Source organism: Musca autumnalis, unplaced genomic scaffold (genome assembly GCF_047663935.1).
Source record: "Musca autumnalis isolate F117 unplaced genomic scaffold, ASM4766393v1 scaffold_2, whole genome shotgun sequence".
NCBI lineage: Eukaryota > Metazoa > Arthropoda > Insecta > Diptera > Muscidae > Musca > Musca autumnalis.
This window is the reverse complement of record NW_027411755.1, coordinates 90,243,152-90,315,240: the sequence shown is the minus strand read 5'-3', so window position 1 is coordinate 90,315,240 and position 72,089 is coordinate 90,243,152. Positions and strand designations below refer to the sequence as shown.

At 34.7% G+C, this 72,089-nt stretch overlaps 1 protein-coding gene and 1 long non-coding RNA gene across 4 annotated transcripts; one reads left to right on the top strand and one right to left on the bottom strand.

The window, feature by feature from the left end:
• The first annotated feature begins 2,634 nt into the window (after positions 1 to 2,634).
• LOC141392944 (uncharacterized) lies at positions 2,635 to 3,289 on the top strand. The gene is made up of 3 exons (XR_012409923.1): positions 2,635 to 2,772; positions 2,837 to 2,983; positions 3,039 to 3,289. It is a non-coding gene; the product is annotated as an uncharacterized lncRNA (long non-coding RNA).
• A 16,957-nt stretch (positions 3,290 to 20,246) lies between these two features.
• LOC141394220 (ATP-binding cassette sub-family G member 4) lies at positions 20,247 to 61,464 on the bottom strand. Of its 3 annotated transcripts, none has more exons than XM_073968222.1 (10): positions 61,251 to 61,464; positions 42,535 to 42,905; positions 26,355 to 26,525; positions 26,147 to 26,283; positions 22,340 to 22,485; positions 21,996 to 22,234; positions 21,514 to 21,924; positions 21,213 to 21,313; positions 20,781 to 21,142; positions 20,247 to 20,709 (listed from the first exon to the last, which is right to left on the bottom strand). In XM_073968222.1, the coding sequence occupies exons 2-10, from the start codon at positions 42,848 to 42,850 to the stop codon at positions 20,568 to 20,570; spliced, it is 2,025 nt and encodes a 674-aa protein (XP_073824323.1). In that variant the 5' UTR covers positions 42,851 to 42,905; positions 61,251 to 61,464; the 3' UTR covers positions 20,247 to 20,567. The 3 variants fall into 3 exon arrangements, with proteins under 3 accessions (XP_073824323.1, XP_073824320.1, XP_073824321.1); XM_073968219.1 differs by having other exon boundaries at positions 61,171 to 61,445; XM_073968220.1 differs by having other exon boundaries at positions 61,035 to 61,392.
• Positions 61,465 to 72,089: the final 10,625 nt, after the last annotated feature.

Sequence of the window (72,089 nt, the reverse complement as noted above, 5' to 3'; positions counted from 1 at the left end):
AATTAAAATTCAGAAAACAGATTTTGTTATGTTCTTTCAGATGAATAAAATCTAACAAAAAAGTTTCGTAGTTTTCTTCGATAAAATTCATGAAAAATGGTTTTTATGGCTCTCGAAGCATTTTTAAATTTTGGCTTACATCCATTTTAAAACCTTTTCATGAATTGCTTATAATTTTTTTAAGATTTAGTAGAAGTAATATAGATATGAATGTTACGTCATATTTATGTTCCATAGTTGAGTATTAATGCCCTATCTAAAGAATATGTTATACCCCGGTTACACTTAACCGGATTAACCCAGTGGTCAAATAAATCCACTCGAAGTGGGTTAACCCGGCAAAAAACCTAGTGTAACCGTACTATTAGATAAAAAAGCCAATAAATTAGCCTATATGGACCAAATATAGGAAAAGTTAAACATTTGTGCATATTGTATTAATTTTAGTGGTATAATAATTTACCCTCGGAGTCGACTCAAAGTCGTGAAAACCCCGGTCTGGAGTCGGAGTCGAGCCAAAAATACCTCGACTCCGAAACCCTGCTCATATTCCCGAACAAAGCCTGCCTACAGAACCTCAGAACCTCTTATACAAGCGTTTGCTTGACATCATGGTGATCTCTCCTTGCATGTTAAATTATCGGCACTGCCTTCATTCGCCGTCCATCTTGACAAGGTGTGAAATCAACATATAACCATATATGGTCCAAATATAAGAAAAAGTTAAAAATGGTGCATTCATTCATTTTCAGTGGTATAGGAAATTAGCCTCGGAGTCGACTCCGGAGTCGGAGTCGTGAAAAAAAATTTGCCTGGAGTCGGAGTCGAAGAAAATAGGCTCGACTCCGAAGCTCTGGTAGGATGGTGAATTATTTTACCCGGTGATTACACATGCAAGTATCTCGCAGACAGTTGTGTATACACATTATAATCGAAACTTCAATTTTTTCGAACTGACACTTGCATATGTAATCGTTCGGCAAAAATTTGAAGTTACCCCCCGTTTACACATGCAAGTGACGGTTCGAAAAATACAAAATACACTCACACATATTCACTGCCACACCAAATATCACCCAGCCAGCATTTTTTGAAAATTTTAATCAAATTCGCGTCTTTTTTGATACGACTGTAATCGTACAGCTGAAATATGAGCTCATTTTCTGATCATAAATGACTCCTTTGTCGGGAGGAAAACGTAACCACAGGCGACTCTTCTAAACAAATCACAAATGAGTCTTCCTCTGCATTAGTTTCGAGTCATTTTTGCCAATGATTTGTAGCTAATTTGGGTATATGTATTATATTTTTTTTTTCGAATCGGCACTAGCATGTGTAAATGCTAAGAAAATTTTTGAAATTGCTGGCAAGACATTTTCATTACTAGGCGTTTACACCAGTCAGTTTGTCTTCAAATACAAATCTGATTTACAAACACATACATACATTTGTCGGCTGTCTTCCAGCTGTCCATCATTTTTTCACAGACAGTCGGATTAACAAATTTTTGACACTTTTGTGAAAAAGAAGTGAGATGATAATTCAAATGTGCTGAAAACAAATGAATATGTACAAAAACAAAATATCTGAAAGGAAACCGAGAAGAAATCGATGATTTTCATTCAAAAATTTACAACTGTTTTTGCAGTTGTCTTAACGCCTACGTCACACAGGCAAGTTTTGGGTTTTTGACAATCAATACATGAACTTAACTGTCCTGTCATGTGTAAACGCAGGGTTACTCACTGGTAAGATAATTTCATTTCCAGCTCAGCTGATAGTTCGAAAAATATAATTGTGTTTGTAAAAATTTATGAGTGTATAGAGTTTTTCGGACTCTCATTTTCATGTGTAAACGCAGGGTTACTGACAAGGAAATTTTGTCGGCAGTCAGGTTGATAGTTGGTGTGGCAGTGAATATGTGTGAGTGTATTGGTATTTTTCGAACTGTCACTTGCATGTATAAACGGGGGGTAAATGCTATGCAAATTTTTGAAGTTGCTGGCAAGGCATTTTCATTAGTCCATATCTACATTAGGTAATTTTCCTTGCGGCAATTGTCAGTTTGTTGGTGAGAAAGGGTGTTGAGAGGCAAATGGTTACCGTATGCCTCACCTCTCCTTTCATCAAACTGACAATTGCCGCGAGGAAAATTGCCTAATGTTGATATGGACTTACTCACTGGCAAGAGAATTGCATTGCCAGCTAAGCTGATAGTTCGAAAAATATAATTGTGTTTCTAAAAAGGTGTGAGTGTATTGAGTTTTTCGGACTGTCACCTTCATGTGTAAACGCAGGGTTACTGACAAGATAATTTTATCGGCAGTGAGTATTTTTCGAACTGTCACTTGCATGTGTAAACGGGGGTTAGTACGTCGCGTTGAATATTAGGTTTTTGCTCTGTTCCAGAACCTACAATACAAAATGTCTGTTCCAGAACCTGCAAAAGCTACTAATTTTGACTACGATAACAATTTTGTGATATCGAAAAAATAGTAAAAATTAGTAGATTCTCGCAGTTCTGGAACAGACCAAAATTTATAAAAGAACAAATTTTCAAAATTTAAATTTTGGAAAAGAACATTTGTTATGTAGCACCCTATGCTATAAATATTTGGCAACTTTGTTAAAGTAAATATGTATGTATTTGTCAATTCGTTTTTATATTTTATTCAATTATTTACAAGCTGCATATAAAATATTTTTTAGAAATGATAATTACATCAAATAATTTAGCAATTATTCTGGTGGCATCCTTTGCTATAAAATACGGTAATAATTGCATACATAAGATTATGGTTATATAGAAGAATACACACAAAAACTGGATTTTTAGTTTATAGTGTCAAATGTTATGCGTGTAATACTCGTGACCATGATGAATGTGATGATTTGAACGACTCTGGCAATAGTACCCTAACAACAACATGCGAAGAGACCTGTGCCACTGTTAAAGGTCAATGGGGCAATATATGGCCATCTGGTAATTTGATAATTTTAGGTCGTTGGTTGATATCATGTCTTATTTTTTCTCATAGAAAGAAGATTTATGCTTTGGCGTGGATGCGGACCAATCGCAGAGTGTACTCAAGCCCAGGCCATGTGTTGTCATTGCAAGGACGATTACTGTAATTTTGGAAACGTTTGCTTTAGTCATGCAGATATTCCCAAATCCTGTCTCATTTTACTTTTTATAGCGATTTTCAATTTATCACCATAAAATTGAGAGAAAAATCTTTAAGGCATGAAAAATTCTGCGTTCCTAATATACTGAAAATTTATCCCCATATATATTACAATATTTTTGTTTTTATTTGAAAACAAGTAAGAACTGCGTTAACTTCGGCCGTGCGAAATAATTATACCCGATACATTCTGATTTTTTGCAAGGGATGCTTTGTACATGTTATAATGTTTTGTATTTTTAGCGAAGACTAAATACAAATTTAAGCTATTTCGGTGTGATGATGACGTCACAACCCTCAAAATTCCGAAAATCGGGAAGGTACCGTTCTGTGGGGCTATACGACCTTTACCAACAATTCTCTTCTGGCAAGTTTTGTACCCCCACCGAAGAATAAATACAAAATTTCAGTCATTTTGGTTTGGTAATGCCGCTAAAACCTTCAAAATATCGAGAATCGTGAAGGACCGTTCCATGGGGGCTATATGAAGACGTGGATCTATACCGAAAAATTACTGATTAAAAGTTTTATACCCAAATCGAAAACGAAATGCCAAATTTTAGCCATTTCGGTGTGATATTGAGTTCAAAACCTTTAAAATACCGAAAATTGGGAGGTTCCGTTCTATGGGTGTTGTATCAAAACGTAGACCTCTACTGATTATTATCTTCTGGGATCTTTTTATACCCCCATGGAAGACTTAATATCAAATTTCATCCATTCCGGTTTGATAATGATGCTGAAACCTTCAAAATACCGAAAATCGGGAGGGCCCGTTCTATGGGGGCTTTATGAAGAAGTTGACTGAATTTTTGGTGAAAAGTTGTATACCCCCAACGAAGACTTCATACCAAATTTCAAACATTTGGCTGCAATATTGAGACCACAACCTTCAAAATACCGAACATCGGGAAGTACCGTTCTAGGGGGCCTATATCAAAACGTGGGCTGATGTAGCCCATTTTTAATACCAAACATGATAGAAGTAATGGAAACTGTTAATTACACGAGGTAGTACAACACATAGAAAGAACCTTCGAAATACTATCTGCATTAAGGAATAGGTGGATACACGGTGCGCTACATGACGCCACAGGTGGAATCTTATCACCACTTCTTTGGGTTACTACCATTAACAGTCTATCGAGGACATTAACCAACTAAGGCCCATTATTACATGTGTTTCTCTCTTCTCTTTTACTACGAGTATCTGATGGATTTGAAAATAGAAAATAAACTAATTTGGAGGCATTACAAATATAATTTTCACATTGAAAGTTAATGACAAGAAGCTTCTCCTTTTAACTTTAAGTTAACCAGAACGCTATAAATCTGTTCGGTAAATCCAAACTATAACTATAACATTATTATGAGTCTTCTTTTGTTATATTTTGGATTTTCCGAACAGATTTATAGCGTTGCAGTCAACGTAAACTTAAAAGTGATAATTAAATTACAAGGAGGACCCTCTAGGCATTAACTTTTAATGTGAAAATTATATTTGTAATGCCTCCAAATTGGTTGATTTTGCGTTTCCAAATCCATCCAATAGTAAAAGAAAACATGTAATAATGGCCCATGATACAATAAGAAGGTAGCATTATCAGCCCAGCTGAAGCCCAGCTGGTGGTAAAATAATGTGCATGGTACAATAATACAGGTAGCATTATCATGCCAGCTGATGGTAACATAATGTGTCAAGTGCATTGAATTGACGTCAAATTTTTACACCTCATGTTACCAACAATTGCCGATGCGGCTACCTGTGTATTTGTACCATGATAATGTGTGAATTGCATTGAATTTATGTCAAATTTTGACATCTTATGTTACCAAAAACGGCAGTTGCTGCTACCTTCTTATCATGGTAGAACAAATATAAGGTAAAGTTAATACTACAACAAATACAACTCGAACAACAACCACAAAGGAATTTGTTTTTGTTTGTAACGTTACTGCCAGTTGTATTTGTAAACAAAACAAGGAAATGTCTATAAATTATTGGAATTTAAAAAACTAATAATTTTTCACATTTTGTTGAATATTTTGGAAAACATGAATGAAAATTCGTTAAATTTTCAATTTTTATGTTTCCACATCATTCCACTAAATGCATAAATTCTCGCAGAAAGTAGAATTCTTGCAGACAAGTTTGGGGTCGCTGGAAATTCATAGAAAAAGGAGAAGCTGTTCCAATGTTTTGTTTAAGAAATCAAAGAAGCACATGTTTATTAGGGCTTTATTTTTTTAAATTTTAACAAAATACCTCACATATTAACAAACGTTGTATCGCCTCTACAAGCGGGGATTTACTGCGCGGCTTATCGTTCGAACTTGGAGGAGGTTACATATCATTGATATGAAGAAGTCTTTCTGGGAAATGATTTTCCGAATGATATATTTTTTTTTCTCAAAAAATATATGTCCCCAATGTACATCGAAATAGAAATAAAAGTATAAAATGTCATATGAAATTTGACACTAACGTTACAACCCAGTTCAGTCAGCTGTGTATTGCTGCTAACTTTTCTTATTCTACCATGCCTTCTTATTGTATCATGTAATGGCCCTTATAATAAAGGGGATAAGCCTGCTACGACGCACAGTCTGGCCAAAGTGTATTTTTTGTGACAAAACTCTATATTTTCTAAACGGATGAAGATAGAGCTATGAAATTTGGAGGAAATTTTTATCAAATAGAGATCTTTTATTATACAGAGATATAAACAAATAATATATCTATAAATTAATGATCAAAGATCTCAACGTCAACTTCAGCCCATTTGGTTCGAAAATGTGGCCGAACCAAAAAATGGGTGATATAGTATAGTACGTGGAGCTATTTTGATATTTTCGTCTGATTGCACTGTGCGATATTTTAAGGTAATCTTGTGCAAACAATTTGAGCACAACAAATTTGAGCTGAGGATTTTTTGAACAGACCCAAATTACAACCAGTATGGAAAGTATCAAAGTCGGCCGGGGCCGACTATATAATACCCTACTCCACAGTGAATATGTAAAATATATATGGGAGCTAAATCCAAATCAGAACAGATTTTGATATAATTTTTCACATTTATTTGTAGACCAAATTCCGTCACATAGTCCAAATTTTATCAAAATTGGACATATATAGCATCAAATACCTCAAATCGGTCGAAAATATATATGGGAGCTATATCCAAATCTGAACCGATTTCGATATGATTTGCCACAGTTGTTTCTAGACTAACCACCGTCACACATTCCAAATTTCATTGAAATCGGACAAATATAGCGTGTTTCGTGCATCAAATACCTCAAATTTGCCTAAAATATATATGAGAGCAATATCCAAATCTGAACCGATTTCTATATTATTTGGCACACTTATTTCTAGACCGAATCCCGGCACACATTCCAACTTTTATTGAAATCGCGCATTTATAGCGCGTTTCGTGCATCAAATACCTAAAATCGGCCAAGAATATATATGGGAGCTATATCCAAATCTGAACCGATTTTTACCAAAATAAATAGCGTTCGTCCTTTGGCCCAAAAACTATCTTCCCCAGTTTTCATGCGAATCGGACAATAAATGCGACCTGTACTTTGTTTACAAAAATACATGGACAGACGGACAGAGAGAAACAGACAGAGGGACATCCGTAAATCGACTCAGAAAGTTATTTAGATATAGACCAAATGGACCAATGAAAAACCGACCCTTATTTTCTGATTTTACATTACTGTTGACCAAAGGTAGCACAAAAACTTCAAGACCCCGTATACTTTGTAATTTTCATTAGTTTAAAAACTGGGAATTTCTCTATCATAATTCTTTACAAACAAACAAAAAACTATTATCTTACTTACTACATTGGTGTAATTTGCATCAAAGGAGAGGTCAAGAGTTTGTTTTCATGTTTGGTTCGTAATTTGCCGGAACATATCTCTCAAAAATTATAATACGGACAAAAATGTAATTTTCTCATAAAAGTTATGCCCAATTTCACCCGCTTAACACTATCCGATCATTTTCCAACATTAATGGCATCTTCCTTGACCATAATCATTCCTCGTGGTAAGTTTTGTAATTATTGAACTATAGCGGGGTACACACGATCAGTTTTGACTGTCGATTTTTCGGAATTGTCGATAACAGTCCAACCGTCCAGCAACCACAAAATATTTTGTAGTTGCCTGATGACTGACAAAAAATGAACGGTCACACTGACAAACAACCAATTATTTGAGCAAAACTGACAGTCAAAACTGATCGTGGGTACCCCACTTATAACTGCGAGCTCTAGCGTGGTTACGGTTACACTAAACACAATTAAAACTGTGGGATCCCAGTATACAATAGGATGTAACGCTGTTATCTGACCACGTACATCAACATATTTGGCATCTATGGAAAGGTCGAGAGACAGTCTTCTAAAAATAGCTCACGTGAGCGAAATATGTCACTATACTAAAATTTTTACCAATTTTCACACAAAAGTTTTGGTCTATTTAACCCTCTAAATACTATCTGATTATCATGTTGAATTTCAAGCATCGCCTCTGTCATAAACTCAAACTTCACTTAAAATTTCGCGTCGATAATACTGCCATTGCGATCTACAGAGCCGCTACAAAATTGGACAAAAATTTTGTTTTTGGTCCATGTCACCCCTTAAATATTTCACCATCATCGCAAAAAACTATAGGGGTCTATTCTGGTGTAAACCAGACCATACAACTTTTCGTGAAGATTGGTCCATAATTGCGGCCTGTAGCGTGCGTAAAATTTTTAATGGGCGGACAGACGGACGGACTCACATATCAAAATCGATTTATCTCGTCGAGATATGAATTTTGGTATACCACATGTGGGGTCTACGACGATTATTTCGCGGTGTTGCATGAATTTTCGGAAAAACAAACTTATAATACCCTCTCCACATTGTGGTGTAGGGTATAAAAATGTGAAATTGGGGAAAGAGAACAAATTCCGCACGGAATTTTTATTCATGATTGCCCTAATGTAATGTTTTGCGAATTTCTTAAAAAACTAATTTTAAAAATTTTGTCAATAAGAAAGAAGTATTATACTTCCACGAATTACATTCAAGTGAAATGGAGCAATTGTTTAGTTTATTTATGAAAGTACTTACATCACATCAAGGCTTATTCCTAGGAGGAATGGAATATGTTAACTGACGAATATCTCTTTATTCTAAACAAGGTTTAATATCAATGAGACATCGATGTTTCTACCTTTTGGGAATCTGAATTATACCAAGTGACAGCCACTTAAGTAGGAAATGTAGCAAACCCCTTTCAAGGTCACAATATTGACCTATATTTACAATTTGAGCTTTTGTACCCTCTGAGAACCTGCAATATGTATCAAGTTACAACAATTTCGACCACTGGGTACCTTAAGTGTCAAATTACAAATGAATAAGGTGGAAAATGTTGCTACATTTTTAAAAATACATCAAATCGAGTTGTACAGTTGTAAGATTGCCTATACTGAAATGTGCACCAATCAATATAGCCCCTTTTCAATACCAACACCATAGGACTACTACAAATGCTTATGCAAAATGTCATTCATTTATCTCAGATATTGTAGATTTTTGTTTCCCACAGGCGATTCAGCACTGTATGCTGATAAAGAATATATGAGTGAAAGTAAAAAAAATAGTTTCCTTGAAGCCAAGGTTTATACAATTATAATATGCAACCTGCTGTAGCAGGTTAAATTTGGCTAAAAAAGTTAATTTGCCATTAAATTTGGCTAAAAAGTTAATTTGCGGGTTAAATGAAAAATATGTAAAAACATTTAGAAGCTAACGAGGTGTTTTAAATTGTTATTCGATTGCTGTTAATGTCAGGGAAAACTAGAGCTGAAAGCATAATTAAGGAGTTATACAACAGCAAACTGGACAATATAAATATGGATTATGAGCACTTATTAAATATTGTGAATCAAAAAAACTAAGTACTTGCAATATATCTAAACAAAACAGTTCAGATGATGATTTTACACTAAAAATATTATCCTATAATGTTCATGGTCTTGCAAATAAAACGTTATACTCTGATTTTTTCAACTTTTTAAATAAATTCGACATAATTGCTTTACTAGAAACGCATATTTGCACAGAAAATATCCAACAATTAAATAAATATTTTAAAGACTTTCTTCTACACTGGCAACCCGCAACAAGAAATAGCCGTTTTGGGAGAGGAATCGGTGGATGTCTAGTTGGCGTTAAAACATATTTACAAAATACCGATCTAAAATATAAATATAAAAGTAAATCTGGTATAGATTACCTTCATATAAAAATTAAAAACCACGATTTCAATCTCATCCCAATTTACATGAGACCTGCTACATGGAATGAAGATTTTTTAATGCTAGATAATTTTTTGAACGAAAACGACATTGAAAACCCAATAATAATTGGAGATTTGAACATTCGTATTGGAAGTATGCAGACTGACATAGAAGAAATATATAGGTCAACGTTTATAGCTGGTTTGGAAGAAAGGAAGTCTAAAGATTTAGAAATAAACGCGAGAGGAAAAAAGTTTATAGATTTTTGCTATGATCATGGTTTACTGGTTTTAAATGGAATGACTCAAGGAGACAAAGATGGAGAATTTACATTTGTTAGTGCAAATGGAACATCCGTTAACGATATATGTTCAGCCTCACAAAACATACTCGATAAAGTTTATGAACTTAAAGTCGAGAATAAACCATGGTCTGATCATATGCCATTAAATTTATCATTGGCTTTTAGACTATGTAAAACAGCTTTAAATAAAACTTCACTACTACCAAAACTTAAATGGCAAATGCATAAGAAAGCAGATTATCAGGCAAAGGTTGTGAATCTTCTTGCATCGCGACGTGAAAGTGAGATTACAAACTTTGCAGACATTACAAAATTAATAAAAAACGCTTCCCAACAGTGCTTTGGAAACACAATCCAGTTCAATAAAAAAGAAAAGTGGTTTAACCTACAATGCCATAATGCAAGAGCAAAAACTTTTAAATGCTTAAATAAATTCAGAAAGAATAGTACAAATGGAAATAAGCAGAAATATATTGAAAGCAACCATCGTTATAAAAGCATATGTCGGAACGCGAAACTCGAATATCACGCCATCTTAGAAAGGAAAATAGAAAATGTACGAGATAGTAAAGACTGGTGGAAAATAGCAAAAGAAATAAGAAATGATAACGATATATTGAGTATATCAGCACCGTTGGAAGAACTAAAGACATACTTTCAAAGCCTGCTTAATACACCACAAAAATCGCCAGATATACAATATGCTCCCAAATATAATATATATGAAGAACTAGATAGTCCAATTACAATAACAGAAGTAATCAGTGTTCTTAGGAAAGCGAAGTCAAATAAAGCTCCCGGCGAAGACCGCATACCTTATGAATTTTACATACATGCACCACACGAACTCTTACAAGAAATAGCTAAATGTTGCAATAATGCCTATAGCCAGGGAGAAGTAGACTCAGCTTTCATAACAAGTATAATTTTTCCAATATTTAAAAAAGGGGATGCCACAAATCCACAAAACTACCGTGGAATATCATTTATGAATAGCTTACCTAAAATAATGATGGGCATAGTGACGGATAGATTATACAAATGGACCGAGAAACACCAAAAACTTAATGAATACCAATGTGGTTTCCCTAAAAACTACTCTACTTCAGATAATATTTTTAATCTAACATCAATTATCCATTTAAATTGGCGGAGAAATAAGAAAACATACGCTTTCTTTGTGGATTTTAAGGCGGCCTTCGACAATGTGTCCAGAAGGTCAATGATATACAAACTGAATACAATAGGTGTGTCGACAAAGATGGTGAAATTTATAGAAAGTGTGTATAACTATACAAAGTTCATGGTATGGGATGGTAAAGCTCTATCTGACCAATTCTCTACATTTGCCGGAGTTAAACAAGGCTGCCTGTTATCACCACTGTTATTCGCCTTGTATCTAGACGACCTACATCATTTTATTGGAGGTGGCATAGAATTGGATGATTTAAATATACGAATATTGTTATATGCTGATGATATTGTTATATTAGCGGATGAAATTGACGTGTTGCAGCAAATGATTCATAAATTAGAAGAATACTGCGATATGTGGAATATGACTGTCAATTTAGACAAGTCAAAGATAATGGTGTTTAGAAAAGGTGGAAAGATCGCAAAAAACGAAAAATGGATTTATAAAAATGAACCGATAACCATAGCGTCAGAGTTTACATACCTGGGAATACTCCTAACTCCAAAACTTACTTTTAAAAACCATATCCAGAAAAGAAACAATGCATCTAAAACAAGTATCAACTCTACGTGGAAAAGTTTTCTAAGCAAAAGTAGCATATCAATGGCATCAAAATGGAAGTTGTTTTTAGCAGTATGCAGAGCTATACAGCAATATGGTGCACAAATATGGGGATTTTCATATTTTGATGAGACTGATAAACTAGAAGTATATTTTCTGAAGAAAATTCTTAAATTGCCAAGCTTCACACCGACTTACATACTTAGATTAGAAACATGTGTGGAACAGAGCCATATCACAGCCCTAAAAACTCATCTTGATTACGTAATTCGTGTCCTATTTGATTATCCAAGTAATCGATTACCGCATAAACTAGGAAATAAAATAATACAAAAACAGATATATTGGGCTAAAGATCTTAATGATCTACTAGTACAGAACAACATAGATCCCGTATTTCTAAACAATACGAAAATTCAATTAATTGGAAAGAAAGATCACCTCATACAAACATTGCAACTAAAATACTGGAGCACCGCTACTAACATGGCGAGGCAGACAGACCGTTTTTATTCAAAATTGGATCCAGCAGTAGGCAGATTATACATAACATCTCAAACCACAACACAAGATCAAATGTGGATATTTAAAGCCAGAAGCGACATGATAAAACTCAACCTAAACAAATTCGATCCAAATAGAAATCCCTTATGCTCGCTATGCAATACGCTGGAAATTGAGAATCTTCAGCATTTTCTAGGACGTTGTCCAGCTTTGAAAGAATTCAGAATTAGAATCTTTGGAACTCCCTTTTTAAACGAAGGGGATTTAATAAACGTATTGAACGGATATATTGTAAATTGGAGCGAGTTAGCAAATTACTTACGAATTTGTGTAGAATATAGAAATCAATTATTAATGGAATTTAATTTCTAGCTTAACGTAATTTTGTACAGCACGTTAATAATACATTAATGTATAGTAGGCAGACGACCATAGGTCAGTGCCTCATAAGAAATATTAAAACTTATTTTTTATTTAACCTTGTTTATATATATTGCTTTAATATTAAACAAACATGTACAATGAATTTGAAACAATAAAAAATACTACTACTACTACTACTACTACTATTCCCTGTAGCGAGAATGATTGCTGGTTAAACAAATCAATTGACGGGCAACTGGCCAAAGTAAAATACAAATTGAAGAATAAACTTCTAATGTATCACTTTTCAAAATCTCCACTGCATTCATCTTTTAAGGACTCTGACATTTTGAAGCCGGATTTTAGGTGTTTTTTTGTTTTTTGTTTTTTTTAATCTGGCTGCGACGCGCATTTGGCTATTCCTAAAAACCAATCATAGGATTAATGTACTAGCGATTACGGATAATTTGATACGTATAATGGCTATATAGCACAGACAACATCACAGTAATCCACTGCCAAAGCCAAAATTTAGTGCGATATATTTAAAAAAAATCTATTTCTGTGTACAGAACTTACAATATCCTTTTGATGGCGTTGGGACCCCGCGATATTTTAATGTTTTGAAGGTTCGGATCATATAAATCAGAGGTCGTGAAAATCCATCCACCAGAACGGCTACTGAAAAATTGAAAAAAAAATCGAAAAATGTTTTTGAGAATATCGCGTTTTCTTTGGATCGTTTCCTTTTCAGTTAAGAGACCGACACATCAGTCGGGCTTTTGCGAAAAAAAAAGGTTAAACAAGTTTATCGGTATGGAAGCTGTATCCAAAAATTGATTTATTCCAAAAATTGATTATGAATGTACATTGTACATTCACGGTTTTTGATGTATTTTATTGAAATAATTTTATATCGATGTATTTTTTCATGGTTAATAGTGAAATCGGATGCGCATAAAAAATACAAACGTTATACAGTTTTTGCACAGTTAACTGCCGACGATACTACATCTTAGCGTCCAAAGTAAATCCTGGCAAATGTATACAAATTAAAAGAGAAGAATTTGCTGCATTGGTGAACCGCATGTTCGTAATGTGATTTTGAGGATTTACACGAATTTAAAAATGTATATAACCCGATACCGTTATATTTCTAGATTATTCCCCATTTAAATGAATCCAAAATTTGTTTGAACATGCTACTGAAATAGAAGAAAAACTCAGACCTATTTTTTCTAAACTTTCTTCAACTAACACGGTGCTCTTGAAACAATTTTAAATGGAAGGTGCTTACACCTCGGAAATTTTTGCGGATTCTGAAACTACAATGTTTATAGATGAGAACAATCAAAAAACAAAAAAAATCGCCGGAGCGCTTTTTAAATAAATCGCGATTTAAGTTGACATTTTTAGGGGTTGTTTAGGTTTTCGCGATTTTGCTTAGAAACCACATTTCCTATCAAAATGGGACTAAAACAAATGTTGTAGATATGAAAATTCTCTACAAGATTGACCTTTATGATATTCTCGTCGGTTTTACCGTGTTTGAGATATAGAAGTTCAAATTGGGACAATTCAAATTCAATTCAATTCTGTATCGCCCCTTATAAAACAATGTCATGACTGCAAATTCCCAACTTAAACTAATATATCTAAAAAAATGTTACAACTAAGGATAAGTTACTTAAGCCAGTCTTGTAGAGAATTTTCACAGCTTTAAGATTTTCTCAGGTCACATGTCGATACGACTTACCGTATTCAAGCAAATTCGCGAAACCCTAACAAAAAAAAAAAAAAATAAATAAAAATGTAAACTGAGCTTCCTTATCACAAAAATGGTACAAGCTGGGAACAAATGATAAACGTCAATCCTCTAGAGAATTTTGACAGCTACAACATTTTCTTTAGCTCCATTTCGATTGGACTTGCGGTTTTCAAGCAAAATCGTAAAAACCTAAAAAGCACCTAAAAATTTGAATTTTGACCGCGATTTATTTAAAAATCCCTACAGCGATTTTTTCTTGTTTTTGGATTTTTCTCATCTATGAACACTGCTGATTCAGAATTCACAAAAACTTTCCCTGTGTAAGCGGTTTTCATCAAAAGTTAGTTAAGGCGCACCCTACATGACATTGTTTTATAAGGGGGCGATACAGTCAGTGCATTGCCCCAAGTTGAACTTCTATATCTCAAAAATGGTAAAAACTACGAAAATACCATAAAGGTCGATCTTGTAGAGAATTTTCATAGCTACAATATTTGTTTTAGTCCCATTTTGATAGGAAATGCGGTTTCTAAGCAAAATCGCGAAAACCTAAAAAACCCCTAAAAATGTCAACTTAAATCGCGATTTATTTAAAAAGCGCTCCGGCGATTTTTTTTTGTTTTTTGATTGTTCTCATCTATAAACATTGCAGTTTCAGAATCCGCAAAAACTTCCGAGGTGTAAGCACCTTCCATTTAAAATTGTTTCAAGAGCACCGTGCTAACTCACAAAACAATTTTGAAAAATATTTTTCTTACCAAAATTTTATAATAATTGGGGATGATAATTTTTTTGGCCAAAGGACGAAAAAAAGTCGTTTCAGATTTGGATATAGCTCCTGCATATATATTTTCGCCCGATTTTAGGTATTTGGAGCAACAAACACCCAAATTCTGCCCAATTTTGGTGAAATTTGAAAAATATCACCGAATTTAAACTAGAAATAAGTTTGCCAAATTATATTAAAATTGGTTCAGATTTGGATATAGTCCCCAAATATATTTTCGCCCTATTTGAGGTATTTGGTGCAACAAACACGCAAATTCCGCCACATTTTGAAGAAATTAGAAAATGTCACCGAATTCAAAATAGAAATAATTAAATTATGTATTTAGGTTAGGTTAGGTTTAGGATGCGTAGCTGCCATGCTGGCAGCTACTCCACTCGGAGACCGTGAGGTCCATTGTGATCATCCAGACTATTACACTTGTATTGATTGTAGAGATGAGACTGTTGTTGTGATGTGATGATGTGTAGATTGATCCGGTTATTGATTTGTGCATGTAAATGTATATATGGTGATTTGTGCATGTTGGTGGTGATGGTATGTTTTTGACTGGGATGTAGTGTTGTATGCATACTGATGATGGTGATGGTAGTGTAGAATGATTTGTGCAAGCGGATGGTAATGGTTTGTGATGATTATTAAGGTTGATTAAGAAACAAGTGACATGATGCCTGTCATAGCTGGAGCCGTAAGGTGTTGTATGGCTATGGCTGATAGCGTGTGACTGTAGTTGCCGGTGTGATGTGCTATGTGCGGGGAGGTGGTGGATTAGGTTGAAGGGGTTTGGATAGGAAGGGAAGTGGAAATTTGTAGGACAGGAGAAGAGAATAAGAATAAGTCGAGTAGTTAAGTTGATAATAATTAGTGATTGTAAAAGAGAGAACACATTGTTTGAGAAGAAAAGATTAATTCTTTAAATAGTTTTTATTTACTAATGGTTCTAAGTCTGAACTGACCTGCCCCAGAGCCACTTAAGACTCGTGCAGAAAGATACCAGGATTGTGGGGTCAATAGAAGAGAAGTAGGAAAGAGATTCAATCACATGTACACCAAATAGTATATGCCTTTTGACCATCAGTCTAGGACATTTGCATAGAAGGTGCTCGTTTCCTCCTCATCCTCGCATAACCTGCAGTATTCGCTGCATCGAAATCCAGCGAAGGCGAAATGTAGTCAGTTACACACCCTCCGTCACTTAGTCCGATCTGACTGCTAAGCTGGTGTAAAATACTGCCATGCCCAGACCCTGAGGATCGCCATAGATTAAACTCCTTGAGCCTCAAGGCACTACGGGATGCTAGATACTGAACAGAAATGTCCAGAGGCTGGATGTTCAGTATTGCACTCAGTGCTGCTTGAGGGTGCTCCTCACTGCTCCTGTAATAAGAACTGAAGCAGATCTTTGCGCAGTAGTTAACCTAGACAAATTGGACTTGTTGCTCAGGGCCTGCCACCGGTCAAAATGGGGCATACCACTGTCAAGAACAACCAATGTATGGCATGTGGTCTCAGACCCAGCTCCTACCTATTGAGTTCTAGCAAGAATAGAGCGCAATTAGACCCCTCTTAGTGCGCTCCTCCGTGTTCCCTTTCCATCTAAGTTGATGGTCAAGAATCACTCCCAGGTACTTCGCCTCTGTAGAGAGATTTAGATGCACTCCATCTAGTGTTGGTGGTACGAACTCGGCGGTCTTTCTTTTTCTAGTAAAGAGCACCAGCTCTGTCTGTGCCGGATTCACGCCAAGTCCGTTGGTGTGAGCCCAGCGTGAGAGTTTGGCAAGTGCTCTTTGCATTAAATCAGATAATGTGGACAGAAATTTCCCGCTAATCAGGATGACCACATCATCCGCATAAGCAACTACCTTAGTTCCTAGATTGTCGAATTCCCTATGTATCCCATTTATCACCAGTAGCCAGAGCAAGGAGATAAGACTCCCCCTGAGGTGTGTCTCTGGTGACAGATCTCCTAATGGAGCTGTCCCCAATATTAGAATTGATAAGCCTGCTTCTAAGCATGCTATCAATCCAATCTATTAAGATAGAGGGGACACCCAGCGATTCTAGCCCTGCTACTACGTTAGAAAAAAATCACATACGTTATGTTGGGGTCATTTGATGACCCATTTAGTGAAAAAATTATATAGTATACATTTTAAAAAGGGTTTTAAGGATTATAGCTTGAAGTGTTTATTAGATACAACTTTTGTCTGATCACTAATAAATTGAGTAAAGACACAAAAATTTACATAAATTCGATGTCAATATTATCGTCAAAAAATTTGTCACTGAACTGTGGTGGAATTCTGTAACTCATTTTCCGAGTTACCGACAAATATCGGTAAAATTAAAATGCTTATCATTTCGGTAATTAACGAAAATTTTCGGTAAGTTAACAACCAAAATAAAGTTGTTGCTAAATTCTACCGATAGCAATAGTGTAGTCAACTTTCATTGATACTTTTCATTCATAATTTTTCGTGTTAATGTTACCGATTTTTGTCGGTAACTCAAAAAATGAGTTACAGAATTCCACTACTGAAAGCATTAAGATTCGTTGTTATAGAATGTAAAAATTACAACAATAAATATCAAATTGTTGTATTCTTTTTTTATTTTTTGTTTTGATGTCATCTAAAACAAGAAAAATATGTAAAGAAATGCAAAAAATGGAACAATTAGTTTGGTAAAACAATGTGGCTAACCTTCAAAATAATGATATTTGGGTGAAACCGTTCTATCGGGGCTATATGAAACGTTGATCTATACCTACAAATTTCTGGCGGAAATTTTTAGTCTCAAAGAAGAATAAATACCAAATTTCCGATATTTCGGTAAAACGTTCAATATACTGAAAATCAAGAGGTACGCTTCTATGGGGGATATAGGAACCCGCAGACCTATACTGATAATTCTCTTCTGGAATATTTTATAACCCCATGGAAGACTAAATAACAAATTTCAGTCTTTTGGGTCGATATTGACGTCGCAAACTTCAGAATTACGAAAATCCGGAGGTTCCGTTCCATGGGGGCTATACCGAAACGTGGACTTATACCGACGAATTTCAGTCAGAAAGGCTTTTACCCCCAACAAAGACTAAATACCAAATTTCAACCATTTCGTTGGGTTGCTGTGACCACAATCTTCAAAATACCGAAAATCGGGAGGTGTCGTTCTATGGGAGCTATATGAAGGCGTGCATCTAAACTGTAAAATTTCTGGGAGAAAGTTTTATACTCCCGAGGAAGACTAAGTCACAAATTTCAGTCATTTCGGTGTGATAATGAGGCTAAAATCTTCAAAATACCGAAAATCGGGACGTACCGTTCCATTGGGGCAATACGAAGGCGTGGACCTATACCGACAAATTTCTGGGAGAAAGTTTTATACCCTTAACGAAGACTAAGTACCAAATTTCAGTCATTTCGGTGTGATAATGAGGCTAAAATCTTCAAAATACCGAAAATCGGGACGTACCGTTCTATTGGGGCAATACGAAGGCGTGGACCTATACCGACAAATTTCTGGGAGAAAGTTTTATACCCCCAATGAAGACTATGTACAAAACTGTAGCCATTTCGGTGGCTTCAATACCACACATCCTTGGAGTAACTGAAACTTCTGTATTAAATTATAAAGCTCTATCTTATTATGATGAACTGTATCGTCTTATCAATAGACAAAGGGACGGATAGACAGACTGACACGGCTATATCGACTTCGAATTTTATACAGATCAAGAATATTTATACTTTATATCGACGCACAGTGGATCCACCCATTGGCCAAAAATAAAAAAATGAATGTCAAAATTTTGGTACAACATCAAATATATTAGTTTTTGTTTCATTCGAACGCGATCTTCTTAAGAATAGCTTCAAAAGTCGGAACATTTGACTAAAATTTTTTGTGAGTACAATCTATATTTTAAGTGCAATTAAATATATTCAAAATATCGCGAAACTAATAGGTATAGCAAAATATTATAGTGGGTTTTGATGGAGGAGGTAATAGCTTAGTTTTCATTAAAAAATAGTGTTTTAGCGTGTTGTGGAATTTTAGTTAGCTGCATATTTTCTTAGTGTAGTTTGTAATACCAATTCGATCATATACTTAAATTTGACCTAAGGTTTTAGTCATGATGCCCACCAGTGCCCACCTCGGGAATAATTTTCCAAAGTAGGTCATGGGTTTAAGATTATTCAGTATTAAAATCAGCTGCCATCTAGTGCCAGACTATAAATGGTGGGTCGCAGAATAAGGCTGCCCTAGAATATTGTTTCTATGGATATATTAGGGTATAACTCTGTTATCTGATCGCGTACATTAAAATAATTGGCATCAATAGAAAGGTCAAGAATTCTTCTTCCATATATGACTTACGTGGGCGGTATGTGACTTCGGGGGAAAACGCTAAAGGATCTACATTAAAAATTTTAAAAATTTTCAGACAAAAATTTTGGTTTTTTTTAAATCGCTAAATTGGTTGGATTTATTGTTGTTTTGGAGATCGTTTTGTTCCCTATTTTTGCATCATAAGATAATCGGGACCTGTGTTCATGTCATTTTGTATTAACAGCATAAAACAATTCTTACCGTATACCCCCTCCTGAGGGGAAAGGGAGGAGAATGTTACGCTCGTGGTTTCTTAAAACACTCTTCGCAGCAGCACAAAGCTGTAACCGGCGCATTGGCTTGACTTTTAGACTCTAAATATTTTTGGCCGCTTTCTCCATACAAGTGGATCCACTGTGCGACGCCTCCAAACAATAGTATGCTAAGTCGACTTAGGATGTTTTCAAGTTCTTTACATTTTTATATTTAACGTCCTTTAACTTAAATTCTGTCAAATTTTGGTAATGATCGGACAATCCGAACAGAAGTTATAAACAAATATTTACTTAGCATAGTACTGAAGGTCAAAGAAATTTCCAAACTTTTAGAGCTTGTCCTGCAAATCTCGCTTTTCAGAATTAGCAAACTATTATTTGGAGGTGTCAAACGTCCTTTAACTTAAATTCTGTAAAATTTTGGTAATGATCGGACAATCCGAACAGAAGTTATAAACAAATATTTACTTAGTACTGAAGGTCAAAGAAATTTCCAAACTTTGAGAGCTTCTCCTGCAAAACTCACTTTTTAGCTAAGTCTAAAAAAAACTATTATTTGGAGGTGTAGTATAATCAAATTAAAAATGATTCTGTATGCATCCGATTAGCCATATATCTGTTGAGAATTTCTAAAATTCACAATAAATCAATTTTGTGTTCACATGGCTTTATTATTTATTGCTGGAATGTATTATATGCACATACATATGTACATATGTATAAATACGTATAAGTACGCACATATGTATGTACTCGCTTGTCTACATAAACTTAAGCTTACCAAAATTAAAACAATTTCAATTTAAATAATTACTAATTACAACTACTAACACAAGTACACGGAAATAAACAAAGAATATTATAAATTAACTTAAACTGGCCGAGCATAGATAGTTAAGCCATCATCACACATAAAACTAATACAGCTTGAAAGATATATTGCACAAAACACCATCCAATACTTTCTTCGTCTATTTCACAGACTTGATTTTAGCTTTCAATATAACGAAGGCAGCTATTCTAAAGATCAAAATAATGATGCCGAGAGCAATAATATCGTTCCAAAATTGATCCCCGGTCATTGTAATTTCATCCAAAAACTTTCTAGGATACCTGTAGAGTTCGAAATGGAAATTAATTACTGAGAAATCTGATTTTTTATGCAATTTACTATGTCTACTTACCGGTAATGACAGTAAGGTGCTTCTTCACATTCTAATGTACCGCGATCGTTGCCATATATAGCGCTTACAAAACCTTCTAGACCATATCTTAAGTATGATATGTGACTTCCCCATTTCAAATATGAGGGCAAATCACGCAACGTCACACCAAAACCAGCGAACATCATCATAGGTATGGTCAAAACTGGAGCCAAGAATGTACCGTTGACAACATCAAACCAGGCACCGATCATCAAACCGAAACTTTGGCCTACAAACACAGTTAGAACACTAATGGCAAAGAACATCCAAAAACGACTCCATTCCATGGGTTGATAACTCCATAAATAAATGATAACAGTAAACAGAAAACTGCCAACAATCTACAAAAATGATTTAAAAAACTTTGGTTATAGTTGACAGTAATGAAATGTATGAAACTGAAGAACTTACCGATATAGGAAGATCAAGAAGTGTAATTGATGTATAATAAGCCTTTAACGAATACCACCGATTAAAATGTTCCTTGAGTAAAATTGACATTTCAATTGGGACTGCAATGTATAGAAGGGTGTAATGTTAAATTCAAATGCGTTAAGTTTAATTTTAATTACATAAATTTTTAATGGGAGGTACGAGGATGTATTTGTTGTATAGATAATAATTACACAATTACATAAGTCTGTCGGTCAACAGGCCTGTATCTCCACATAAAAATTTTCTAGTATATGTTATTAAATGTACCGATACTTACACGTAAGAACTGTCAACATCATCGTTGTCATGGAATGATGAATCAAAATTGCAAAAAGTAAATTGTAATTGTCTATCACACGAGAGCCTTCTTTGCCTGAATTCGCATACACCGCACCTAAAATTATTGCCACAAACACATTGACCCCAATACGAAGATGCGTCAATGTTGTATCACGCTTCGCTTTGATGTAACCGCGATGCATTAGCACCGACAATTGATTCATATAACTTGTATCTTCAAGGGAACGTGTTTTTGTTTTCTTCGCCACTGGATATTTTCTCATTAAATCTGTAGATTTTAATATCTTCTCCGGATGATCGAACCATGTCAAGCAGTTGCCATTTTCTGTTGCCGACTTTAGGGTATCTACTTTATCATGTCCATATTCACCACAGGCCAATTCAATGACTGATTTCAATGAAAATATTTTGTGTTAATATATGCCGCAATACTATACACATATAGAATTATAAACTTACTGTAATCAGCAGGATTATGATACATCGGACAAGGCAAGTCAACAGCTTGTAAAAATGGTACCAATTTTTCGGTACTTCCTTGGTAAACACAGTTACCAGCAGCTAGAACATAGACTTGGTCAAATATTTGGAATAATTTTGCTGTAGGCTGATGAATGGTGCAAATGATTGTACGTCCTTGTTGGGCAAGCATTTTGCAGAGTTCTAGAACTTTGGTACATGAGCTGCTGTCAAGACCACTGTATACGGAAGACAAGATTTGTTTAGCATGGATTGAAGTTTAGTTTTAAGCAAACATAATTGATGGTAAACGTGTAAAAGGTCAATTAAAGTTTAATACATACGTAGTAGGTTCGTCCAAAAACATCACAGTTGGGTTATTGATAAGTTCCATAGCAATAGACAGTCGTTTCTTTTGGCCACCAGATAAACGTTTTGTCATAGTTTGATCGTGATCGTATAACCCAAGCATCAATAATATATCTTCGATCTATAAGTAGAAAAATTATAAATTACATTAAAAAAAAAACAAGTAAAAAACGCGTTAAGGGATCGATCTTTTTATACCCTCAAACGCTAATAAAGAATGTATGTACTAAGCTAAACGCCACACGCAGATGAAATATTTTATTCTCTGCGTATCACAGTGTGGCCAAAAATGCAAGAAAATGTTTTCCCAAAATTACCAAAATTTTTACATCAAGCGATAGAAAACATGCTAGCTAAGAGAGAAAAACAAAAATTTCGTTGCTTGTTCCGTTATATTTGAAGTAACGGTACCTATAACATGACCTTATTTTCGTTAAAACAAAAACTGAAAGTCGCAAGGAAATTCGTCGAAATTTGTGTGGATCATATTAGCACGAATTATTGGAATTTTTTAATGGTTCCTTTCGCTACCCAATAGTATGAATTCTAACGTATTAAGATGTGTTTAGATGTAATTGTATTTGTGTTACAGTTTTATAGACTAACCTGATTTGTTTTGGAAGCTTTTTAAGTGTATCTTTATAATTAGTCCTTTTTTTAATAGGATATAACCAAAAAGTCCCGCAGTTCTAATGGTACACAAATTTAGGGGACCTCTCGAACTACAGACCCCATATAACGGTACCACCCGATTTAAAGTAATTTCAGGATTTTAGCTAAACGATTTAGCTAAAAATGGAAATATAACGTTTTCTATGACTAAAATATCTCCTTACCAGAAATGCTACAGCCGCTTTGAGGTTATAAATTTATAAATATACGAATTTTTTCTAATCCTAAAAAATAAAATATCTCCATGTGATAAAAACCTCCTCCAAATTTCATAGCTCTATCTTCATCCGTTTATAAAATATAGAATTTAGGCACAAAAAACCCCATTTGGATACATTATGCGTATGGAACAAGAATATATCGTCACCATAAATGTCAAAAGTCGTAAGTAACAAAATAATAATTTTACAGGAGAAGCAGAAAGGTTATAAAATAAACAAGTAAAAACTCGTTAAGTTCGGCCGGGCCGAACTTTTTATACCCTCCACTATAAAATAGTCTTAATTAAAATGGAATAATTAGAGTCCTTTTACAGTTTTAGGTGGAATAACTTTTCGACAATGGTTAGACTATTACTGCCTCCCACTATTGCTTAAATTACACTGTGAACACAAATGTTGGGACAGAGATAATTCCTTTTGGAGATGAAAGCCCTTGGTGTGTGTATATTAAAAACCCCGAAGAACAGATGCGCCGTGATTCGAACTTCCGCGTTATGGCGTGATGAAGTTTTTGCAAGAGACCCTGTAAGCCATCATGAATTAGCATTATGTCTTTGTTTGTTGTTTTTGTAGAGCATTTAAGCAACAGTGAACAAAGATATAACGCTAATTCCTGATGGCCCACAGGGTCTCTAACAAAAATTTCATCACGCCATAACGCGGAAGTTCGACTCACGGCGGATCTGTCCTTCGGGGTTCATAATATAATATATAGTTTCATCAAAACAACGTAGACCCTCAAAAATGGGCCCATGTTGACGAATTTTAGTGAAGACATTTCGTGACCACTGAAAATTCTCGAAAATCGGGAGGTACAGTTATATGGGGGGATATACCAAAACATGGACCTATATTGACGATTATTTTTGAATAGACAAAATTGTAGCTAAAATTCTCAAAATACCGATCATTACAGCTGGTTCGGTTAAAAATTGCAGCTAAAATTCTCAAAATGCCGTAAATGGGGAGATACCGTTATATGGGGGCTATACCAAAACATGGACCTATGTTGACGATGTTTCGTTGGAGATGTTTCATGACCACTGAGAACCTCATATGTCAAATTGCAGATATTTCGGTTACAAATTGTGGTTAAAATTCTCAAAATACCGAAAATCGGGAGGTATCGTTATATGGGGGCTATACCAAAACATGGACCTATGTTGACGATGCTTGGTGGAGATATTTCATGACCACTGAGAACCTCAAATGGCAAATTACAGCTAGTTCGGTTAAAAATTGTAGCTAAAATTCTCAAAATACCGAAAATCGGGAGGTACCGTTATATGGGGGCTATACCAAAACATGGACCTATGTTGACGATGTTTCGTGGAGATATTTCATGACCACTGAGAACCTCAAATGTCAAATTGCAGATAGTTCGGTTAAAAATTGTGGTTAAAATTCTCAAAATACCTCAAATCCGGAGGTACCGTTATATGGGGGCTATACCAAAAAGTGGACCGATATAGCCCATCTTCGAACTTGACCTGCCTATAGAAAAAAGACCCTCGGGTGCAAAATTTCAGCACTCTATCTCAATTATTGCGGACGCTAGAGTGATTACAACAGACGGACAGACAGACGGACAGACGGACATGGCTAGATCGTCTTAGAATTTTATCCTGATCAAGAATATATATACTTTATAGGGTCGCAAATGATTAGTTCGATGTGTTACAAACAGAATGACAAACTTAATATACCCTCCATACTATGGTGGAGGGTATAAAAACTGTTTCATGGAATATTAATATTATGAAGGCGAGTATATGGGATATTATCAATCATATACGAAAGGGAGTAAGTAATGAAACCAAAACAGCGGAAACGCTTGGTTTTGGGATCCGTCATTACAAAAAAGGATTCAAGTTATCCCATTTTCCAAAATGCCTTTTCTTGAATAGGATCATTATTTTTTAACGTACAAGCTTGAAATTTTGCAAGAGCATTTATTTTAGTCTTATGTATTAGATTCAGTCAAAAAACTAATTTTGACTTTTTTGGAGATACGATTTCGGGCACTTATGGTGATGATGATACAGAAATTGACTGTGTTAGGAACACTTGGCCTTCCATTCATTTATTGTGCTTTTAGTTAATGACCCAAAAACACAAATAACCAACACAACCTGTTGCATATTTATTTATAGTAATTCTGACAGAATATGCAAATACACCCAAGTCACACTTTTCATAATTTTTTCGAACCTGCCCTACCTTCTAGATTATTGTACCATGATTAAAATCTAGATATTTTTGCTGAGAAGATATACATTAGGGCGACCAAAACAAAATTTTTTTTGACTGGAACTCCTACCCCCTAATTTTTTCCATTTGATCCATAAACCTTATTTATGAAATTTTATGACCCGTGCCCCCTGACCGATCTTTATTTCCAAACGCGAACTTTCCGATAACCGCTCTACAGGCCACAATTATTTTCCAATCGATGAAAAAATTATCTTGTTGTGGCTAAAAAACGATTGAACAAAAATTATGAAAATTGGGCCAGAGATTCATATTGCTCCAATATGTATATATGGCCAATTATAGGTAACTTGGTCCCTATAATATAACAAATATTAAAATCCGAGTCGATTTTCATACATTTTTGTATGTTTAATTTTTAACCCACAACAATGAGCTGGTAAAGTTTTTCATATATTGGACCATAAATGCGGCCTTTAGAGTATTTTCGTGAAAATGCACCTTTGGACCCATACAAATTACTATGGAAAGACCGTTCGGGTGGCACGGGTTAACGAATTGATCGTCATAAAATTTCATTTGGGTCAAATTGAAAAATTTAGGTGGTAGCCCGAATATATAATATATATTTATATGTATACACATGTATATACAGAGATACGTGTTATTTAAACTTACCCTGGCTTCCTTCTCCTCATACGATACATTTGGCCCTAATTTTAGATCGGCTGCTATGTGCATATTTTCATTAACAGTTAACAAAGGTTGCAAGCGATCATCCTGAGTAATGTAGCAAGACATACGCCTAAAAGCAGCTAAAATGTACGTATGTATGTTCTCATTAAATGTGTCATATGACGAGATATACATTTTCATGGATACTTACGCAAATCCCGACGTCTTCCATTGAGCAAAATTGAACCGTCAACACCTGTCGTCTTGAATCCTGACAGTGCATCGAGTAATGTAGATTTACCAGCACCCGAAGGTCCCATAATAGCTATCAATTGGCTGCCTGGAAATTTTCCACTTACATTGTGTAAAATTTCTTTGTTGCCTGTAATGTGAAAATGGAATATTCATCTGTTAACTTTTACATATGTATGTATGTGTTTAGTGCTTATGAACACCCTACAATATGATAATATTAACAATACGTATGTATCAAGGCGAATATAACAAGGTGATCCAAAAGGCGAATTGAGGCGAATTCAGACCGTAGTCCTCATTTGCTATCAATTTTTTTGCACAAAATATACACAAAAATGTAAAAGAAAACGGTAAAATATTATTAGCGAAGCTTAAATAAAGATGTTGTACACAGATATTCTTTATGGAAGCGAAATACATATTTGATATTTATTTTTAATTAATTTTTTTTTTGACAGCAAATGAAGACATCAGTTGGTATTATTGTATCACCTTCTTTCTTGCACCATGGTATGTATACAATCGCGCGAATAGAAGCCGTGCCTTAACATTAGAGTTAGACAATCTAATTTCTAGTTTACTGTCCTAGTTCTTAACCCCCCGTTTAAACATGCAAAAGGCATCTCGAAAAATACCAATACACTTACACATGTTGACTGACACACTAACTATTAACCTCACTGCCGAGAAAATTTCAATGCAAGTGCTTTGAAAGTAAGTTTAATTTTTTCCCGAACTTTTACTCATGCAAAAATTGAAGCTTCGACTATAATATGCTCTTGTGCCAGACACTGAAAATAACACAGGCAATTTTTTAGCTTTTAGGAGAGAGTGGAGGTGAAGGAGCTCCCTTTTTCCCTTCTTACCCATAAGCTCAAAACATTTTTATGAAAATTTTCATAGTCTGGCACAAGACCTGTATACACAACTGTCAGCAAGTTACTTGCATGTGTAATCATCGGGTCAATCACTCATACGTAGTTTTTTTCATACAAAGATGAGATCGATTGGAACTACATAGTGAATAGTTAGTTCAATTTATAAATACCTTTATATATACCATAATGAAGGTATCGACGACCCGAGTCGATCCGGATGTATGAGTCCGACCGTCTGTCGCAAAACCAAGTATTATGAAAAAGAGCTTCCCACCTTCAAATACTCTGAGAAATGGACCAATAAAAATTGCCAGCAGCGAGCTAAAGGGGGGCCTATTATTGTACCACTTGGGCCCGGTCGCCCTCGAGGAAGTGGCCGGCAGTGTCACATATCCTTGGGAAGCCGGCAAATTAAAGGTAGTGAGGAAGGATGAAATACCTCACCTGACTAAAGCGGCGGTATACGTCAAAAGGTTTGGCTGCAAGTTCGAGATAGAGCGCATGCTCGAGGTCTTTGGTAAGCAGAATGAGATCTTGAAGTCTTCCACAGGGAGGAGAAAGAGGATGGCACTCTCCTTGTGGTAGGTATTGACGACCTCTCACTGGCCAGCTTATCAAAGTCAAAGGGCAATGCGTATTACATTTGTAATGCAGTCACCTTCGGAAGGGCAAGGGTTGGAGAGGAAGAAGATGCCCACCAAACTAGCCAGGTGGATGAGCCACCGAGCAACACACAGGAGGGGGTCGAAGCCATCAGCGACTCCCAAGAAGCCCGCTTATTGGATGACTTATGATGGAGGTCATCCAGATTAACCTCCATCGGGGTGAAGCGGCAACTCAAGCTCTGACAAAGGTAATATACATATTGGGTTAGTCCAGGAACCTTTGACCGTAAAGAACAAGGTCTCTGAACAGAACCATATAAATGATCAACTTTTCTACGCTAATACAGGTACTCGACCGAGGATGCTAACTCTTACCACGTTTCGTGGGGTAGTACTAACACTAATAAAAGGGGACAAGCCCTTTTAGATTATTTAAATACTAAGACCTAATAACCCTTAACATAGGTAACAAACCAACCTTTGTTAATAGAATTAGGGAGGAAGTACTAGATATAACAATATGTTCAGAAAATCTAATAAACGAGGTACATGAGTGGACGGTCTTAGAGGAACACTCCTTCTCTGACCATAGATATATTAGGTTTAAAATATCGAGGCCACCGCCGAATCCAATTATTTTCCGAAATAAATCCAAAACCAATTGGACTAAGTTCGCAAAACAAATAAAAGATAGACTAGGGCAGGAAGATGAGGTTTGCCTAAGTAAAGGTGATATAGACAGAAGTGTCAACAAAATAACCGATGTACTAATAAGGCCCTTCGAAGAAAGTTGTCCTCTTCGAGAAAGGAAGTCTGCCTAGGAAAACAAAGGCAAAGAGGTCCGAAGACTTTACAATAGAGCATAAAGCAAAAAAGACGGAATCTTCAACGCTTGCTTAAAATTCGCGTATACTCCAATAGCCTGGCAAGAAGCAAGTGTAGTCTTTATTCCCAAGCCTGGCAAGGCATGTTACGCAATACCAAAAGCTTATCGTCCGATAAGTTTAACCTCTTTCTTAACGAACAGTCGACACCATGATAAAGTGTAATATTCCTAACGATATGCTTAAATACAAACAACACGCATACGTAAAAGGTAGATCAGTGGAAACCGCATTACATGAGGTAGTACACCATATAGAGAGAACCTTCGAAATGAAGATGTTACATTAGCTGTATGCATCGACATCGAAGGTGCTTTCAACAACGTCAGCACCGATACACTGATCCACTCCTTAGACGAGTTTCAGGTAGACCGGGCCTTGGAATAGATATATAACCTGTGCGCTATACGACGTAACAAAAAGAGAAAAGGTTGGTCAGGGGACACCACAAGGGGGGTTTTATCACCTCTTCTATGGATCACTACCATTAAGGATTTTAACCGACGAGGGATTTGAACCCGTCTGCTAGACGATGGTATAATACTTCTTAGGGGGAAGAATCCAAATCTGCTTTGTAAGAGGGCCGAAATGGCTCTAAAAATAGCGTGCGACTGGTTCTAAACACGAGGTCGAACACGAAAAAAAACAGAACTATGTCTTTTCACTAGGAAAACGAATATAGGAGCTGTCGAAAACCCCGTTTTCCTAGGTAACATTTCTCCAACAGTTAAGTATCTGCGAGTGATTTTGGACAGAAGACTGAAATGGACCACATTCAGGAAAGGGCTAATAAAGCCCACAGATGTTGGACAATTTGCAGGAGAGCTATAGGCTCTAAATGGGGTTTCAATCATAGAATGGTATACTGGTTATACAGAATTAGAGACAATTTTGTTTGTACACCCAATAGAAATTCAGGTAGGGTATGAAGCAGCCATCGCAGCTATAAGACTTAAGTCGATGAGCGAGTGGATCGGAAGAGACCACCAAGTATACATATTGTATCAGACCGTACACTTGAAACAAGTGAATTGGCTTTGTGTGAAGTCTTAATACCGAACAGAGACTTGTGGATCGATGGAACCCTGGTACAGATGCCAGCTGGAAGCTGTGGCTTTACAGATGGGGCTGTGCTAGGGGAGAGGACGGATCTAGATCTCTATATCGATGACCAGGAAACAAAAATCTCCCTTCGACTGCCGGATCACAACACGATCCTACAGGCCGAAATCCGAGCGATTACAGAGTGTCTGAACTGGTTTGAGGCTAATACAAGGCCAACCACCGTAAACATCCTAACGGATAGTAAAGCAACAATTAATGCTATAACAAGCAAGGTAGTTAAATCAAAAACTGTCGTGCAATGTAAAAAGTCAATTAACGACTACTGCCATCATGGTTCGATTAACATTATATGTGTACAAACTTAGATAACGCTAAGCCTTTTAATGCTGCGCGTCAAGAGTTAAAGAAATGGACAAAGAATGCTCATATATCCCTCTGGAACTCTGAAGAGAAGGGAAAAAACACAAAAATCCTATGGGGGAACCCAGACGATGTAGCAGCCGCATATATTAGCAGCCATGATATTTTATTATTTTTATAATTATTACGCATTAAATGTGAATGTTTGTTTTTTAATTCATTTCGATTATTTGCATTGTGTAACTATTTTTGACACTAACTGTAATTGTTATTTACTCTTTACTTGAGACAAATCATCACTCAGAAATATTGTTTGTTTTCATTATTACTCAAAAGAGTTATCGTTTAATTACTCAATCAAGTACCCAAATTAATACTCAATATCATTTAAAATTCCAAATTTAAATACTCTCTCTCTCTCTCTTGTCAATTATTGCTTATCACTCATTATGATTATTTCGTACTCATTTTCTTACCTATATAAGGCAGAACAATGTTTTATTTGATGTCATTCCTGATTATCTTTTGACAAATAAAGAACTATTTAAAATTTAAGCGGATTGTTTGTTTTCTTTACTACCCCTCGGCGAATAGATATTGAAAGATTATCCGACTTAGACGTTGATCGTCCGGTTGGGATTTCTTTCAACAAAGGCAATTTATTGTATTATACCAAGGATTTTGAACCAGCTTTGACGTTAATCGTCTGGCCTAGGCTCGAATTCAAATTATAATACAATTTATTGTATAAAATATTCCTGAGAAGGGTTTGGAACAAGTCCCCTTCTACACTGGCGCCCAACGAAATTAAAAATTGCAAAATTGTTAAATGTTTTATTTAATTTTGCTTTAAATAAATCGCATAACACGTGTGTGATTTCACCAAACATTTTGGCTAGGCCAAAGCCCACTAAAGCATTTGTTTGCGAACACATTTGAAGAAACTGCTGTTACAGAAGCATCAATAAAATAGTGCAGTTGTTGTTGTTCAAAAAAAACTCTGTGCTGTTCTCCACTGAAATAATTGAAGACGTCGTCGCAGCCATCATCACTGATTGTTGTCGTTGTTGCTCATTTTCGATCGTCGCTTATTTCAATTTTACATGTACAATTCGACCCTCCATAGTATTGTTGTGTTGTGTTGGCATCACATTTATCTCATCACCGCTGTTTGTTGTTGCGCATCATCAGTACTCAATTGTTTCAATTCCATCGTCGTCATCGATCTCACCAACACACGGTGTACAGTGGTTGCATCATTCATTGTTGTTGCTCATCATCAGTACTCAATTGTCTCAATTTCATCGTCGTCATTGATCTCACCAACACATGGTGTACAGTGGTTGTCATCATTCATTGTTGTTGCTCATCATCAGTACTCAATTGTTTCAATTTCATCGTCGTCATTGATCTCACCAACGCATGGTGTATAGTCGTTGTCATCATTCATTGTTGTTGCTCATCTGCCATATTCGCTCCCATCACCGTCTCCGTTTTCATTCGAGAAATCGCATTACTGTTGTTCGCTCTCTTATCACCGAAGTAAAGCTTTTGTGGCTATTACTAAATAAAACAAATTCATTACCATTGAGTGGAACTACCCAACAATCTTTTGCGCTCAATAATTTACTCCCACACTCTTGAGTGAAGAACAGGGTTACCCATTATCAAAAATTAAGAACTTTTGAGGTATTTTTAAAATGATTAGAAGGAGTCCAAGAATTAACCCTTCGGTTGCTGAAAGCAACAATAATGCACCGCTAGAACAGCCCGTGACTACGCCTCGTTCAACACATTCGGCTGAAAATCTCAATACAAGTCATAACGGTACCAATGGAGCAAATTTAGCATCGACTAACCACACACCATCTTTTGCATCTACATCATCTCAGGGACAGTCGCAGACATTGCTAAGAAATGCTGCAAACAACGCCAGCTTTATGTCATCCAATGAGTCAACAGTAAATGGGTCCTCACAGGTCCAACAAAATATTGTTTTAAGTGATGTCCAATTTCAGCAAATTTTAAGTGGCATATCAAATGTCCAAGAGAAGAAAACGACATTCACTGGTTGCACTGCACGATTCTGTGGTGGAAGAAACTCTACAAAAGTCGAGGATTTTATAGCAACAATTTTGGTATACAAAGAAGCCGAAAATATAACCGACTATCGTGCCCTTAATAGTTTCCCCCTATTGTTAGAAGGCTATGCATCTACGTGGTGGCAGGGAGTTCAAGATGAAGCACGTACATTTAATGATGCAATAGAACTTCTTCGGAATGCATTCGCGCCCGTAAAGCCAGATTGGAGGATTTTCAATGAAATTTGTCAAGAAAAACAAAAGACATTTGAGACAACAGATGCTTTTGTATGTAGAAAAAGGAGATTATTTGCTCAGCTATCTGAGAAACTGTCCGAAAAAACTATGATAAATATGTTATTTGGTCAATTAAATTCTCAAATTAAAGGAGCTATATCTCGTGCTAGCATCCATACATTCCAAGATCTGTTGCAACAAGCCAGAGAAATAGAAATGACAATTTCTGAAAATAGGCAGGAGAACAAGGAAGAAAAACCAAAACCACCACAATCCAATGAAAAGTCCTTCTTACGATGCACGTACTGTAGAAAGAAAAATCATCTAGCAGAAAATTGTTTCAAAAAGATTGAGGCTGAAAAGCATAAACAAGTTAAGGCCACCGAACCAAAATTAAATTGCTATGGATGTGGTATGGAAGGTTACTACCGTTCCAATTGCCCAAACTGCAATAGGAAAAACGACTTGGAAAAACCTCTTGATTTCAATTCATTACACACTACATTGGTCGGAAGTGATGTTCCTCTAGTTGATTTGAATGTTCACGGCTTAAAAGGAGAAGCATATCTAGATACTGCTGCCAGGACAAGTGTTGCAGGTTTTCAACTATACCAGAAACTACTCAAGAGAGGAAACGATTTTAAAAAAGTCAGCGCAGAAGTAATTCTAGCTGATGGAGTTCCACGATATGAAAATGTGTTGTCTACTGTAGCAGATATAATCATTGGGAAGCGATTTAAAAAGATTCAATTTGTATGTTTCCCGAATGCAAGAAGTAATAGAACTTTGCTCGGAATAGACTTCCTTAAGGAATGCGGAATTGTCTTGGACTTAGCTCAGCATACTTGGTATTTTAAAGACGATCCAAAGCAAATATTCCCATTCAAATCAAATCCATCACAATTAAATATAGCAATGGTTGAAAAGGTAAACGTAAGACCAAGCGAATTAAATGCATTTTTATCGGGTTTTGAAAAAGGAAACAATGATTATTCCCCAAGGTCTATAAACAAAATTTTTGAAAACTCTGTTCCAGAAGGCATGGAAAGTGAAAATGTTGATTTGTTTCCTCCTTTAAAAAGAACAAGATATGAGCATTATTGTGACCAAATGTTTGAATCACTAGAGTTGAATTCGATTGATATAAAACTTCGTGATTCCGAAGGTCCTCATTTAAATAAAACTGAAAGAGATATGTTAAATAATTTATTGGTGTCAGAAGAAGACGTATTCAACGACATAAACGAGCCGTTAACGCAAGTGGAACATTATATAAATACAGAAGAACGGGAACCAATATCAAACCCGCCGTATAGGATATCTCCCCGTATGAAAGTACTGTTAAAGAATGAGTTGGACAAAATGTTGAAAAAGGGAATTATCGAAGAAACTGAATCGCCCTGGTCATTCCCTGTTGTGTTGATCCCCAAAAAGGACGGAACCGTTAGATTTTGTGTTGACTATCGCCGTTTAAATGCGATCACGGTAACGGACACGTATCCACTGCCCAGAATCGACGATCTATTGCATGCCGCTAAAACGACTCCATTTATGACAACTCTGGATCTTCGTTCTGGCTATTGGCAAATAAAGTTAGCAGAAAAAGATAAAATGAAAACGGCTTTTACAACCCCATTTGGCATATTTGTTTTCAATCGAATGCCGTTTGGTTTGAAAAATGCACCAGCGACATTTCAACGGCTAATCGACAAATTTAAAAATGGATTGCCAAATATATTAATATTGGCATATTTGGATGACATAATTATATGTTCCCAAGATTTTATGTCACATATAACCGATTTAAAACGTACGCTTCAGCGGCTTAAATCATTTGGCCTCTACCTAAATCGAGAAAAATGTTTCTTTTGTAAACCAGAGGTAAAATACCTAGGCCATATTTTAACAAGGGACGGACTCAAAGTAGACGCTGAGAAAACCGATGCAATAAGGAGCCGTAGGAATCCGAGAAACTGTAAGGAAGTTCTTTCATTTATGCAAACCTGTTCATGGTACAGGCGTTTTATTCCCTCTTTTGCAAACATAGCTAAACCATTGTCAGACTTGACCAAAAAGAATGCATCATGGCATTGGGGGGAAGAACAGCAAAAGGCTTTTGATATGTTAAAGAAATTGTTAACCTCTCCACCTATTTTACAACAAGTTGATGAAAACTTACCGTTTATTTTAAAAACCGATGCAAGCAATTATGCATTAGGGGCTGTTTTACTCCAGGGGGAGAAGCAGTCCGTAAGAACTATTGAATATGCCAGCCGTTTATTGCTTCCCGCAGAGAAAAATTACTCAACGACCGAAAGAGAAGCTTTGGCTATAGTTTGGGCGATTGAAAAGTTCAGAGGCTATATTGAAGGTTCCGAAGTGTTGGTTCAAACCGATCACCAACCATTAAAATGGCTGTTCAGCCTTAAAAGTCCCACTGGCCGCTTAGCAAGATGGGCATTGTTAATGCAATCATTCAATATAAAAATAGAATATGTACCCGGTCGTCAAAATCATGTTGCCGATACACTTTCACGCCCTCCGTGTAGTCATAATACAAAAACTGATGTCAAATGTGAGTGTTTTTCAGTACATATTGATTTCCCACGAAAAGGAGCTGAAGAATTTCGACAAGCCCAAATTGAAGATCCTGATTTGAAGAATATAATATCGTCATTTGAAAATAATGGTGAAAATGTGTTCAGATATACGGAAAGAGGATATATTATGCTAGATGGTGTGCTGTACCGATTTTGCTCCGAGGAAGACTCTGAGAATGGTCAACTGGTAATACCCAAATCCATGCGCAAGAATATTCTGTTTAATTATCATGATAGCCCAACAGCCGGTCATTATGGCATAGGAAGGACGATTAATAGAATTACACAACATTATTACTGGCCGAAGATGCGTTCCGATATCACTGAATACATAAAAGGATGCATTGAATGTCAACGATATAAACCGTCTAATATGAAGCCTATGGGTCTTCTTCAAACAGTGAGTAGCAATAAAAGATTTGAAATCATTGCTATAGATCTATTTGGACCTCTTCCACGAACTAAACAGGGCAATCAATGGATTCTAATAGTCGAAGATCTTTGCAGTCGATGGACTGAACTATTTGCTTTAAAAGTAGCCTCAGCTGAAAATTGTGCTCTTCTTCTTCTTAATGAAGTCCTCTTGAGGTATGGAATACCAAGGCGAATACACTCAGATAATGGCCCTCAATTTATATCGGGTGTAATGCAGAAACTCACCTACTGTTTAGGAATCAACCAGTCCTTTACTCCGGTATATCATCCCGAAGCTAATCCAGTTGAGCGGAAAAATAGAGACCTTAAAGTACAACTTTCCATTTGTGTCGGTCAAGATCATACTGCTTGGGACATAAACTTGCCATCAATTCGTTTTGCAATGAATACCTCCAGATGTTCTACAACCGGATATTCTGCAGCCTATCTAACTTTTGGCCGAGAATTGAGAACTCCATGTGAAGTTCAAAATGATTTAAGATCAATAGTGACTGCGGAAAATTTTGTACCTCAAATTACTCCTCATCTTCTTCGATTGGCAGATGCACTTAAATTAGCCAAAGAGTCTGAAGAAAAGATGCAGGATCGGAACAAGTTATACGCCGATCTAAAAAGACAACCTCAAAAGGAAATGAAAGTTGGTGATAAAGTCTTAATATCGACCCACATCCTCAGCAATAAAGGAAACAACATTACTTCAAAATTTGTGCCCAGACGAGATGGACCATACCTCGTTGTGGCCAAAAAGGGAGCAACATCCTATACAATTGCAACATTGGACAATAAAAATAAACCTTTGGGCACGTACCACGCATCAGACTTAACGTTATATGAAGGAAAAGGAAATGCTCCATTATATTCAAGAACTCGGTCGGCCCGTCAACAAAAAGCTAACTTTCCAACAACAGAAGGTGAAAAATCAGTAACCAATATTAAGTTACCAGTAACCTCAACGTCAGACGAAGCAACAACAAACAAACAGCACAACAACAACAACATAGGTGCAACAACAGCTAAAAACGCAGCAACCTTTACTGGATCCATAAAGCAACATTCTTCTCGTAACAACGTTGAATCACAGAACACGCAACACAAATCGCAGAACGACAATCTAAGGAGGTCTTTACGCACGAGAAAGCCACCATTGAGATACTAAGAAGTTCTGTCACATCATCGGGACGATTTCTGTGCCAGAGGGGGAGAATGTAGCAGCCGCATATATTAGCAGCCATGATATTTTATTATTTTTATAATTATTACGCATTAAATGTGAATGTTTGTTTTTTAATTCATTTCGATTATTTGCATTGTGTAACTATTTTTGACACTAACTGTAATTGTTATTTACTCTTTACTTGAGACAAATCATCACTCAGAAATATTGTTTGTTTTCATTATTACTCAAAAGAGTTATCGTTTAATTACTCAATCAAGTACCCAAATTAATACTCAATATCATTTAAAATTCCAAATTTAAATACTCTCTCTCTCTCTCTTGTCAATTATTGCTTATCACTCATTATGATTATTTCGTACTCATTTTCTTACCTATATAAGGCAGAACAATGTTTTATTTGATGTCATTCCTGATTATCTTTTGACAAATAAAGAACTATTTAAAATTTAAGCGGATTGTTTGTTTTCTTTACTACCCCTCGGCGAATAGATATTGAAAGATTATCCGACTTAGACGTTGATCGTCCGGTTGGGATTTCTTTCAACAAAGGCAATTTATTGTATTATACCAAGGATTTTGAACCAGCTTTGACGTTAATCGTCTGGCCTAGGCTCGAATTCAAATTATAATACAATTTATTGTATAAAATATTCCTGAGAAGGGTTTGGAACAAGTCCCCTTCTACAACGAGGACAAAACAAAGGAACTACTCTTGATGAGTACAAAAACAAACATTGTTCCACAACATCCCATACGGGACAAGGGAGACTTCTCTCATATCAATGAGTGCACCCCGATTCATATTTAGCTCAGTGATATGGGACCTACTGTTTATCGCCGAGTCCGAACGGCGTGTCCTAAGACACCACTTATAGAGAAGTTTTTCAAGGCTGAAATACTCAGGAAATGTCGCCAACATTACTGAGGGGTATTTTGCCACCGTTGAAAAATGTTTGGTGTTGCCTGGCCGGGGAATCGAACCACCGACCTTCTGCGTGCAAGGCGGGCGTGCATACCATTGCACCACGGTGGCACCCTCTTGATGAGTAAACAAGTAAAAAAGTATCAGTCGGCTTTGCCGACAGAGATATACCCTCAGCCTGTGCAAATTGAAACACTTTTTTCACAAAAAAACTTATGTATTTAGGGACTTTCAAAATTTTGGTCGTATGAACCGACAAAAATTTTAATTAGGATAAAAGTTCAAAAATTTTGCGGAAAAGGTACTTAAAGGAATGGACCGACATAGACCAATGGGGGTGCCATAGGGGTTTTTTACACCATTCGGGCTATTTTCTCAAGAGGTATGGACTTGCCCCTGAAACAACTTTTACCATCGTAATTGAGGCAGCGTATGTAAGTTGCTTCAACAAAAATCAAAGTGATTCAATAGCAGGTCTTAAAGTGAACTTATCCAAAATGTTGTGTGGGAGGTACGGGATGGAGTGGACAAATATAGTCCATATTCGAACCTGATCTATATCTGGTAGATATTATGAGAATGCGCAAAGTATGGAAGTGACTGATTTCACTCCCATCAAGAGTTATCGTGCGCACAATTTTTCCGAACATTTTTGAACTTTTGTGGGGTAGGTACCTGAAGGAGTGGACCGATATGGTTTATCTACGAACTTAAAGTAAGTTTGGAAACAATATTACGAAGGCCAAATTTTGGTCGGAATCGGCATATCCGTCTTGCGCTTCCACCCATAAACATGGTGTCATAGGGTTTGTTTTTCAACTTTCAGGCTATTTTCTCAGGAAGTATGGACTTGCCCCTGAGGAAACTTGTACCTTCGTATAGGGGACAGTGAATACACGATGCTACAACAAAAACCAAGGCTATTCGAGAGCAGGTCCTAAACTGAACTTTTCCGAAACTTTGTGTGGGAGGTACTCGAAGGAGTTTACCGATTGAGTCCATATTGGAACCTCTTCTAAGTCTGGTAGAAATTTCATAATGTGCAAAGTATGGACCAAATCGGTTACTACCTTCAAGAGTTATCGTACGCACAAATTTTCCGAACATTTTCGAACTTTTGTGGGAGAGGTACCGGAAGGAGTGGACCGATATACTCCATCTTTGAACTTGAACTAAGTTTGGACAAAATATTACGAAAGCCAAATTTTGGACCGAATGGGCAGATCCGTTTGAGAGTTATTTTGCGCTCCAACCACTACACACTGTGTCATAGGGTTTTTTGTAACTTTCAGGCTATTTTCTCAGGAAGTATGGACTTGCCCCAAATGAAACTTACAGCGTCATATAGACGACAGCGAATACACCTTGCGTAAACAAAAATCAAAGCGATTCGAGACCAGGTCCTAAACTGAACTTTTCCGAAATTTTGTGTGGAAGGTACCCGAAGGAGTGTACCGATTGAGTCCATATTGGAACCTCATCTAAGTTTGGTAGAAATTACACGATGTGCAAAGTATGGAGCAAATCGGTTATTCCCTACAAGAGTTATCGTGCGCACAAGTTTTGCGAAAATTTTTGAACATTTGTGGGGGAGGTACCTGAAGGAGTGGACCTATATGGCACATCTTCGAACTTAAATCGAATCTGGACAAAATATTTCGATACCCAAAATTTGAACCGAATCGATTGATCCGTTCGAGAGTTATCGTGCGCACCAGCCAGCCAGACAGACCGACAGACAGACAGGCAGACGGACATTGCTAGATCTACTCAAAATTGTCTGAAACGGATGTCGTACAAACATACTTGGGGTCTAAAACAATTATTTCGATGAGGCACATTTTTGGTCGTATCAAAGTGTAAATACCCTCTTTAGCCTAAAGGCTGAGGGTATAAAAAGACATTAGACTGACAGGCATCCTTACGGGACACCTAGGGCTACAAGCGCATCTGCACAAAATAGGTTGTGCGGAAAGCAGCGAATGCAGAGTATGCGGAGAAGATAACGAGACGTTGGAACACTATATCTGTCATTGCCCAGCTTTCGCGACGCTGAGGAAGCAATTTGTTGGTGACGATACTATACAAGAACTCAGCCAAATTGGGACAAGCGAGTTCAAAAACTTAAGAGATTTTTTTTTAAATAATCCCGAGCAATAATCTCTTCGAGGTTTCCAAATTTAGAGCGCACAACATGCCAACCCTGGCTCAAGTGTATGTCCATACGGACATGTGTCGATTTTTATATCGCCCTTCTTTTGAACCTAACCTAAAAGTTTGGGAGCATAGCAAAAAATGTGACCAATATTAAAGAAGACATTTTGAGCTTTAAATTGATCCCAATTGTGTTACAAAAAATGGCCAAATACTAAAGATATAGAAAAAGACGCTCAGACATCCCAATTGCTATTATAAAACCTGTACCTATGTTTTTTGTAGGGAAGTTTTCTACCTCCGGGAATAACCAATTCGGTGAAGAAATGTGAGTAAAATCCTCAAAAATGTTTAAATCTGGTGGTCCGCTTATATGGGGTCTATATCAAACCGTGGGCTTACGTATGTATATACATTAGGGCAACCCCAAAAAAAAAAAAACAAAATGAAAATTGTTTGGAACTCCTACACTTAAATTTTTTTTGGGAAGCAACAATTATTAAATTTAATATTACTGCTGCCCATATTACATTTGTCGACTAGATATATCTAGTAGTTTCGGAACTTATTCTAAAAAATTTGCTATGTTCTATCCGAAAGTCGGAAACTATTCTGATGTTTCATTAGATGTTCCAAATATATTCGCCCAAAATTCTTAATATTTATTCGGATTTGATTCGAATTTCTTGAAATTTAAATAAGAACTTCTTTATTTAAGCTATATACCTATGTTCATAATTACAATGTGGATTTATTATATTATTAACCGCTGCTTCCCGCAAAAATCGCAAAATTATAGTCGCAGTCCTTCCTGATAAAGTTTTCGAATGCTTTATTTTATTTTTCTAAAATATAATTAAAAATATTGATTATTCCATTATGTGTTTGCAAACTAACAATTTTAATTTGCGATTTAAATCACAAAATAACTTCCGCTACGTCTTTGTCAATTAACAGTTGCTAAATAACTAAAAAAAACAAATCACAGCATGCAAACAAAACAAAAACTCTACCTTGTCTTTGTAGTTCTTAAAATAATCTCTCTGGGAATTTACTAGCGAGAACGAAAAACGAATCAAAATTTCCCATCAGAGAATGTGCAGAATATTGGCAGATTTTCGAAAACAAGCACAAGAAAATTTGCAGAGATTCCTTAAAAAAATGGATGATAATAGGTTCAACTTCTGAAGGAAATTTTGAGAAATCTGAATATTTTCTGATCATACATTAGAGAAACTCTTAAAAAAATCTAACATCAGAGCGCTCGGCAACAATTGTTTAGTGGGTATGTATGAAAAAATACTATGATAATGCTTTTTCTTCTCTTATTAAGTCCATATTTACATTTGGCAATTTTCCTTGCGGCAATTGTCAGTTTGTCGGTGAGAGAGGGTGTTGAGAGGTAAAGCGTTACCATATGCCTCACCTTTCTCTCCCACAAACTGACAATTGCCGCAAGGGAAATTGCCTAATATAAATATGGAATAACAGTGTATTTACTACAATGTTAATACTATAAAAAATAAATAAAAAACTATGAATATATAGTACAAAAATTATTCCTGAAAAACATCATTTAATTAGCACCATAAATCGCGCTTTAGAGTATACATAAAAATTAAAAAAGAAACGATATGATTTTTTCAAATATTTGGATTTTGTTCGGCCTTTTTCTATTAGTTTTGAAATGATACGATCTCAAGCTCAAAAAAATCGCATCATTTCAAAACTAAGAAACGATATGTTTTTGTACAAAATTTGTATGATAAGTCTTCTTTCCGAAGTTAGCTTCTTTAAGTAATTTAAGGGCCATGTTTTCAAACAGAAAACCGTTTCCAATATTTTGACTAATTGCGTTTGACTTTGTGTGTTATCTTATGTATTCCTACAGTGTTGTCAAAATTTTTAATAATTATTTTATTTTTGTTCAAATTATACTGTTATAGCCTTTGTTTGCAAAACAAATAGGAAAGTGTTGCTATTTATTGATAAGAAAATTATAATTTGTCAAGTAAACTACTAAAATTAATGTTTTATAACAAATTTTGGTATCAAAAGGTCGAAATTCGTTTCCAGTAATTCAACAGCCACCGCCGATGGTTGTGCTCCAATTATACATAATTATATTTAGTTTAGGCCAACTGATTATATGTTCAATTGCTTATTACTCTTATCGGTTATCATATAATGAAACAAAATTCAATGTTAAATTCAGTCAAATGTTATTCTTTGTTCTTTATAAGGGTTTCGCAAAAAGTTTTTCGGTGACCACAACAAAGGCTGATTCATGAGGGATTGAATATGTCGAAAATTGAAAAAATGATAAGATATGGCATATAATTAGTTTATAAATAATTGATATGAATACAGTACATACTTGTACATGTTTTTATGGGATTGATTTTTTTATTTCAAGCATTGAATAACGAGTTTTATGGTTTTTATGGCAAAGTATTGAACATTTTCTTGATATTATATTTGAAAATTGGATAAGAAATGGCCATTCACTTAATTTAAGTACTATGTTAATATAATAACTAAATTTGAATATATGTATGTACAATGTACATAAGGGTGGCAGTTTTTAGAAAAAAAATGTTAATTGTTTTTTTTGCAGGTTGGTGAGATTTGTGTGTTAAATATTTGTATGTAAAGAATATTTTAAAAGAGCATATTTTTCAATAATTCATGATGAAATTTATTACATTCGGGAACAGTTGATTTTCTGTCTTACTTACCTTTCCTGAAACCCAAGTTAACGGTTAATGAGAGATTATTAAACTGCATATCGACGGGTTCACGTGATGGTAAATTGGAAAAACGTTCCATTTCCTTTCCATCCAATGTATTACCATTTTGCATAGGCTCTTGTGTATCGACTGGAGAATTTGCTGGAGTTTTACTTTCACGCCTACTACCATTTGCTGATTTCAATGGCATTGTTGTGGAATTATAAACTGGTTGCATTTCACCCACAATTTCTATACCGAGGCCAACACTGGCTCCTGAAGAAGGAGCAGTATTGGCAAAGAATTGTTCCCTTGCCGATAGCATGTGTATAAATTTTCAAAAACTACCAGGATCGGGAGTTGCTACAGCTACTCAATGTCTAAAAAATAAAAATAAAAATACGATAAAATTACAGAATGACACACACATATACATATGTATGAATATATAACTAAGTACATATAAATAAACATATTGGGAATATTTATAAAATCGAGTTTTCTATTAAAAAGAATCCAACATTTATTGTTGCTACATTCTTTCGGTGCGATATTGAGGCCACAATCTTCAAAATACCGAAAGTCGGGAGGTACCATTCTATGGGGGCTAAATCAAAACGTGGACCGATATAGCCCATTTCCAATACCAAACATCCTAGGGGTAATAGAAACCTCTGTACCAAATTATAAACCTTTATCTTAAATATTGCGATCTGTATCTTGATTTCAACAGACGGACGGACATATGGATATGGTTATAAAAACTCAGAATTTTATGCTGATCAAGAATATATATGGGAATTCTGAGTGAAATTGGACACCTTTACAAAAAGAGGTTTTTGATTTCCTTATTTTACGATGTGTTAATGCTGCTCCTTAGTAAAACATTTCAGTATATTTTCAGATCTTTTTGATTAACGGTTCCAGAATTTTTTTTGTATTTTTTTTTGTATTTAGCTAATAAAATATAGAAAAAAGTGCACAGTGGGATTGAATGCAATTTTTAAAATTTAATATTAAATATTTCTAAAAATCAATTTTTATTAATGATTTTACTCTTTGATTTTCTTAAATTTTTTTTTGTATTAAACTACGACCAATTACAAAAATTGTAAGTCCTTTATGGTATTTCACGACTTCCTTCGCATGGGTTCAAATGCTGATGATAAGATCGGATCTTTCACGACTTCCTTTGCATTGGTGCAAATGCTAATAAAAAGATCGGATCTTTCACTACTTCGTTTGAACCAATGCAAAAGATGCCATGAAATCACGTCATCGCATGGAACCCCTTCCTTCAATTTTTGCCGGGATCTTTACCATTGTATGTCTTGATCTACGGATTACGGATTTTGTGGCCCTTTTTGGAATTTGCCGACAAAACATATGTTTGGTTTGAAACTCAAAAGTGTTGCGGATGAGTTAGTTGAAGGAATGGGCCGATATTGCCCATTTTGGAAGTGGATATTATTTTAGGAGTCATTTATTTTGAAAGAAATTGTGCCCACCAGTCATTTCAGTTGGTCTGACAGCATGAACTTGCCCACGAAAAACATAATATCGAGCATTTTTACAGCTTTCGGGGAAGTATGGACTTGCCCCTGAAAAAACTTGTACCAAATAAAAGTTGTTACAACAAAGAGCAACGTGATTCAATAGAAGGCATTAAACTGTATTTTTCCGACATTTTGTGTGACAGGTACCCACACGAGTCTGTAGTGCGATTCTCTAACTCATTTTTGGAGTTACCGACCGACAAGTTAGCAACTTATAAAAAGTACTCGTAAACCTCTACTGCACACTAAAGGTCGTGGGTTCGATTCCCAGGCCAGGCAACATCAAACTTTCAATGGTGGCAAAATACCCCTCAGTGATGTTGAAGACATTTCCTGAGTAGTTCAGCCTTGTAAAACTTCTCTACAAGTGGTGTCTTAGGACACGACGTTCGGACTCGGTCCCATATCGTTGAGCTGATATGAATCGGGGTGCACTCATTGATATGAGAAAAGTCTCCCTTGTCCCATCTGGGATGTTTGTGGAACAACTATTATAAACCTATACCGATAGCAAGAGTGTTGTCAACTTTTATTTGATTTTTTCATTCATAATTTAGCGTTTTAATTTTACAGATTTTTGTCGGTAACTCAAAAAATTAGTCAGAGAATTCCACTACTGATCTATGTCTCGTAGAAATATTACGATGTGCAAAGTATGAACCAAATCGGTTACTACCTTCGAAAGTAATCGTGTGAACCATTTTAGTAAAAAGCGTTGAACTTTTGTGGGGGAGTGGACCGATATGTCTCTTCTTCGAACATAAACTAAGTTTGGACAAAATATAACGATGGCCAAATTTTGACCCAATCTGCAGATCCGTTCGAGAGCAGGTCCGAAACTGAGCTCTCGGAAATGACCATATGTAATTTATAGTGTCTCCGATGAATAGTTCAATGCGTTACAAACGGAATGACAAAATTAATTATACCCTCCATATTCTGTTGGTAGATATAGAAAGTGGTTAGTTAATAAAACATCAAACCGCAAAAATAAATTAATTTCAAGACTTTTATTTTTCACAGAAATATAAAAACCTGAATGAAGAATTTCAACTGAAAATTAAAATGTTTTAAAATATAGAGGAGATGAATACGTTCTGCATAATTTCAGTGGCTCTGTATGTATCTGTATGTAGAATATGTTATTTTTGTATGTATCCCTGCAAATTTGTTTTAAATTTTTTATCGCTTAACGATAATCTGGGATTCGCGGGGAAGCTCAATTCAATGGCGGAATAGCGCACCTAAAGATCTTCTGCGATTCCCCAACATAAAGTAACTGTGCCTAGGAAGCGAATCCCGAGGAAGAATCGCAGATTAATCATCTGGAATATCTTTAGAAGATTAAAATATAAAGTAAAAAAGTAAAAACAGAATAGAATTATTCTTTGGGGTTTTTTCATTTGTTGTGTTTGAGTTTTATTACCCCCTTGTTTTCTTTTCTGCCTTGTTATGATTTTTAATTATTGCTTATGTTGTTGGTAGTTAGTTATACTGCTTCCTCATTCACTTTGTTGTCTTTCTAGTTAAACTCGGCAAAACCTGGGCATGCGTTGTGTTTGTAAATTCGCATAATATTATTCGTGACATTTATATCAAAGTTCTGTAGAAAGTGTTAATGAGAATTATATACAACCAAATCAAAAATGTCGGTGACAATCATTTGTTGCTCTTCCAGAAGAGTATTCTGTTATTCCCTAGGACGATCATTTAAAAAATCTAAGAAAAAAATTTAAAAAATATTGTATTATATTGTTGTGATGGTACATACAAATCACATTGAATTTTTCCTTTCTAACTCTCATATCTCGGCTATATTTTTTTGCAACATATTCTAATTCAATTCTACATCCTTTTGAAATTAGCCAATTTCAAAGTGGCCATTACCTTTAACTGTACATAACATTTATTATATCCTCAGCATTTAGGCTAACGAGGGTATATGCACTTTCATACGGGCAAAATGTGCCTCATCGAAATAATGGTTTGGCTTTCGTAATATTTTGTCCAACCTTACTTTAAGTTCGAAGATGGTTTATATCGGTCCACTCCTTCCGGTACCCACCCGCCCACAAAAGTTCGAAAATGTTCGGAAAATTTGTGCGCACGATAACCCTTGAAGTTAGTAACCGATTTGGTCCATACTTTGCACATCGTGAATTTTTTACCAGTCTTAGATGGGGTTCCAATATGGACTCAATCGGACCACTCATTCGGGTACCTCCCACACAATATTTCGGAAAAACTCAGTTTAGGACATGCTTTTTTATTTTATTTTTGTTGTAATAACTTGTATTCACTGCCCCCATACGGCGTTATAAGTTTCATCAGGGGCAAGTCCATACTTCCTGAGAAAATAGCCTGCAAGTTTCAAAAAACTATGACACCGTATGTAGAGGTTGGAGCGCAAGATAACTGTCGAACGGATCTGCTGATTCGGTCCAAAATTGGGGCTTCGTATTATTTTGTCCAAACTTAGTTCGAAGTTCGAAGATAAGCCATATTGGTCCACTCCTTCAGGTACCTCCCCCACAAAAGTTCAAAAATGGTCGGAAAAATTGTACGCACGATAACTCTTGAAGGGAGTGACCGATGTGGTTCATACTTTGTACATCCTAATATATCTACCAGATATAGATCAAGTTCGAATATGGACTATATTTGTCAACTCCTTCGGGTACCAAACAAAATTTAGGAAAAGTTCACTTTAAGACCTGCTCTCGAACTGCACTTTAATTTTTGTTGAAGAGACTTAAATTCGCTGTCTTAATTACCACGGTAAAAGTTTTTTTCAGGAGCAAATCCATACTTCTTAAGAAAACAGCCCGAAAGGTTTAAAAACCCCCTATGGCACCATATGTAGTGGCTGGAGAGCACGATAATTCTCGAACTGATCAACCAATTTTTGTCCAAAATTTGGCACTCGTCATATTTTGTCCAAACTTAGTTTCAGTTCGAAGATGAGCAATTCCGGTCCACAACTTCCGGTTCTTCCCCCCAATATTTAAAAACTGTCACTATAATGGTATGCACGATATCTCCTGAACGGGGCAACCAATTTGGTCCAAACTTAGGATCTGCTAATATTTTGTCCAAATTTAGTTTAACGTCTAAAATGGCCCATATCGTTCCTCCCTTAGGGTACCTCCCGAAGATCGCTTGGAAATGTATTCTGTTCACTGTGGTCCTGTTTACAGCGATATTATGTTTTCCGTGGACAAGTCCATACTTCCGATGTGCGATATCTGTAGAAGAGATATGACTCCCAAAATAAGATCCACTTCCATAATGAACAATGTCGGCAAGGTCCAAAAAGGGGCAGAATATTCTGAAAAGATTCTGATACCGACTGATATCTGATACCTTTTTACTTGTTTTCTTTATTTTTATCCCACAATAACTTGTGTCATTTAAATTTAATGTAAAACAAGTTATTTTATATGTATATTCTTATTTAATATTAGCCGGTGTTGCGAAGCTAGCCAGGTTAATAAAACACATGTAAAATTAAAATTTTTTAATCTAAAATAATTTATGGTGTTTTGGATGTTCTAATTACGTGATCGACACTGTGCGTACATGAAGTACATATGTGTACTGTTTTTGTCAAAACCAAAGTTACGACACATGCAGTGTAATACGTACATACAGTAGGCTCTCGTTTCGTTTTCCATATATCTAAGAAAGAAGAATACTGTTTATTGCGAATTAATGTTGGTTTTGATTTGTCGAGCTATGAAGGTTCCACTTAACTTGTACGCACACTTCTGTACCTGAAGCAATGATAAGTAATTTATAATTCTCCACACATACTTCAATTAATTTGTTTAATCAACGTTCGGCGTTGTATTGCTACAACGATGTTTTACCTTATTTCATATTTCATTTAGTCTAGAGAACAGAGTTCCTTACAGACTAAGCTTAAATATAATGGCATATTGTATATATAAATTAATAAACAAATATAATTCTTTTATAATTAAAAAACAAGTAAGAACGACGACAAGTTCGGCCTGGCCGAAATTGTTATACCCTCCACCAGAAGTTGTATAGAAGTAAAATGGAACAATTAGTTTCCTTTCGACTAATTACCAAATTTCAGCAAATTTCGTTAATTTATACCGACAAATTCCTGCGGAAAGTTTTTAGACTTAAAGAAGACTAATTACCAAATTTTCCATATTTTGGTAAGGTAATGGGCTAAAACTTAAAAAATTTCAAAAATCAAGAGGTATGCTTCTATGGGCGCAAGACGTGAGCTATACTAATAATCCGTATTCAGGAACACTTTTTTGGAAGACTAAATAACCAAATTCAGTCATTTCGGTGGGATATTGACGTCACACCCTTTGGAATTACGAAAATCGGGAGGTACCGTTCTATGGGGTCTCTATGAAGGCGTGGACCTATACCGACAAATTCTGGGGAATTTTTTATACCCCCAGCGAAGATTAAATACTAAATTTTAGCCATTTCGAGGAATATTGAGGCCAAAACCTCAAAATACCGACAATCGGGAGGTACCGTTCTATAGGCGCTATATGATGGCGTGGACCTATACCGACAAAATTCTAGGGGAAAGTTTTATACCTCCAGCAAAGACTAAATATCAAATTATAGCCATTTCGGAGGAATATTGAGGCCACAACCTTCAAAATACCGAAAATTGGGATGCACCGTTCTATGGGGGCTATATGAAGGCGTGGACCTATACCGACAAAATTCTCCTCCATATTATGTTGGAGGGTATAATAAGTTGTTTTAAATTTTCCTTAATTGACTGATTTGTTGCGCTAAATTCAATAGAAGACGACCGACTGGGTGTATTGAAATTTAATAGTGCTCTAATAATAGGACAATTTAAGACATAATTATTACGATAGCAACCCTGTAGGAAGCATGGGGACATGTGTTGACATGTCACCACTTTGTCTACTATTATGGTGAAAAAGTCAACACTTTTTCAACAGGTTGTCAACAATTGATACTTTTACCTTAATAAGAAGAAGCATTGTTTATATTGAAAACTGATAGCCCAACGAGGCATTTTCTTATTTTTTCTTCATTTTCTTAATTGTTTGGCATCTTATTAAACACACTATATAGTTTTTTAATCTGTATAAAGTTCCAAATAGGCCAAAAACTTAATAGTGAACAATTTGTTACCAATGTCTCCATATGAGCCTTTATATACTATTGATGCACAGTATAGATTCACTATTGACATTTCCTACAGGGTCAGTATAGAATCACTATTGACATTTCCTACAGGGAATCAATATGAAATAAATTAATATTCCGAAGACAACGACTTGGAACATTAAATTATTTCCAAAAGGAAAGGACAATCAATTTTAGAATTGATTATGTCATAAACAAACAACAAAAAAGCTCCTTCTCATTTCTAATGATTCCAAATGAATAAGAAGGCAACGAGATTCATAACTTGGAATAGGTGGTGCAAAATTTAAGTAAGATAACGTAAACTTAATAAATTTTCTTTGAATTCTTTCTAACCGATCAGTTTGTAAGTCCCAATTTACATTAGGCGAGTTTACTTGCGGCAATTGTCAGTTTGATGGAGAGAGAGGTGAGGCATATGGTAACCCTTTGCCTCTCAGCCCCCTCTCTCACCTACAAACTGACAATTGCCGCAAGAAAACTCGCCTAATGTAAATTGGTAAGAACTCAGTATGTTTAAAACAATAATGACTGTAAATGTATGTATAAGTATGTCTATTTAAGGAAATTTTCGTACAATGTGGAAATAATCAGACTCTTCACATTTAAAACATGTAGCTGGCTATTTCGGTAGAATTGTTAACGTTATACGGTTTTATATACATACATACAAAGAATTATAAAATCTTCATAAAGAATAAATGGTCCAATATTATTCAAGGATTTAGTCACATAATTTGAATTTTGACTATGTATGTACATATATAGGTTAAAAAATCTCCACACATAATTTCCTGTAACAGTTTCCACTAAACCGTACTGCAAAATTACAGTCAATTCGCCTGAAAAAAATTTAGTAATTGTCATCTGCTATGGACGAATATGCAAAAAACCATTGTGGTACTAAATCAAATAAGTGCCGTTTCGGAGAAGTATTAATACGATTTTTTAAACTGTGCTAATGTTTTCAGTGAGTGCATGCTTTCAAGAGAGCCAATTGTAAAAATTGTCAGAAATAGTCAATGCTTTGTAATCTCAATTGTAAATAAATAATTGATTTAAAATGTGTTCTGTTATCGCAAATCATTGTGCAAAAATGTGCTTATTATTATTCGTTTATTGTTGTTAATTAATGAAACACACTGTAGCACATACGTAGAATATTAATATGTATATATAAGTAGAATTGCAACTTAATATATCAGCATTTATTTCTGGTTCAACGGACGATTCTTGCGACTCATTTCAATAATACTTGAGAAATAAAATAAATTGTATAGACTAGGTGTCTTGCAGTTGGTTTTGTTAGTTTATTGATTGATCGGTGTTTTAAATTATGTTTTTAAATGATCTATTTTTTATAACAAGGTCTTAAATAATTGGTTAACATTCAAATGTAAAGATTGGTCAACCATTTTTGGGAATCTTAGGCAATTGAAAGCAACATTTAAATTTTGGTGTATCAATTATAATTACATATCAGAGAAAATATTATTATATGGGCTTAAAATGTCAAAATTTTTTTATATGTCTTTTTATATGATAATTAAATTTAAAACAACTTACTTTGACAGCTAAAGTTCGATTATCTACCTTGGTAATTGTGCCATGCTTTGACCAATTAAAACATGACTTTGACGAATTCACCATAACAAAAATTTATTGGACATTTCATGTGACAATCAGGTGGCCTAAATCGGCTACCTTATTAAATGTGCTAAATAAGCTAACAAATTTCTATTTTTAGAACAGTTTGTTTTTCAAGACACTTAACATTTTTTTTATTTTATTTCGCTATCTGTTGGATTTGATCATGCGAACTTCTGATTTTTATCCGAACACATTACGCGTATGAACGATAAGGGTTGTTTAAACGCTTACATGTGCACCCCCATCTGTTTTTTGTTTTGTTAACAAAAAACTCGCATGCCGACGGTGAGCGTTGAACACACAACCCTAGGATATGTAGTCGGACTCACACGCTCTATGCCACCGTTTGTTTACATTACTTTGTAATGGGTTACATAATGATTAACGAATCCGAATTTTTGTTGGGTATATATTTGCATGTATAAAACTGAACTTTGAAATCGTTAAACTTCGTTCCATGGTGCAGAAGATATAAAACAAATGTTATTACATTGGATTGAGAGTATGTAATAATATTCTGTGGACGAAAGATAATTAATGATTAATTAATCGCATGTATGGATCAATTTAATAACTTATATATACTTATCCATGGGGTTAAGTATTTAGAGAGAAATCTCCTAGCTCAGAAATTTATGTGCAGTTACAGTTACATTTGACTGAAAATTACTGTTTTTATATTTTTCATTGAACTCCATTTTAATTGTTTGACTCAGCAATATTTCTTCCCATTTAGCAACAACAATTTGTTGTCATCACTCAAATCAACTAGGGAAGTATTTCAATGTAAATTTATAATAATAATACTTACAAATCATAAAACTTGAATGAACTCAAGTGTGGATTTGCTAGCATTGTTAAAGCTGTAAAAATTTCGAGAAAGCTAAAACTCGTGTCGTAAATGAAATGAATATACAAATGGGGAAATGACAAGTAGAAAAGCGTTAAGTTTCTGCCGAACTTTTTATACCCTCTACCATGATATATTGTAAAGTAATATGGATTAATTGAGACTCTATTAAGTTCCTTAAAATAAAAAAAATACTTAATTTAATTTGAACTCATATCCATTAATGTTCCATTTGGCTTAAGACCTTAGTTGTCATATCCATACTCTAATATATATAAATATCTTAGTTATAAGTTAAATTTTGCAATAAATTATTAAATAATATGGATTAATTAGTTTTCTTTTTGTTGTGAAGAAGTATCGGGCCACTTGGATCCCCAAACACTTAATGTTAGTTAATTCGCTTAAATCCAGCTGCCCTCGTCTGTCACCCGGCAAATTATTCCCCTTATACCACGCCTGTAAAATCCTCAAAATACCGAAAATCGGGCGGTACCTTTATATGGGGGCTATACCTAAACATGGACTTATATTGAATCACAACCAAATTGTTTAGAACATATTTCTTAAATTGTCAGAACTAAAAATTCAAAATTACAACCAAATCGCTTAGGAAATTTGCCTAAATGTAGCTAAGACGCCAAAATACCACAAATCGGACGGTATCGTTATATGACGGCTATATTAGAAAATAGACCTGTGTCCATAATTTTTGGTAGATAAGTTTTGTGACTAAATGTTAAATTATAGCTAATTCGATGTGAAAATGCAGCTATAAACTTTAATATACTTTAAACCCCGATTATATGGGGGCTATTGCAAAACATGGAGAAATGTCCATAATGAGTTTTTTGACCTCTAGAAATCCTATATCCCAAATTATAATTAACTCGGTCTGAAAATGTGGCAAAAAAGTCAAAATACCTCAAATCGGATGGTACCGTTATATGGAGGCTATACCTGAAGGCTATACCTTAAACATTTTGCACAGCATTATTTAATAGAAAACATTTCATTCTTTTTGCCGAAAGTACTTTTTTTAATCCAATTGGCTGCCGAATTTAACCTGAAATTTCGTGAATGCTAATTAATTAATAGCAAATTGAATGCTATATCTTTGTTACAATTGCTGATTTTCATTACTGATGACATACACAAAATATTTTTGGTGTCGTTTATTATTAATATTTTCGCTAAAATTGTGTATCTATGAAGTGTATTTTAATATATACAAATTTATGTACATACATAACAAAAATCTTGAATTCATGTATTCCCAGTATATTCGGTTATGAATTTTAAAAACGTTCCGGTTGATTTGCAAACTTTTTGCATATATCAATAAAAAAGACGTTGTCTGTTGTTAAAGTTGGGGTGGATGACAAAACACTGGTAATACAATTCAACTATTTAAATGGTAAAAATAAATAGGGGGAATAAAACATACCCAAATAACGTATACCCAAAATTCTGCATTGAGGAATAATTTCTTATGATTTCTTTATTATAGAATAGCTGCATTAAATATTGTTGAAAATTAAACAATTTCCCTCATGTCGTTCAACGTCTGGTATTCGAAATTAATGTCATTGGTAATTAACTGCGAGTAGATAGAGCTTTTGTTTACGAATGATGTCAACATCACTTTTGTTCTTTGCGGTCAATGATGGTGTACCCCTAATTCGGTTATTAAGAAGGTAAATTTTGAGAGTCTGAAAAATTCAACTGCCAAACCCACCTAGTAATGTAATTGACTATTATTTGCAATGAAAATAATTTGAACATATCTTCTTTTTGTTATTGTAGCTAATGTGTGCATTCATCCAAGAAATACAGGTTCACTCCAAGTTATTCAATTGGGCTTCAACTTAATGAATACTGTATGTATTTATGTAAATTTATTTTTATTGTCGACAATCGAACTTACAGAAATAGGGTTACAAAAACAACAAAAAACAATGCATAATATTAGAATACTGCAAAAATTGCAATAACTTTATAAAAAAGCAACAACAAAATAATTGTGCTTTATACTCTCTCTAGTGATTAACAAAGGCAATAAAGATGATTATGGATGTTCATCTTAAACCGTTGATCGATCTTTTTTTATTTATAATTTGTACCTTGATCTCTTACACTCTACATACGCACATGCATATGCATGCATACATCATGAACAGCTGTGCAAGTGGAACGAGTTGTTGAGTTTTTATTTTAAAAATGTTTTTAATGCTGCAAAATGTTCACAAATTATATTTTTTCCCGCCAAAATTATTTTAACTTTTGTTTGTTTAAATATATGTTCGAATAGGAAGGAATTAGGTGAACATTAAAGTGACATTATTTTCACCGTTAAGAGTTTATACAAGAGATTATACAAAGCTGCATCTGCAGTTGCCGAAGGTGAGTTTGAAGACGATGCCCTTAAAGTGTTTGTTAAAGCGGATTTGAATTGTAGGCAATACAAGAGCATTAGCAAGGGAGCAAGAATCGGTATCCTTTGTATAAAGCTATCCAGAAGGCAAAAATGTAATGCTAACCGGATTGTGAATCGTATAAGCGACAGGAAAAATTGGGGGAAATAAAATAACAAGCACTACTGGACCACAATGCCGGACAGCGACTTTCCCTCAGTAAGAAGTCATTAGGATAATATCAATATTTTTTGTGTGTTGGAAGGAAGCTATATCTACAGTTGATCTAAATCTTTTCGACATAGTCATATATATATATATATATATATATATATATATATATAGGTATATGGGTGAATATTGCGAAAAGACTTGTTTAAGTATCCCGACACATTTAAGGTTAAAAATATTGAAACAATTTTAATTCTTAGAAACGATATAATTCTTAGAAACGATTGGTCGCAAGTAGAGTTTCTGGTCGGGAATTCCCGACCCGGGATTTCCCGGGAATTCTCGATTTTTTTCGGACGGGATTTCCCGGGAAGTTTTTTTGAAATTCCCGGGAATACGGGTATTTGTATTTTTCATATATAAGTCTCATATTATTTGTCTTATAGTTATTTAATGTTGAAAATGTAGGGGAATAGCGATTATTCATGTCCCGATAATTCGTAATTCCCAATCATTTGTAACAAATTTAGGGTCCATAGTAAAAATCGCAATAATTCGTGTAAAGTACATACATTTTGGTCCTCTCAATAATTATTGTGTTTTCTGATAATTCGAAGTCTGTATAACCTCACATAATTCTGAACTTTTTGGAGACATTTCCTTGTTCTTCTAGTCCATATTTTTATTAAAGGCATTCTCGAAGTATAATACTTTGCTAAGATATAAACTTTGTGATCGATTCGAATTGTTTTCTCCAAAATTATTGTATATAATATTTGGTTTGTACCAGAACTGAAAGAATCTGCTAATTTTTACTATTTTTTCCGATTACATAAAGGAAAAAAATGTTATCGTAGTAAGAACTAGTAGGTTCTTGCAGGTTCTGGAACAGAGGAATTAAAAACTGTATAACGTGTAAGTGGCAAATCGTGTATATTAGGAATGGAAGTCAGTAATAACTATAGTATGTATGTTCATATAAGTACGCCTCTATATCTTTGGTGTCAACGTGGTGCAATTGTGAAGCTTTGTACACAAAAGGGCAACCTTGTAAAAGTCCTTTATCAACAGATTTATTATATGATCGACACGCCCTTCGAACCATAAAAAGAACTTCCCATATCATTGACCTAAAAAATAGAGTCGCACAGCAATCTTTGATATGAAGGAAGCCTTTGCGAGTATGGCCGTGGGAAACATCAATTTATATAATCTCCGCAAATTAGTCAGGAAGAATTGGTTGGCTTGAACAGCTGCCATATATGATGTATTGGTAATTTCAAGATTTTGGCGTATCGTCGTTAATATTGTTCCAAAGAGATATCTAACGATACAACTATACATATAAGGAGTATTTATTTCCTTTATGTTTGCTCTCTGTCACGTCTATGCCCCACAAACTCGAATTCTTATAGTCCCGGGAATTCCCGGGTTCCCGGGAATGAGAAATTTGTATTCCCGATTTCCCGGGAATGAAATAAAGTCGGGAATTCCCAAACTCTAGTCGCAAGGTGCAAATTCTCATTACCGTGGCGTGTCCACAGTCGTTTTGTGCTAAAAAAAACATATATATATATATATATATATATATATATATATATATATATATATATATATATATATATATATATATAGGTATATGGGTGAATATTGCGAAAAGACTTGTTTCAGTATCCCGACACATTTAAGGTTAAAAATATTGAAACAATTTTAATTCTTAGAAACGATATAATTCTTAGAAACGATTGGTCGCAAGGTGCAAATTCTCATTACCGTGGCGTGTCCACAGTCGTTTTGTGCTAAAAAACACTGATATTCATTAATATTTCGAAATATATTTTATAAATGAAGTACGCCGAGTTATTCTAGAAGAATGAACAAAGTCTATTTTTATTTCATAAATATAATTTTATTTTTTAAATTATGATTTTGAGATATTTTAGTCGTGTCCCTATTTTTTCTCATTCCCGCCGGCCAACGTGTTTATTAAGAAAAAAAAAAATCAAAAAACATGTTTGTTTGTTTATATCTAATCCGTCGATGTAACGACAATTCCCGTTAATTTTAAAGATAATCGACAGAAGTAAAAAATATAGTCAGTTGTTTGAAAACTGTTGAGGTGTTTAGTGTTTTTGTGCATGTTCCTGAAATTGTTTCATTCTCGTGAGGAGTATTTTTTTCGTTATTTATATTATAATTTCCACAATTATGGTAATGGTGTATTCATTTCTTAAGCCTTCATTGAATTATATTATATTTTGTAACAAATTTTGAAGATTTCCACATTTAAATCCAAAAATAATCACGTTTCCACCATTATCGTGTTCTCATTACCATGGCCATTTTCTAACTACGGCAATTACAAAAAAGACCCATTGCTAATTAAGGCATAAAATTGACTTATAAAACAGTATAAGCCGAAAAATATTTAGTTAAACCCATTTTCGCACTTTGCCGTTTTCGACCCCCAAAACAAGTTTTTCCGCAATATTCACTCATATATTCATATGTACATATATATGTACTGTTTCTCTATGACGATTCGAATACAAATTCGTTCGAAATACTACCAAACTCCTCTTAAGGTAGAAAATTTCAAAACTAAAATTATAAAAACAAGTAAAAAGCATTAAGTTCGGCCGGGCCGAACTTTTCATACCCTCCACCATAAAATATTCTGAACTAAAATGGAATAATTACTTTTCATTCCTGTCCCCAACTTTAAGTGGGTACGTTAAAATGTCAGATAATGTTTATGTACATTTATACTTCATTCGGGAGGCCCTTTTTTATGGTGCCTATATCTAACTATGGCTAGAAATTGGGAGGTACTGTTATATAGAAGTTATAATAAAACATGGACCTATGTTGACAGTTTTTGATGGGAGCCTTTAATGTCAAATAACTCCTAATTCGGGTAAAAAATTTAGCTAGAATCTTCAAAATATCGAAAATCGGTACATAACGTGGGAACTTCAAATGCCATTAACAGCTAGTTCGGAGGTATCTGGGCTATACGAAAATATGAACTTAAATGAACCGTTATATGGGGGCTATACCAAAACGTGGACCTATGTCCACAAGTTTTGTCATATAAGTTTATTGACATTTAAGAACTTTAAATGTAAAATATAACTAAATCGGTCTGAAAATGTAGCTACAAACGTCAAAACACCGCAAATCGGGGGTACCGTTATATGGGGGCTATACCAAAACGTGGACCTATGTCCACAAGTTTGGTTATATAAGTTTATTGACACTTAAGAACCCTAAGTGTCAAAATATAGCTAAATCGGTCTGAAAATGTAGCTAAAACTGTCAAAATACCGTCATTCGGGGGGTACCGTTATATGGGGGCTATACCGAAACGTGGACCTATGTCCACAACTTTTGTGATATAAGTTTACTGACATTTAAGAACCCTAAATGTCAAATTATAGCTACATCGGTCTGAAAATGTAGCTAAAAACATCAAAACACCGTAAATCGGGGGGCACCGTTATATGGTGGCTAAACCAAAACTTGGACCTATGTCCACAACTTTTGTTATATAAGTTTATTGGCACTTAAGAACCCTAAATGTTAAATTATAGCTACATCGGTCTGAAAATGTAGCTAAAAACGTCAAAATACCGTAAATTGGGGGGTACCTTTATATGGGGGCTATACCAAAACGTGGACCTATGTCCACAACTTTTGTTATATAAGTTTATTGATACTTAAGAACGCTAAATGTCAAGTTATAGCAAAATCGGCCTGAAAATGTAGCTGAAAACGTCAAAATACCGTAAATCGGGGGGTACCGTTATATGGGGGCTATACCAAAACGTGGACCGATATATCCCATCTTCGAACTTGATCTTCCGACGGCTAAAAAAATGGTATTCCCCAATTTTCAGCGAAATCGGTCAACAAATGCGACATGTATGTTGCGAACGGACGGACGGACATGCATAAATCGACTCAGAAAGTGATTCTATGTATATCCCTAGAAGGAACTATGGGTCTATCTCGCTTCCTTTTGTATGTTACATACAAATGCACTAACACATAATACCCCTTACCACATAGTGGTGTAGGGTATAATAATAAGAAAAAACAAGTATGAAAAAGAAGTACTCTCCACAACGAACTGTATTCCTTGCAGGAGCAGAATATCTTAACTGATAATACTCCCTTTAAGAGAGCAGATATGGGGCGTCATCTTTGTTCTTACCAAAACATGGATAAATATTTAATATTTTCCGAATGGAGCTTTTGTATCATCCGACAAGACACAGTATTAAACTACAGCAATCTCGGTTCGAAAAGTTGACAAAAAGCCCACGAAATACATAAAATTGGAAAATACCGGCTAGAAAAAAAACCGGATATACATGGATAGTTTTTTGAGAGTAAGTTTTCTATCTTCTGGGAACTCTTTTCGGTAGAAAAATGTGACTAAGATCTATGGGGGCTATAGGAAGACGTGGACCTATAATAATTTTCTTTAGAAATATTTTGTAAACCTATGGAATTATAAATATCAAACTTCAGTCATTTCGGTGTGATATTGATATTGTGATATTCAAAATACCGAACATCGGAAAGTATAGTTCTATGGGGACTCTATGAAGACATGGACCTTTACTAACCTATTTCAGATGGAAAGTTTTGTACACCCTACAAAGCTTGAGTACCAAATTGGAGCCATTTCAGTGGCAATTGAGAAAATAACCTTCAAAATACCGAAAATTGGAAGGTACCGCTCTATGGGGGCTATATAAAGGCGAGGGCCTATACCGACAAATTTCAGGGGGGAACATTTTATACCCCCAACGAAAGATTAAACGGAGATTAAATTCAGACATTTCGATGGGATAATGAGACCACATCCTTCAAAATATCGAAAATCAGAAGGTATGAAGACGTGGACATATACCGATAAATTTCCCAATTGAAGGTCTGTGGGCGTACCCGAAGATATTTTGAATTCTTTGTTCTTTAGGTTATTGAAAAATTTGTTCGGTATGCTCAATTTAACGTATTATGAAAGATATATTAACATTTTAAGATTACCTCATAGTGGAGGTTATTGAAAGTTCTGTCCGACGGAATTTACTGTCTTGTTTACACTTTTAAAATAAATTTTAGTTTTCCACACTCACACTTTTTATTCACATTTCCTTCTACAGTCGGACCTCGAATAGCCCGGATAATGGAGTAACAGTGTTTCTCATATGTTTTAATGAAAAAATTATGCGTTCTTGCAAATAAATATAAATAATAGTACGTTTATATATGGCAGGATTTAACAAACCCACTAGGTTTCAAATGTAATTTCCATTGCCTATACGTCAAATAAATCCTCATAATGGAGGTTAACCCTGCAAAAACCTATAATATAAACAGCATATAAGAGTAATTATGTATTGAATGTGATGTTTAAACGATTGAAACTGTTCTAAAATAATTCATCTGTACGAGTACATTGTTATGTCCATTGAGGTCGGAGTTTTCCGTTTTGCGTATAATCCAGGTTGGACTGTATTAGAGTTTGCAAGACATCTGCTAATTTGAAATAATTAAGTTTGAGCTGATAAATTATCATTACTTACTTAGCGCGAGAAAACTTAATTTTTTTATAAAAATTATATTTATGCGACTTTTCAAGTATTTTTTCCCTGGAAAAGGGCCTTCTTTTAAAAAGGTTTAGAAAATACTCTTACTAAATTCCCTGATTTTTTTATGTAGCATTTATGATTAAATTTACATATATCATATATTTAAAATTTTCATCCAAAATAAAAATCGTTTTTTATTTACGAGCGGTCAAGAGAAAGAAAAACAAATATTCTATAAAAACAAATCGGTATGATTGATTCATTGTTTATTTTCAGCCTTTCCAACACAATGGTTTTCTGTCCAATATGAATATTGGTTATGCCAAGCTTTGGCATTGGTTTTCTTGAAAGTTAAACCAGCTTTCAATTTCACTTGCTCAAAAAAATCCAACAAAAATGGGTCAATTTTTATATACAAAAATAGAGCAATGAACTAGAAGGAAAGAGATAATTATTTACGGAGACAAACAAAAAAATAGATGAATAAATAATTGCGCGTTTTGCACTTTAATATTTTCCGAACAATCGATGACTCTAACAAGTGTCAAGATTTATATAACAGCAACAAAAGATACGTAAGTAAATAAGTGCTTTTTCTTTTTTTCTGTTGGACGGGAACTTTAAACTGATTTTAGTTTCAATGTAAATACATACATGAGTACATATGTATGTAAGTAAGATGTACCAATGAATAACATTTTTTTGTTATTGAGATTTGAAGTGTTACAACAGTGTTTAAAAACTGCAATTGAACAAATTGTAATGAACTGATTTTGTTTTCATATCAAACAGCTGACGGGTTGATAGGCAGAACGTTTATAGTTATGTTTCCGTTGTTTTGTTTGTTTATGTATTTGATTAGTGCATGGAGATTGAATTCTTTATGCTTCACAATGCAATGCAAAACACGCTTAAATCATGGATCTGTATAAACAAAAATCAAAACCGGTTTTAAATGCACTTCCACTTGGACCAGTCATTGTCAAAACATTTCAAACGTAAAACTGCGTTTATTGGCTTGTTGGGATTAAATAACACACACACAAACATACACTGAGTACGAACACTGACTTCAATGAATTACCAACTTCTTCTTTGCCCAATTTATGTATTTGTCAGTCAATAGCACCACACGCGTAAGAAAGTTTAAAAACTCTAGCACAAAAATTCAATCTACCAAAATTGTGGATAACCAAGTCGTTGGATGGTTCTTCACTCACTTTTTTCGATTTGTTAAAAAAAAGTATTTTTTGAATTCACTTATGTCTGTTGCATTAGTAATTTGTTTATATTTTCGAACCTTTTAAATATTGCGAAAAGGTTCGCTTGCTCGTACAAAAAGGTTTCGTTTTCGATTGGCAAGAGGAACGGAAGAACGAAGAAATGAAAGCAACCTCACCGATCGAGAGTAGCAAGCACTTTGCTATTTCTTTTGACAAAAGAAAACATGGAAGTGTTGTTCTACGTCGCCGCCTTACTTCACAGTACACAACACGATCACAACAATCGGCAGTAAAATTATATGAAATGTGTACGTGTGTGTGGGTCGGCGGTAGTAGATACAATTAGACATCGGTCATTGAATTGAAACAATGAATTGAATTTTAAAAGTCCATATACAATTTTTGCTGTACAAGTGAGTTATTTTGTTTTATTGATGTTCATTTGAGAATACCGTACGTTATAAATGAACAGTATACCGATATAAACATATACGATAAATTCCTATACAAAGATTTTCTTACATATATGTATAAGGGACACACAATCATAATTATGTAGCCATTGTATATACATATTTAATAAAACGTTATTTACAATAGTAAACTATACAAAAGGAAACCTGAGTTTTCATTTTCCATAACACTAACATGGTATGAAAAAGGGAAATATGTAGCTATTCTTGTAGTGTTTACAATTTTTATTTCGAGAAATTACTAACTGTGCACTATGGTTTCAAGCAGGAATTTTTTGGCCAATACTATTTTTTGAAGTTCCAAAATTTAAATTTGTTTTTGCGCTGAATAATAAAAAACTCTTCAAGTCAACGGAAAATAATTAGTTTTTGTAAATACCTTTAGTATCTGTTGGTTGGCGCAGTACCAAAGTTGACACTTTTTATGTAAAAATAATACAGACATTGTGCTGTAAAATATAAAATTTTTGTTGTATTTCGTCGCTGCATAAATATACAGAAGTGAGACCAAAGTTATTATGAACCGGGAAGCTGTTAGTGATTACTTTCATAATATTTATAAAAAGAACGAAGAAATTTGTAAAATTAGCGTAATAAAATCAATGTTTATATATATATATGGTAAATTTCAAATTTCTTTTGCAATTCCATTGGAAGAAATATTAAAAAAATTTTTGCGAGCACATCCGCAATTTTTGGAACATGGATTAAGAAAAAAGTCGTGGTTTCAAATCTTTTCGCGTTCACAAAATTGGATGCTGCGCTCCAAAGTTATGGGGGGTTTTATTCCCCTATAAAGAACAAATATTTAAAAATTCCATTTTTGTTGTAATAAGAAAATGTCTATATAGAGCGTTAACAGCATTTCATATCTATCCGTAGGTGCCTAAATATTTACTAAATGCATTTCTATTTTCGCGGAAAATCAAGAAATACTGAAAAATCTTGGAGTAAATTTAATTTATTCTAATTTAGAGTCTAAATAAAACTCGAAAAAAAAATAAATTAAAAATACGTGCAGATTCTAGACAACGCGTAGAAAAATATGAGACCAAAATTTTAACGATAGGATTTATAACTGCCATATTACAGCAACAACAAAGACGAAAACTTATTGTTGGAATATTATTTCAAAAATATATATTTTTGTTTAATACGAAAAATAGAAAAAACATTTTTAGGAGTTATTCTACTATTTCGCTAAATTTCGTTGCAAGGACTGATGGACTTCGCTGAAACTTCTTCAGGGAAAATGCGATGACAAACCCTAAAGTGTATTTGCTTACTTTGATAAACAATAGGATTATGAAATAGAAAGTAATATTGAAATTACAACCAAAGAAAAAACATAAAATTTAAAAAACGTTTAATTCGCGAATTCGTTAAAATCAGTTAAGGCGCATGCGCTTTTCAGATACAGCGAGTGCATCTCTATCAATATGTAGCGATTTTTCCACTTTTCATTCAGCGGCCAAAGTGTGCCGTCTGCTGCATCTTACTGTTCAAAAAACCTTTATGTGGGTAAAAATTGCGCGATGTACATAGGATTATAAGGCGCATCCGATTTCAGTGGCCGCCTATAAAAAATACGTCATTATAACAAATTTTAAACAAATTCGTCAAGAACGGCGGATGTGCTACCAAATTCTATTTTATACGAAATACGAATATTACTCCAGAATCTCGGTAATTTATGCAACACGGTTTTGGAAAATAATATAATCGCGTATAAAGGATTTCATTTATGTAAAAATAACCAAAGAAAATAGCGGTTCAATGCGCGGAATCATCAAGATATAATTTTGCAGAATTTCCTACTTTCAAGGTATCTATAAGCGCCGTTTTAGTGGATGGATTTGAAAGCGGAAGGGTTAATTAGATCCGGCGCGTAAAAAAACTAAAATCACGCGGGGTTCAAGGGTATCTGAATCACAATTGTAAATTTTTATGCCAAAAAATAGGGTTTTAAAGAAAATTTACGCACCAAAATTTCGACTTTGGACTCCTATTACTAGGGAGCTGTATGAAGCACACTCATGAGATATACATCAAACGACGTGGAATCACGAGTTCTACAATCCCATTAAGAGTTTGGGTAATTATCTGGTTGCGCCCTCCAATTATAAGAAAAATTCAAAAACCCCAGATTTCAAAACTTCAAAATGTCAGCATCGATTTTAGGGGGATGCAGTGTATATATCGAAAAGTCATACAGTAGAACCATGTTGCCCAAGGGATATTCTTCAATTCTTTTTTTGAGCTCAGGTCTGAATTTTTCGTGGTTTGACCAGAAATCAAGAAAGAACACAAAAAAACTTGTAAACTTCAACACATTTTTACCCATTTTTTAATATTACCACCAACACAGCTTCCACATAAATTATTTGTTATGGTTCATTTATGCGACCCCGGCTAAAACACTTCAATTTATATAAATATATTCATATTGTATAAAATATATTGACAGTTCGCGACTTATTAAATTGTGAACCTCAACTTCAACGATTGTAAAACATTTTTGAATATTACCATATATATATATATATATATATTGAAAATTAGTTTTTACAAATATTTTTTAAATATATTTAAACTTTTAAAAAAATGTCCAAATATGTCCTCCTCCAAATCGAATTGGAAGCTAGCAGGGGGTCTGTACTAATACATTCAGAAGTCAAATCTTGCTCAAATTTGCCACAGTTAAAATAAAGTGGATTTTTCTATTTAAGATGGGAGAATTTTTTGTAAATACCTGTTGTGACTGTACGTAGTATCCAATTGAAATAGAACGATAATACCCACATCTATCAACCGATTCTTCTTAAAATTCATATTTAAGAGTTTCAGAGTGTAGAAAACAAGTATGCGTAATTTTTTGAAAATATGTCAATTTTTTGTTATAGCCCCCACATAAAACTACCGTCCGATTTTAGATATTTTGTAGATTATAGCGACACTTTATGACCGATTCGACTGAAATTTGGTATTTCGACCTCTTGGAAGATATGAATCCTTCGTACCAAAAATTATTAACATAGGTCAATGTTTTGGTTTAGACCCCGCACAACGGGACCACCCAGTTCATCAAATTTTGGCTGTTTTTTGGTAATTTTGGTCGATAAAACGTAAGAATTGCTGTTTGTACACTTTTAATATAAATAATAATTAATTTCAATACAAAATGGACGTTGAAATAGTTTTGGGCAGAAAATTTGGATTCGAGACCATTGTGCTGTTTGACAAACTTCATATAATCCAAACAAATTTAACCTGGTGGTACAAAAGGTGAATTCAGGCATGACTAAAACGCATTTTACACTTGCACTTATAACAATTATTTTGGGAGTTTACGTTATTTATTTGACAGATATTGTATGGAATTGGCAACATAAATGATGCATGTTTTATAAAACAGGATAAATGTAAAATACGTTTAATGTGCCGTTTCCACGGTACGTCGCGTTCGTTCTCTATTCATTGTTCGACCCATAACTGCGAATAAATTACAAAATTCTGTGAGCGAACGACGATTTTTCTAGGTTGTTCGAGTAGAAATACTCTCCGAACGATGAATAAATATGTCCCATCCCTAACAAATGAGAGAATTTGTCGAAGAAATAAATTATGACATGTCCAAATTCAAAAATTTATTGAAAACACAAAAATTTTCAGAAAAAAAGAAAAAGATAAATGAAAAGTAATGAACTAAACCTTTTATATAGGAAGAACGTGGTGTTTCAGTCTTAATCCGACATACATTTCTTGTCTATTGGTTCAAAATCGCGTAAAAAAATTAGAAATAAAAACGAAACTAATAACTGAAAATCTGTATACACAAACAGTGTCTTGACATGTCTCTCTCTCATCAATTTTGAAAATAGAAAAAAAAAAATAAAAAATGGATTAAAATTACCAAAATTTTCAGAATTAATGGAAAATATTAATGAAAAGTGTGTAGAAACATCTAAAACATACATACATTTGAAAGAAAGATTATGTCCTGTTCAAGTTAGAGTATATTATGTGCGCTTTTGTTAAAATTTCCCTAAAAGAGGAAACAAGAAGTGAGAAAGAATGAAGCATGTTACTACGAATGGTGTCGTGGAAACGGGTTTATTCGTGTACGTCGTTCGACAGGTGAACAACGTAATTCAAACGCACCTGGGAACATGCTATAAAAGGCCTTGATAAAAGAAAAAACCAAGTGAATATCATACCCATTGATATGATAATAGGTATTTGTTGATTTTTTATACCCTCCACCATAGTATGGAAGGTACAGTATCGGCCAAAACTAAAGCACCCTCTCAGTAAATTTTTTTGAAATGATAATTTTTTTATGAAAACTAAATTATAAATTTATGTTTTATTTTTCTTTTTATTTATTTATATCTATATAATTGGAAAATACAAAAATAAGGAATTCAGAATTTAATAAACAAAAGTTAAAATTCAAAAAATATTTTAGGTCGCAAATATAAGCGGACAAAACTAAAGCACCCCCCATTTGAGGCACAGCAAAAACTATTGAAATCAATATTTCGTTGCTTATCCTCTATTCTGGATGACACAATCACATCTTTTAGGCATAAAGGATACTAAATTATTAATTATTGCTGGCGAAATAATCGATTTTCGGAAAATTTAGCTTAAATCCTTAAAATACTGAAAATCGGAAGGTACCGTTATATGGAGGCTATACCCAAACGTGGACCCAGGTCCACGATTTTTGGTGGATATGTTTTGTGACCACTAAGAAGCCTAATTACCAAATTACAGCTAATTTAGTAGGAAAATGTGGCTTAAATATCCGAAATACCGAAGATCGGAAGGTACCGCTATAAGGGGGCTATACCAAAACCTTAGCCGATATTGTTCATATTCATCCAAAAATGATGCTACAGCATCCACTAGTCAAATACAATACGCTAACGTTTAAAAATGAGCAAAAGAACGAATTGCAGAAGAACGATAGACGCCGGCATATTCAGTCGACGACCAGCAAAAAAAACCTTTCATATCGACTAAAAATGAAGGAGCCAGACTGGCATTCGCCAAGACCCATTCGAACTGTTTTCCGATGAATCTATGTTTAATTTAAAGTATTCAGATGGTAAAAGGCTTGGACGAAATGGGCAACCGTTAAATCCTAAATATTGCAAAGACGCTGTAAAACATGGAGGCGGAAGGTTTTTTGCTGGTCGTTGACTGAATAAGCCGGCGTCTACCGTTCTTTTGCAATTCGTGCTTTTGCTAATTTTTAAACCTAAGGGATTTAGTATTTGACCAGAGAATGCTGTAGCATCATTTTTGGATGAATATGAACAATATCGGCTAATGTTTTGGTATAGCCCCCTTATAGCGGTACCTTCCGATCTTCGGTATTTCGGATATTTAAGCCACATTTTCCTACTAAATTAGCTGTAATTTGGTAATTAGGGTTCCTAGTGGTCACAAAACATATTCAACAAAAATCGTGGACCTGGGTTCACGTTTGGGTGTAGCCCCCATATAACGGTAACTTCCGATTTTCAGTATTTTGAGGATTTATGCTAAATTTTCCGAAAACCGATTATTTCGCCAGCAATAATTAATAATTTAGTATCCTTTATGCCTAAAAGATGTGATTGTGTCATCCAGAATAGAGGATAAGCAACGAAATATTGATTTCAATAGTTTTTGCTGTGCCTCAAATGGGGGGGTGCTTTAGTTTTGTCCGCTTATATTTGCGAATTTTAACTTTTGTTTATTAAATTCTGTAGTGGAATTCTGTAACTCATTTTTTGAGTTACCGACAAAAATCGATAACATTAAAAAGCAAAATTATGAAGGAAAAGTATCAATAAACGTTGACAGCACTGTTGCTATCGGTAGAATTTAGCAACAGCTTTATTTTGGTAGTTAACTTACCGAAAAATGTCGTTAATTACCGAAATTATAAGCATTTTAATTTTACCGATATTTGTCGGTAACTCGAAAAATGAGTTATAGAATTCCACTACTGATCTCCTTATTTTTGTATTTTTCAATTATAAAGATATAAATAAATAAAAACAAAAATAAAAAATAAATTTATAATTTAGTTTTCATAAAAAATTATCATTTCAAAAAAATTTACTGAGGGGGTGCTTTAGTTTTGGCCGATACTGTATATTAAGTTTGTTTTTTCCGTCTGTATATCATTGAAAGAATCGTTTGCGGCCCTATACTTTATATATATATATTGATATGATCAGGATAAAATTCTGAGTCGATCTATCCATGTCCGTCTGTTGTAATCACTCTGGCGTCATCAAATATTGAGCTAGAGCGCAATATATTTGTGCCCAAATATATTTTTGCCATAAGCAAAAAAATGTTTATGAAAATGTGGCGTATTTAACCGTGTTTTGAATGTGTCATGTCACCTTAAATAAATATAGCGATACGCCTGTTTAAAATGTGCGAAAACAGGTATTTAAAAACTATCTCGAATCCGATGCTACATCCACAGTCCTTGATGGATCGCATTGAAACCAATAGGATGATGTATTTTTTAATAGTGATCATTGAAGTCGGATGCGCATACAATGTAAATACACTTCCTGTAAATTATGGCCGTTTTACTGTTTTTTTGCACTCTAATATGCCTCTAATATGGTTACCAAATAGAATTTCACAAAGTGTATATCAAATAAAAGGGATTCATTCGCTGTGTTGGAAAATCGGATGCGCATGATGTCATATCCATTATTACGCGGATTATTGTCGTTTTAAGTGTTGTCATATTCAATACAGCTTTATTTTAGTTTAATGTCATGATTGGGTTTTTTTGTGAGTTTAATATAATAATCTGAATATGTTCGCCAATGGCTGTACTATAAGGAAAAAATTGGTTGCAACCGAATATCTTCCTTATTTCACGATTTTTTGACGAAAAAGAGAAAGAACTCGCAACATTTTTTCTTCAACTTTTCTTATAAAATCAAAAAGTAACAAAATAAGAATAATACAATTTTTATTTTTTTTTTCCTCAAAAGGTCTTTGTATTTTTGCATATGTGAGCTTTATTCGAATCTGAACCGATTCTTACCAAAATAATCGAATCGGACAGTAAATCGACTCATATAGTGATTCTTTCTTCCTATTCCTAAAAGGAACTATGGGCCTATCTCGTTTCCTTTTGCACGTTACAAACAAATGTGGTGTAGGATATATTTATTTATTGTTATTTTATTTGTTTCTTTGAAAATGATTTAACACCAAACAATCATATCAAAATACTAGAGGAGATAGATGCATGTACATTGCTTAGTGTCGAAATAATTCAAAGACCGGTTACTGTACATATTTGGTAGACTTGTTGTTAGTAGTTTTCACTTACTTGTGCTGTTTCATCGACATCAGCTATTGCAACAAGCACTTAAACAACAATATTAACAACAGGAGTAACTAACTAATTAAGTGTACTTAAATGCAACGTGGTTGTAAGGTTAAATATAAACAAAAATGCTAAATATGAGACAGGTTGAAAAAATAAATAAATTCACGATCAAAGTTTTCAGTTATATTTAGAAGCTGAAACTGGCTGCATATCTTGTCTTAAAATAATAGACTATATCAATACTGCAATAATCCCCAGAATAGAGGTAGAGATCCGTTCCGTAGCCCCCATGTAAATACATACATATTTTGTGAATTTAAGGAAGATTAATCAAAGGTATCTAGAGCATTGATGTGAAAACTGTGACCTCGACTTCGCTCCAATCACAAGAAATCAAACCGAGTTAATCTATCTAACTAATTTAACGCCACATTTCCAACTATTTAAATTGTACATATGTTATGTCCATATCCTTTACGGATCACGCCTATAATTTGCCGCCTCATTTACATTACGTTTACGTTTGATTATTTTTTTTAAAACAAAATAACGACAATGTTGAATAATAACGTTGCTTTCATTTTTCTAATAACGATTTCGGTTTTCTTTATTTCGTTACTTAGTACGAGGCAATTACACATATGTACATAGTAATAAAAATTAATAATAACAATAGCAACACAGTTCAAAACTTCGCCGCTTTTAACGACCCCAGCAACTGTTTAATGGGAGTCTAGAGTCCAAACGTATCGAATTTACAATTCATAATAACAATAAATTCCATATCACTTCATTAACACTTTTGTGTGTTTTTTTCTTCAATTCTGATAAGGTTTAACATGAATGACAACTCGCCAATGGTAGGCAAACTCATAAAAATAGAACATTTTTTAAGAACGCGTTGAAGAAATAGAAACATTACATTTGTGTGGGTAAGGAAATTACGTAGAAAAAATAGGGAATTGAAGAATTAGGGACTCATTTTTATATCTCATTTTACCCTTAGCTTATGAACTAGAATATGCTAAACGAAAGTATGAATTAATACCTCAAATTAGGTACAATCAAATCCGTATGAGACAATTTGGAGTTAATTTAGCCATGTCCGTCCGCCTGTCTGTCTGATAAGCTACTCGAGCTTGCGTCTCGAGTCCACTATACATCTGGAAGGCAACCAGTAACCCTGTACAGCCAAATGTTTTTACTAAACTTAGATCAATTTCGAGGATAGGCTTTAGCGGTCCCCTTCTTCTGATCAATAATTTATCAGTTTTGGAATTTTATAGATATACTAGAGGACCCGACGAACTTCGTCTCGCTGTCTGCTAGATACTAAAGTCGATGGCTTTGGATCAAACCTATTATACTACTCGTATTATTGCTATCTCGTTGTTGAGTTTAATTGCAAATGTTTCTTTGTTTTGAACTATTTAGGACGATTTTTGACGCAGATGCACATTAGACAATTGTACTTTTGCTTTGTTAGATCTCATTTAAATTTGCGTTTTCGAACAGAGGGATCCGATTACTCCGATACTTGATAAAAGTAACCATCTTCGTCTGCTTTTCTTTCTGACTTCTCTGGTTAAAGTGATCTCCCGAATTCGAAAGTTCGGATAAAATAATAGGTGAACACGGAGAGTGCATTTGTATGCAGAATCCTAATTGTAATAAGAGGGGGGCACTCTTCTTGTGCATCTCTTAATTAGATGCAATGGCTCTGGTACATGGAAAACTGCGTTAATTGTGTCAATATCATAAATTAATATGTCAGCCGATACAGAACATTTGTCCATAATTTGATCAAAAAATCGTCAGTACCTCCTATTTATTGTTTTTCATACCCTCAGCCTCATCGAAATAATAGTTTTCATACCTGTGCCTCATCGAAATAATAGGTTTAGACCCCAAGAGTGTTTGGACGAAGTTCTTTCAGACAATTTGGAGTCGATTTAGCCCTGTCCGTCCGTCTGTCTGGCTGGTGTGCACGATAACTCTCGAACGGATGAACCTTGTCCAAACTTAATTTAAGTTCGAAGTTGGCCCATATCGGTCCAATCCTTCGGGTACCTCCCTTACAAAAGTTCGAAATTTTTCTGCACAATCGTGTGAACGATAACTACCGATGGGCGCAATCGACTTGGTCCAAAATTTGCAAATCGTATTACTCCTTCCGGATATAGATCGGCTTTGAATATGGACTATATCAATCTACTCCTTCGTGTACCTACCAGGGTTTCGGGATCGAGGTATTTTTGGCACGACTCCGACTCCAGACCAGATTTTTTCACGACTCCGGCTCCGACTACGACTCCGGGTCGACTCCGAGAGTGAATTGCTGTAACCCTAAAATTAAGAAAATGTGCACAAATTTTTAACTTTTTACTATATTTTTGCCTATATAGGCTAATCAGTTGGTTTTTACTTACATATTCTTTAGAAAGGGCATTCGTTTGAATATAATACTCAACTAAGGAACATAAATATGAAGTAAAATTCATATCTATATTGAAAAAATAAGACAGTTTTTGCAGTTTTACGGTTTTTTTTGCACGGACGGAATATGGAAATATGAAAATGAAAGGGTACTACAAATCATAAGTACTAAATGCGAAAAAAATTATAAGCAATTCATGGCCAAATTTTAAACTGGATGTAAGCCAATGTGCTTAGCCCTTAGCCCCCTAATATTTCTCCAATTGACTTGAAAATTTGAACACATATTCTATGATATTTATCTTTTTTTCAGAAATTTACAAGTGGGGATCACCCCTTAAACTAAAATTCAGCGCACACCTTTTTAACTTTTGTGTCCTTTATTACTTTTACCTGATCCTACATAAAATGTTCGGTGAGCATTTTTGTATAAAATTTAATCTTGTGTTACTTTTGCAAATCATGAACAAAAAGGACATGGAAGGAACTAAGCTAGAAGGGCCATATATTAGACTATTTAACCGAAAACATGTCATCTCAAAATGATGAGACAATATCTCCAAACATACATATCAAGCTATTTTGTCAAACATTGTTGGGGTTCAATCAAAAAATTGATTACGACATAGCTCAGAAATTGCAGC

Excerpts from the sequence above, each read along its gene's own strand:
- LOC141394220 (XM_073968222.1), bottom strand. The coding sequence starts at position 42,850 with ATGCTATCGGCAAGGGAACAATTCTTTGCCAATACTGCTCCTTCTTCA. Across the intron at positions 22,486-26,146 it reads ATGAGGAGAAGGAAGCCAGG|ATCGAAGATATATTATTGAT; the intron begins GTAAGTTTAAAT and ends TTCTACTTATAG. Across the intron at positions 21,925-21,995 it reads TCATAATCCTGCTGATTACA|TCATTGAATTGGCCTGTGGT; the intron begins GTAAGTTTATAA and ends CATTGAAATCAG.